At 36.6% G+C, this 67,421-nt stretch overlaps 4 protein-coding genes and 1 long non-coding RNA gene across 12 annotated transcripts; 2 read left to right on the top strand and 3 right to left on the bottom strand.

Moving 5' to 3' along the window:
• The first annotated feature begins 664 nt into the window (after positions 1-664).
• Positions 665-11,519, top strand: LOC137745270 (regulatory-associated protein of TOR 1). The gene is made up of 23 exons (XM_068485188.2): positions 665-1,476; positions 2,821-2,923; positions 3,407-3,489; positions 3,577-3,735; positions 3,826-3,942; positions 4,067-4,224; positions 4,435-4,589; positions 4,714-4,858; positions 4,941-5,019; positions 5,187-5,288; positions 5,766-5,849; positions 5,950-6,060; positions 6,465-6,818; positions 6,902-7,091; positions 7,333-7,905; positions 8,143-8,463; positions 8,572-8,695; positions 9,143-9,276; positions 9,378-9,523; positions 9,648-9,749; positions 9,891-9,976; positions 10,573-10,657; positions 10,746-11,519. The coding sequence occupies exons 1-23, from the start codon at positions 1,180-1,182 to the stop codon at positions 11,082-11,084; spliced, it is 4,047 nt and encodes a 1,348-aa protein (XP_068341289.2). The 5' UTR covers positions 665-1,179; the 3' UTR covers positions 11,085-11,519.
• Positions 11,520-16,023: 4,504 nt separating this feature from the next.
• Positions 16,024-20,871, bottom strand: LOC137745920 (TOM1-like protein 6). Its single transcript, XM_068485952.2, has 9 exons — positions 20,382-20,871; positions 19,574-19,652; positions 19,349-19,447; positions 18,450-18,563; positions 18,206-18,369; positions 17,987-18,068; positions 17,821-17,906; positions 17,420-17,716; positions 16,024-17,190 (listed from the first exon to the last, which is right to left on the bottom strand). Exons 1-9 carry the CDS (start codon positions 20,513-20,515, stop codon positions 16,284-16,286), a joined length of 1,962 nt encoding a protein of 653 aa, XP_068342053.2. The 5' UTR covers positions 20,516-20,871; the 3' UTR covers positions 16,024-16,283.
• Positions 20,872-24,147: 3,276 nt separating this feature from the next.
• Positions 24,148-27,403, bottom strand: LOC137744678 (protein LURP-one-related 15-like). The gene is made up of 3 exons (XM_068484448.2): positions 27,017-27,403; positions 24,720-24,935; positions 24,148-24,621 (listed from the first exon to the last, which is right to left on the bottom strand). Exons 1-3 carry the CDS (start codon positions 27,284-27,286, stop codon positions 24,475-24,477), a joined length of 633 nt encoding a protein of 210 aa, XP_068340549.2. The 5' UTR covers positions 27,287-27,403; the 3' UTR covers positions 24,148-24,474.
• A 3,487-nt stretch (positions 27,404-30,890) lies between these two features.
• LOC137746113 (uncharacterized) lies at positions 30,891-42,600 on the top strand. Of its 8 annotated transcripts, none has more exons than XR_015954304.1 (6): positions 30,901-31,474; positions 32,187-32,464; positions 32,567-32,637; positions 32,948-32,986; positions 39,285-39,419; positions 42,591-42,600. It is a non-coding gene; the product is annotated as an uncharacterized LOC137746113 (long non-coding RNA). The 8 variants fall into 8 exon arrangements; XR_015954302.1 differs by lacking the exon at positions 42,591-42,600 and adding an exon at positions 39,577-39,835; XR_015954300.1 differs by lacking the exon at positions 42,591-42,600 and adding an exon at positions 41,162-41,480 and having other exon boundaries at positions 30,902-31,474; positions 32,567-32,641.
• Positions 42,601-45,610: 3,010 nt separating this feature from the next.
• Positions 45,611-47,822, bottom strand: LOC137745691 (protein LURP-one-related 15-like). Its single transcript, XM_088680702.1, has 3 exons — positions 47,422-47,822; positions 46,158-46,382; positions 45,611-46,018 (listed from the first exon to the last, which is right to left on the bottom strand). The coding sequence occupies exons 1-3, from the start codon at positions 47,689-47,691 to the stop codon at positions 45,872-45,874; spliced, it is 642 nt and encodes a 213-aa protein (XP_088536828.1). The 5' UTR covers positions 47,692-47,822; the 3' UTR covers positions 45,611-45,871.
• Between the last annotated feature and the right edge of the window lie 19,599 nt (positions 47,823-67,421).

Raw genomic sequence — 67,421 nt, forward strand, 5'->3', positions numbered from 1 at the left:
GGAAGAAATTCAGATTTAGGTGCTTGTTAGAGGAAGCGTTTAGTTCTAGTCATCTTGCTTACATCATAATTAATTTCTCTACACATATGTTTTTTAACTAAAAAGGACAATGCGATTCCTCTCTTATTGATTTGTCTCGTGTCCTTATAACTACCGTGATATTTACCATTTAACTTTTTAAATACAAAATCAACATTAACTATACTTTAAATGTGTTTTTACTTGCAAAAATTGCAATTTTCTTTTTGTTTTTATGAATCATCAAAGCAAACAATTAAATAGATCCATAACGGTCAAAAGTGATGATAATCCTTAACGGTAAGAGTGATGATAATTATGTAACATAAATTTGTTTCCAAACATACAAGTATGATTATTTGAACTTTAAACACAAATTTCATAGAAATTAATATTCTATCACTGAAATCATAAGTTTCCGCAATATTCGCCTCAAAGTTAACTAATCGAAGATACAATTGAAGCGTATGAAGACAGAGCAACATTATTTTCTTTTACTTACTCAAATAGATTTTCAAATTTGACTTAAGCAATCAATTATATAGAATGTTTGCAGAGGACTAATGGTTAGAAATAGCAAAAAATTGATACGACCCGTACCCGGACCCGGAAAGTATTTCAGTGGACAGAGGACAAAATTGGAAATAAAGAAAATTAGACGAACAAACGCATACTCGACACTCTCTCCCTCTCTCTCTCTCTCTCTCTCTCTTTCCTCTTACTCTCTCTAAACAAATCCGTATTTTTGTTTTTCTGAGTTTTTTTGTTTGTTTGTTTTATAGTTTCCTTCTGTGCCGCCACTGTTTTATGCGCCTCCATCATCCTCTTCGTCGCCGCCTAGGGTTTCTAGGGTTTTCAGAGGGATTTTCCAGGGCTTTCCGAGCTGGATTCTCTCTCCTTCCTCAGGCGAATCTCCATGCGCCGCTGGTTCAGCGGCTTCGTTGATTAGACGTCCTCCCAATCACCACCGCACTCTCCTCCGCCCGCTCCCCTCCTCCTCCGCCGCTCTTCCTTCTCCTCCTCTTCCGCGGCCGCCTTTCCCCTCTTAGCTTCTCTCGAAACCAATAATCCTAGGTTTTCAGCGATTCCATTTGGTTATTTCTGGTCATGGTTGTTCAATCGATTGCTTCTCTGTTTATGCTCTGAGGGTTTTCGATTTGAATGGCATTGGGGGATTTGATGGCCTCCCGGTTTTCGCAATCCTCGGTGGTGGTGGTCTCCAGCCAGTTGGACGATTGCGCCTCCAGCCACGATGACGGAGATTTGAGCTCGCAGAGAAGGGAATCAGAAACTGCCAGTAGTAGTTATGGAAATGCCACCGCTACCACCGCCACAAGCTTGGCCTACTTGCCCCAAACCACTGTATTGTGTGAACTTCGGCACGATGCTTTCGAGGCTTGCGTGCCCACCGGACCATCGGATAGTGGTTTAGTATCGAAATGGCGGCCTAAAGACCGAGTAAGCCCCTTTTTTCAGTACATGCTCTTCATTTTTCTCATTGGCATAAATTCGTTGTTAAAGTTGTATTTGTTAGATAATGGGACAGGAAAGATGTCTCATTTCAGTTTAGTATGCTAGTGGCTTACTTATTTCTGAAACTGAAATCTTTAGATAAAATCCCAGCAATTCAAATTAAAGTTGTTATGAAAAATTGTTAATTTTTTTTTTTTTTATGTCAAAATCAGGTATTTGTATTGTGGCTAGGAAGTTTTAACATTCCCTCGCTAATTTTGTTCTTTTGAATTTGTAATCATCAGATACTTTGGTGGTACAACCCAACAACTTGGTTTTGAATTAGGTTTCGATCAATGGGTTGTTTGAATAATTCCGTTTTTAGTTTGATAGGAAAGAAAAGTTTATCAATTTATCATATTTAGGTTTCGATCAATGGGAAGTGACTTTCACACTCCCAGATTTCTCCTTCTGCACTCCTCCCTATTTTTTTTTTACATTTATTCTTCTATGATTAATTCAATCTTAATGGTAGAAATAAGGGGATGTGTGCAGAAAGAGAAAAGGTCGAAAGACCACTTCCCAAATTCAGTTTGTTTATTTCTCTGTAAAACCAACAAAAAACCAAAGTGCATACGTCATGTGGTCTCGAAGAAAGTGATAACAATTCTTAAAAAGGATGTGTGACTATCCTGAGAATTTAAACCACCATTACTTGTATGATGTATCACATGACAGGAAGAATTAGTACAATGGTTGGTGAACTTTGATTCGAGAAAAATGATTTTGTATGGTTTTGGAATGTCTATGATCAATCCCATGTTCTTTCTGCTTTTATCTTTGTTTCCAAATTTTCATTTCTCGAACCATTAGAAATTTTGAAGACTTTTCTTATGCAGTTTTAGCGCTGATCATAAGTTGGCTAGGGGTAGTAATGGAAGTCACACAGATAGCCTAGGTGCCCCTTGAGGTCTAGCCTGTAGGTGACTTTGGTGGTACTGTCAATGTTGGTTGAACTATTATCTGAGGAAAACCTGATCTTTATTTAGAATTTTAGAATATAGGCACTAATTTTTCTTGTAGAATTGCTAATTTAGGTTTTTTTTTTTATGAACTTTCAACCCTATTCTTCAACGATGGCATTGAAGGAATTATTAAATATAACTGTTTTCTTTAAAAAATACAGCGACAATATTCTTTCAGGGGATGGCCAAAGCTTAAAGTAATTCTTACTTGGAGCTATTTGATTTGTTGAACTTAATTTCTTGTTTTTGTTCTGACTGAAGACGCTCACAATATTGTACTCGTTAATTTGTGCTTATTTTGGTTTAACTTTCAACTCCTTTGCAGATGAAGACGGGATGTGTAGCTCTGGTATTATGTTTAAATATTAGCGTTGATCCGCCCGATGTAATTAAGATATCTCCCTGTGCCAGAATGGAGTGCTGGATAGGTGCTTTTACACTGCTGATTTTTACTTTTGCTTTAGTTTGTTGGTAGTGTATTGGTTATTAATTCTGTTCTTTAACCGTTTGGGTTTTCTTATTGAGTTTCTTACTTGTTGGACTTGGTATAGTGTGTGTGAGTTCTAGATTCTCTTATTCATTTTCAATACCAATGCACCCCTTGGCATGATATGGCTAATAATTCTACACTGCATGATGTAAAAGATTGATTTAAGTTTCACCAAATATGACATATTCCTCGGGGGAGTTTGAATTTATCTTTTGTTAACATCTACCCATTATTAAATATAATAGTAAATACATGTTGCCAAGAGGGAATGATACACAGTTGTGGGTCTACAAGCATTATAACTTAGACACAACCAAACACTTTTATTTTTATTTTCCCTTTGGCAACAGAATGTTTTTGGATATTATATTTTTTTGTTTGTCAAGTTTACCATTCTGTTAACATTTTTTTCTGTGTTCAGATCCATTTGCTATGGCTCCACAAAAAGCTCTTGAAACAATTGGTAAAACCTTGAGTCAACAGTACGAAAGGTGGCAACCAAGGGTGAGACAGGTTTTGTTTTCTTTGTGCATGCTGTTAATTTTGTTGTCTAAAATGAACTTTTAATTTTGTTTGATAATATGCGACCAGGCTCGCTCCAAGGTTCAGCTTGATCCTACAGTAGAAGAAGTGAAGAAACTTTGTAATACATGCCGCAAATATGCCAAGTCTGAGAGAGTTCTTTTCCATTATAATGGACATGGTGTACCCAAGCCAACTGCTAATGGTGAAATTTGGCTCTTTAATAAGGTTCTTACCAATTTGAAGCCTGCTGTTTTGTTCCTTGCTATCTTTAAATAATGCTTTCGTAGTTCTCATTTAGTTTTTTATTGAGTGCAGAGTTATACACAGTATATCCCCTTGCCAATTAGTGACCTCGATTCTTGGTTGAAGACACCTTCAATATATGTGTTTGATTGTTCTGCTGCTGGGATGATAGTCAATTCTTTCATTGAGGTATCCTACAGTGCAGTTATGAATGTTTATGTAAATTTGATATTGAGGTTTCCAAGATGTCTGAACTGGTATTATTAATTCGAAAGTATAGACTTCAATGTAATAGTTGGATTTTTTTGGTTAGCTTCATGATTGGAGTAGCTCTAGCTCATCTGGATCTGCAAGGGATTGTATCCTGCTAGCGGCTTGTGAAGCACACGAGACTCTTCCACAGAGTGCTGAATTTCCTGCTGATGTGTTTACTTCTTGCCTCACAACTCCCATCAAGATGGCATTAAGATGGTGAAGCTTGTTCTCCTTGTTTTGTTACAAGAAGTGATTATCGGTCTTAAGTTTTGTCTACTGTTAGGAGTTGTACTTCATCCACTAGGCTGTTTGTACAATTACTGTCATTGATTATAATTTCTCATGCTTTCACTTTTTGTTTCTCTCTTTGTTATGTTCTAGCGTTCTATATGGTTCTACTTATTGGATTGTTATGTATTCTCTCAGGTTCTGCACACGATCATTACTTCATGAGTCTCTTGATTATTCGCTAATAGATAAAATCCCTGGCCGCCAAAATGACCGGAAAACACTTTTGGGCGAGTTGAATTGGATTTTTACTGCAGTCACTGATACGATTGCATGGAATGTTCTCCCTCACGGTAGGTTTTTTTCTTTCCAATGTAGTGGTCTGCTGTACCATTATCCAATGTTTTTGAACTGGATGTTCATTTATGTCTGCTTTGGTGATGGTACATTGATCTAATACTCAGTTCTGTGTTGCAGATCTTTTCCAGAGACTGTTCAGACAAGACCTGCTAGTTGCCAGCCTTTTTCGTAATTTTTTACTTGCTGAGCGAATTATGCGATCTGCAAATTGCTCTCCGATCTCTCACCCACAGTTGCCTCCAACCCATCAGCATCATATGTGGTACTAAAGGAGAGAATTTTTCAGTCATGCTTCATATGTTGGTTAAATCAATTGTCACCTCTTTTGCTTATGCTAACTGCAGGGATGCATGGGACATGGCTGCTGAGATATGCCTTTCTCAGCTTCCAGTATTGGTTGAGGATCCTAATGCGGAGTTCCAGGTGTGCTTCTGGGTTCTTTTTATGCAAGTTTGTTGCATTTTTTATTTTATGCAGTTAGGTTCCTCACAGTGTTATGTGGAATTAGATATTTGTATAACCTTCCTGTTTTGTATTTTTGGGGCATGCCTGACATTCACTTTGATCGTTATATTTTTGCTTTATTCCAGCCAAGCCCATTTTTCACTGAGCAGTTGACTGCTTTTGAGGTATGGCTTGACCATGGGTCTGAAAACAAGAAACCACCAGAGCAATTGCCCATTGTTCTTCAGGTGTGATATTATTTTTATCACTTTTTAGTTTGGTTTGCTAAAGCTTTCTGGGATATAGGTATTATGTATGCTTTCTTTATATCATGTCTAATTGATTTTGTTTTTAAAGTGGGCTGAAGATAGTCATCTTTAGGTTGTTTGTATCCTGTTTGAGGCAATTCATATAAAGTTCCTTAATTAGGTGTGTTTGGTAACAGTACCTTATTCGTAAACCCAGCTGTGAAATAACTGGGCAAAATTACATGGTAGTCCTAGGAAGTATTGGTTGAGTTCATTTCTATTGAGATGATAACAGAGTAGTGCCATGGACTGTAAGTTGTGGTGATGTAATTTGGCTTGAAGAGCAGTTCTACTTTTCTTCGTTATGTTGATTCAACTTGCTGGTTTGTTATTCATCATGTATCATTGTATTAAGTTCATTCTTTGCCTTTTTTTTATTCCTTAATAACCCCTGACTGAATAACATATGTATTTAAGGTGTTACTTAGTCAATGCCACCGATTTCGAGCTCTGGTTCTTCTGGGAAGATTCCTTGATATGGGACCCTGGGCTGTAGATCTGGTATGTGTTGTCATTTGAAAATGTTCCGTCTTTTTATCTCTATGTTGGTTGACAGCAATATTTTGACGTTCTTTAAAAATTTCACATTTCTGTGTTTTAGGCCTTGTCTGTTGGGATATTTCCGTATGTTCTGAAGCTGTTACAAACAATGACACCTGAACTACGACATATTCTTGTATTTATATGGACAAAAATTCTTGCTCTTGATAAGGTATGCCTAGATTACTGCAGCACATTCTTTCTCCAGATGTTTATAATTGCTGTCATTGTGACATGCTCTTCATAAGAATTTGCTACTGTCACATACTATCTTCATACCTGCTTCTAATCTTAGAATTTGCTACTGTTACATACTATCTTGATACCTGCTTCCTAATCTTAGGCATCGATGTCTCCATATCAAAACTCTCTGTCATCAACAATTTGTGAAGCATGTGCTTCTTTGCTTTATTCCTGATGGGTTGTGAACTTAAGATTTATTTTCGATCCATTTTTGCTTATACGTTCCTTTCTGGTGCCATATGCCTGCGCCCTTTCAGTTTCTCAGTTAGTACCACAGTAGTAATCACCCCTTTTTTTTTTTTTTTTTTTTTTTTTTTTTTCTCGTGGAATCAGTCATGTCAGGTTGATCTAGTAAAGGATGGGGGTCATACATATTTCATTAGGTTTCTTGATAGTACGGAAGCATATCCAGAACAGCGTGCAATGGCTGCTTTTGTTTTAGCTGTAATTGTTGATGGGCATAGACGTGGGCAGGAGGCTTGTATTGAAGCAGGTTTGATAAATATTTGCTTGAAGCACCTTCAGGGTCCAACTCTAAATGATACACAGACAGAACCACTATTTCTTCAGTGGCTTTGCCTCTGTCTGGGAAAGCTGTGGGAGGATTTTACAGAGGCCCAAATATTTGGTTTGCACGCAGATGCCCCTGCAGTATGTGCACCTCTACTTTCTGAGCCCCAACCAGAGGTAAACTTTGACTATATGGACTCTATTATTAACCAATGACATTTTTGGGTTCTAACTTAGTCACTGAGATTGTTCTATTTCAGGTTAGAGCTTCTGCTGTTTTCGCACTGGGTACCCTTCTTGATGTGGGTTCAGGCTCATGTAGAGATGGTGTTGGTGGAGAAGAAGAATACGATGATGATGAAAAGATTAGAGCTGAAATTAGTATTATTAGAAGTCTATTAAGTGTTGCTTCAGATGGCAGCCCTCTGGTCAGGGCTGAAGTTGCTGTTGGTATGTGATTAGCGATCTGATAATCAGTTAATCATACTCCTTTGGTTGGAATTTTATTGCTTTTGGGTAAAAAAAATGCACTAGATTTTCTGTCACCAGTACATACCCTAGTGTTCTTTCCTTTCCTTCTTTCCCCTCATTCAAAACAGCAGGATTATTTTACGGGGCCCTGAGATTTAATTAATCATCAAGAGATTTCTTGTAGGAATTTGATTTGAGTAAACTTGTATCTTCTTTACAGCACTGGGACGCTTTGCCTTTGGCCACAACAAGCACCTCAAGTCAATAGCTGCTGCATATTGGAAACCACAATCTAATTCTCTTTTGAATTCCTTCCCCTCTTTGGCCCATATTAAAGGTTGTGTTGTTTCAACTCAAATTGGTCCACTGTTGAGAGGGACCAATGATAACTCATTGGGTCGAGATGGGAGAGTCTCCACCAGCAGCCCTCTAGCGAGTTCTGGAATTATGCATGGATCACCATTGTCTGACGATTTATCTCATCATTCTGATTCTGGAATATTAAATGATGGTGTGAGCAATGGTGTTGTCAACCACTCAACACCTAAACCCCTGGACAATGCAATGTATTCGCAGTGTGTATTGGCTATGTGTACCTTAGCCAAGGATCCTTCTCCACGCATTGCAAGCATTGGTAGGCGGGTTTTGGCCATCATAGGGATTGAACAAGTGGTGGCCAAACCCGTAAAGTCCACTGGTAACAGTGTTCGACCTGGTGAATCCATTACAGCAACTCCGACTCCTAGTTTTGGTGGATTAGCTCGGTCTTCTTCATGGTTAGATATGAATGGAGGTAACGATATGAGAATTACTTACTTTTCCTTCCAGACATTCTCCTTTTTATTAATTGTAGGTTCTAACATTAGTATATTAAAACATCAAATGGAGCTGGGGGGTAAAAAATATCTTGGAAGTTATTCTTTAACCTGACATTGAGCTCCATTTGATTTTGGTGATGTATGGTATTGCTGGTTAGTTTAATCTATCTATGCACTTCCAGTCTTTTTGTTTAGTAACCGATTTTTGACAGGTCACATGCCATTCCGAACTCCTCCTGTCAGCCCTCCTCGGCCAAATCACTTAACTGGAATACGGAGAGTATGCTCTTTAGACTTCAGGCCTCATCTAATGAGTCCAGATTCTGGATTAGCGGATCCACTTTTAGGTTCTGGGGGAACTTCTGGAGCCTCGGAACGCAGTTTTCTTCCTCAATCAGCCATCTACAATTGGTGTTGCGGGCACTTTTCCAAGCCACTTCTCATTGTGGCAGATGACAGTAAAGAAGTACTAAGTAGAAGAGAGGAGAGAGAAAAATTTGCCTTGGAGCACATTGCTAAATGCCAGCACTCTTGTTGGTTTTCTTCTCTAATTCCTCCTTTTGCTCTTTTATCTTTTATTTTTGTTTATCATTATTTAGGCTCTTTTGTGGAATTAATATATCTTCCATGTTCGTGGTCAGCTGTGAGCAAGCTTAATAATCAAATTGCTAGCTGGGACACCAAGTTTGAGACGGGTACAAAAACAATCTTGTTGAAACCATTTTCTCCTATTGTGGTCGGTGCAGACGAGAATGAGCAAATTAGGTGCGTAGGTCATCACTTTTTTAAAATTTCACCTTTTAATATTTATGTAATGTGGGTAATATTCATTCTATGTTTTCTTTATTCGTCACGATAAACTTTCAGACAGGAACAGCTGTGATTGAAATAGTCATTAAGTCATATGAAATTGTCTTTTTCTTCGGTTGTTTAGTTTGGTTTTGTATGATTATTAATAGGTATCCTTTTAATATATGCATCAGTATTTGATGAATGATGGAGGGTTGCTTCCTTTGAAAAATGAAATGGCCTCTCTTTGTCAAACTATGAGGTTTTGTTTGGGTTTTGGGTAACTGTTGGGTGCATATGTATTCTTGTATGAGTGAATTTGGTTCATGTTACTAATATTTATTGATTACCCTCAGTGTTTGACTATATAGTCTAGTAAAAATTTGATGTTATGTTTATGTTTTGGTGGTTATTTCTTCATAGGGTGTGGAATTACCAAGAGCAGAAGGAGGCTACCCTTCTCAACAGCTTCGATAATCATGATTTTCCTGACAAAGGAATCTCCAAGCTCTGCCTTGTCAATGAGCTTGATGACAGCTTGCTTCTTGCTGCTTCAAGTAATATTCTATACTACTGAAAAATTAGCTTCTTAGTCAGGAAGGGCGCTATTGTTGAACCTTTCTAAATAAGTTGCACCTTTTTGCGGTCATATAATTAGGTGATGGAAACATTCGAATTTGGAAAGATTACACTTTGAAGGGTCAACAGAAGCTTGTGACTGCATTTTCTTCAATTCAAGGTCATAAACCTGGGGTGCGAAGTTTGAATGCTGTTGTGGATTGGCAACAACAATCTGGATATCTGGTACTTCCTCTCTTTAAGATGTAATACGTTAGGGCTACAGTACAAGTTCTGTTTCAAATTTTGTGATTCTTGGTCTTTGTTGTGAATAATATTTTGATTACTTCTGCATTGCTTCATTTGCTAGTATGCTTCTGGTGAACTATCATCCATTATGCTTTGGGATCTGGATAAAGAGCAGCTTATTAATTCTATTCCTTCTTCATCAGATTGTAGCATCTCAGCACTGGTGAGTTTTTACCACCTCAACTTACTTTCGACATCTGAATTTACAGCTGTATTTTATCAATTTACAGACGTATGGATTATTGATTTTGCAATCTAGAAAATGAATGGCGTAATAATGACTGATTCCTGCATTGTCTGTTAGTCTGCTTCTCAAGTTCACGGGGGTCACTTTGCAGCTGGTTTTGTAGATGGTTCTGTCAGACTTTATGATGTGCGAACTCCTGAAATGTAAGCTCTTCACGTCTCCTGTGGCTAATATATGATTTGTGTTCTTTGTGAAAGTGTTGCAACTAACTGCAAATGATAAGTGACAAATAGTTAAATTCGCAGAGCTAGATGTACAATTGCTTTAAGGCCTTGTTGGGTCCTTAGGATTGGATGACCCACTGTATTCGAGGTATTTGAAGGTAGAGGCAGATAATTTCTTATGTTGGGGATTAGACATGAAGATGAAGTAAACTTATTCCTTCTAATCCCTTTCTTTTTTTTTTTGGGTGGGGGTGGGAGGTGTTGGAATGGATGAGTTTCCTTGGTGAGTAATCCATCTTCGGCCTTCAAGTTGGACTCAATTTTTTTCGTCTGTCCCTCCGACATGTCTTGGATATAGTGGGGGTATCCAATCCTAGCGGCCAAAAGAGGCCTATTATACATGTGGCAAAGGATACACTCTTCATGTCTGGTTCTGTTACTGTACATAAACAATAAACATATTTTGCTACTGCATTTGAGCTCAGCTCCTCACTAAACTTATTTCTTAATGTGGTGCTGATTATTTGCTAAGCTAGTGTTTTGAGCTGTTTTACTTGTGTGTTTGTAAATCTTAGGCTTGTCTGTTCAACCCAGCCACACACTCAGAAGGTGGAAAGAGTTGTGGGGATCGGCTTTCAACCCGGGCTTGATCCTTCCAAGGTAAGTGAGAGAGACCCTTGTTTGATATTGTTTCTGAAGTTATTCTGATAGAAAGTGAAACTTACATGAAATTCTCGTCTTCATCCAGATTGTAAGTGCATCTCAAGCTGGTGACATTCAGTTCCTTGATATCAGAAATGACAGGGATGCCTACCTCACGATTGAAGCTCACCGGGGTTCACTGACTGCTTTAGCTGTTCATAGGCATGCCCCAATCATTGCCAGTGGCTCGGCCAAACAGCTCATAAAAGTCTTCAGTTTGGAGGGTGACCAATTAGGCACAATAAGATACTACCCTTCCTTTATGGCCCAAAAGATTGGTCCTGTTAGTTCCCTAGCCTTCCATCCCTACGAAGTGCTGCTTGCAGCTGGTGCTGCAGATGCTTGCGCATCCATTTATGCCGACGACAACTCTCAAGCTAGATGAGAATTGTAATTCTATCCTCACGGTTTGATAAGGCTTTCTTTCAAAATGAAGGCAGTGCAAGTGGATCGACTTCAATTCCAATCTTGCCGTTGCATATCACTCGGGGATGGCATTCGGACCATTGTGTGATATAACATTCCACTGCCCCGATTCTTCTTCAACGTCAATGAGTTGATCTTGAAGCATCGGTACGTTGCTTTCTACCGATTGTGTATGCTATAATATTCGTTAGCCTCCGGCATAGAGGGTCACAGTTGTGGGGAATAAATTCCTGCATATTTATTGGAGGCTCTGGAAAATAATCTGTCGTACAGGGTAAATGCATGTAAATATCCTTTTCGTTTTGGTGTGTTCATTTTTTCCCCTTTCCCTTTGTTCGATTTGTAAAAACAACGCACATTAATTGATCATAATCGTAGATGTTGATGCGGGTAATTATGTTTGTGTTGAATTCAATAATCTCACGTTTGCTTATCATGTAATGTTTTCTGTTGAGGTTTTAGGCCGACTTGCCCTTGGAATTAATCGTCATGTAACTTGTAATTAACTCATGAGTCATTTCCCTTGTGTTTGTTCTGTGTTTTGTCCTCAGATACTTTTGCCCTAACGAAATGTACCTTATTGTATTCCTGGGCAAAAATTATTATGGCACTGAATTTTATTTTTTTTCTTGGAAAATGGTGGGAGTGTGGAATTCACAAAGTCTGATTGTTGCCAAAAATAAATAAATAAATAAACAAATAAATAAAAATTGAAACAATTGACATATTTATTAAATATTGACGACACTGGCGATCAATTTTGGCGTCATATTTCTGAAATTGAGAAAATTGACCATTTCAAAGTGAAAATACGCACGTGTATTGTTCAATAAATTTGCATAAAATGTCTTGACATTTTTAAAAATTTTATAATTATTTATTAAAGTTATTGATTTTCAATATGTTCAAAACTCGTAAATTTATTATTATTAAAAAACGTATCAACATAACGTGTATTAAATATATATAGTACGTATGCGTATTATATGTGCAAAGTACGATGGAGTTTTAAAAAGTCCTATTTAATGAATTTTTTTTTTTTAAAAAGGGACAACTGGTGGCAAGTTACGGTTATCCATCATTTTCGAGCCCAGTGAGGCTATGGGGAATTTCACCATGCCCGTGGCCACAATCAAGCAAACTCACCAGCTCAGAGCATCAAACCCGGGACCTTCCACATTTTTTTGTTTATTGGGAAACCGCAGTCTGCACCCTTAACACTGAGCCACTCGCTCTGGTTCAAACGAATTTACCAAGCGTACAACAGGCTTGGCGGCTTAAATATAGCATGATCATGACATTTTAAAGCATTCAGACATTATGATTGTTGAAAGTTATGTTGATGGTGCTTGGCTCGAAGATCTCGGCCTCGGTGGAATTGGCATCGCCATCCAGGATTCTCGAGGCAAATGTATGATTGCCGCCACTCGCATCATTAAAAATGTTTTCTCTACGCTCCAAATTGAGGTGTTGGCTATCCGAGAAGGGCTTGAGTTGGTGATAGAAGGGGGTTTACACAAGATTATTCTTGAAAGTGATTCGCTTCAGACTATTTTAGCGATTCGGGATCCTTCTATTAACGTCTCTCCTATGAGACCTATCATTGAGGACGCGGACGCGAAGTTCCTGCTGACTTTGGTCACTAAGGTTACTGCTGTTGGTATTGAGAAAGCTTGATGAATGTGTTCTTGGAAGAATGCACTGAATGCAGAAGAAGAAGAAGAGAGAGAGAGAGAGAGAGAGAGAGAGAGAGAGAGAGAGAGAGAGAGAGAGAGAGAGAGAGAGAGAGAGAGAGTTGTATTGATATCTTGATAGTCAAGTTATGATTACAATTGCTGTTATATATTCTTTCTTAGTTAGCTAATATTGACAACTAATCTTCCTCCTTATCTCAACTGTAATTCTAACAACTTGTAACAACTTATAATAGCTCATCTATTTATTTATTGACAAGTGTCAATTAGTTTGGCCCTTAATCTTCTCTTCACTTGGATAGCTGTTTTCTTCACTTGGATCTTTATTTCCCTCCTTAATCATATGCTCAAGTGAACTGAGCATAAAATTCCCACAGTGTTGTTGAAACAAATGTGCTGACAACCCTTTTGTAAGTATATCTGCTGATTGTTCAGCAAAGGATACATGTTGAACAAGAAGATCGCCTCTAGTAACCCGTTCCTTTACAAAATGATAGTCTATCTCAATGTGTATGGACTTGGCAAGAAACACTGGATTGGTTGAAAGTGCAATGGTTGAGATGTTATCACAATAGATCATTGGAGGGAGTTGAATGGGAACATGTAAATTACAAAACAACTATCTAACCCAAGCCAATTTTGCAGCTGTGATTGCTAAAGCTCTGTACTCAGCCGAAGGACCTTGAAATTGTGTTTTGCTTCTTTGATGCCTAAGAGATTGGATTTGAACCAAGAAATATAACAAAACATGAAGTAGATCTTCTTTCATTTGGATCTCCATATATGATTGTAAATGTATTGGTCCTAGCCTGAAATGAATACCAAAACTTGAAGTTCCTTTGAGATATCTTGTGATTCTTTTTTCTTCAATAACACGGGATTCCATAGGATTGTGCATGAACTGACATGCTTGATTCATTGAGAATACTATATCTGGTCTTGTAAATGTGAGATACTAAAGAGCTCCAACAATGCTTCTGTATTGCTTAGGGCTATGATATACTTTGTATGTGATAAAAATAGCCCTTTCTAGTGTATAATTGATTTGTAACCCCAAGAAATAGTTTAGTTGTCCCAAGTCTTTCATATCAAACTCATCTACGAAGCTTGTAATCACATTTGAAATTAGCTCAGAGCTACTACCAGTAAGTATCACATCATCAACATATAACAGTATGACCACATTGCCTTTGGATGAATGCTGAACAAACAAAGAGGGATCAACTTGTGAAGCTTTGAATCCTAAGCCTGGTAAAAAAACTTGTGAACCTGTCATTCTAGGCTATGGGGGCTTGTTTAAGTTCATATGGAGACTTTTGTAATTTACAAACATAACTTGGTGGATGTGCTGAACTTTGAAATCCTGGAGGTTGTTCCAGATACACCTCATCTTGAAGAACTCCACGCAAAAATGTATTTTTTACATCCATTTGTCTGAGGGGCCAATTGAATTGTGCAGCTAATGCAAGGATCAACCTTATAGTTGTAGGCTTCACCACATGACTAAAAGTCTCTCCATAGTCAATTCCTTCTTCCTGGCTATACCATTTTGCCACAAGCCTTGTCTTAAACCTTGCAATAGATCTATTTGCATCTCTCTTAATTATGTATACCCATTTACATCTAACTAAGTTCTTGTCAGGTGGCAATGGAACTAGAGACCAAGTCTTCTGTGTATGTAGAGCACTAATTTCTTCTTTCATGGCATCTTGCCATTCTAAAACTTTTGAAGCTGCTTTGAATGATTTTGGTTATGTGATGGATGCCTGAGAATAGCTTATAGATGCAGAGAGAGCATTTCATCTGAATATTCCATTTTTGGACCTTGTTTGCATATGGTGAATATTCATAGGTATGGTAACATAACTTGTAGTTGCTCATGTTGAAAATTAGGATCCACAGGATTGGGATATTGTCTAGGAGAATGAGAACCAAGGTTTACATTTAAGCTTTGTGAAGGGGAATGAATAAACTCTGAGTCACTAGATGCAAATTTATCCAAGGAATTTGAGGCTCTGGATGCAGTCAAAGAATCTATGACACTAGATGAATGCAAGTTCAATGGATCTGTGGCTGTAGATGTTGATGAATGAGTATGAGATGCATGTGACACTACTTAATTTTATAATGAAATGGATGCTATTGTAGGATTTGGAGAATGCTCATGTGAAATTGCAGGTGATGACATTGGTAAATTGGGTAATGGTGCTGCATTAAACTATGGAAAAGTTGTTTAATCAAACAAGACATGCTTGAATATATAAATTCTTTGAGTGATAATGTCTAGACAAATGAGCCCTTTATAGTGATCTGCATATCCTAGAAAGACACAAGTTTTTGTTTTTGGTTGCAGTTTGGAGCTATTGTATGTTGTAATCAGTGGAAAACATGCCCAACCAAAGATTTTCAAATGACTAATATCTGAAATCTTGTGAAATAATAATTGATAAGGGGAAAATAGCGCATGGCATTCTGTTGATCAAATATATTGCTGCAGCATGCAACTAGAATTTAGTAGGTAAATGTGCAGTTTGAAGTAATGTAATTGCAGTTTCTACATGTCTATGTTTCCCTTCTACCAACCCATTTTGTTCTGGGTGTGGGGACAAGACTTTTGATGTAACATGCCTTTCTATGATAGAAAATGTTGAAATTTTGTGCTTACATATTCACCCCCACCATCACTTTGTAAGTTTTTTGGTTGTGCAGAAAATTGAGTACACAAATAAGCATAAAAAATGCACAAATGTTGTAAAAACTTTTGACTTATTATTTAAATGGAAAACCCATGTATATCTGAGTACATTCATCTATGAAGGTTACATAATACCTAAGTGACACTTGTCAATAGATAAATAAATGAGCTGTTATATATTCCTTCTTACTAAGCTAATATTGGCATCTAATCTTCCTCCTTGTCTCAACTCTAATTCTAACAACTTGTAACAACTTATAATAGCTCATCTATTTATCTATTGACAAGCGTCACTTAGTTAGACCCTTGACTTTCTCTTCACTTGGATAGCTGTTTTCTTCACTTCTCTCATTTGGATCACGAACGCAGCCAAGTCATCTAAAACGCGACTACCTCGGCAATCCATAAAACTCCTCGCGTTACGCCTTTTGCTCAAAGGCAACGAAAGTAAAATTTGAAGCGGAGAATCCGAAATTCTGAATGCTCAAAAATATATACAGCTATAAACATTCTGAGGATTAAAGGCTTATTGACTTCATTTCAATATAATTAAAAACCTTAGTTTATGAAGAAAAATGCTAGTCTTTAGGGTCAAATGATTCTGCTGAAAAGCGACACACAAATGGTGACCGATGACAACTGCAAATCAATAAAGCATACCAATCTAACGAAATCCGAATACATCACAAACCGGAAGACGACGCAGACACTGATATACAGGATATATTCACAAAGCTGCATCCCGGTTCGTAATCTGTACGACAGTATCTCACTTCCTCCCACCTACCATACCTTGGCCGGCAGCTCCAGACAAGCTAGATGATGTATTGCTGCTTGTCATCTTAAACTTTCCATCTGCATTGCCGAACACATTCAGATCTTCAAATAATCGGTACGAGGGAATGTAGGGCTTTTGTCCTGCTGCAGGGGCAGGGCTCCTAGGACTCGGGCTCGTTGAACCTCCGTTGCTATCTATCCCATTCATTCCCCTTGCAGGGAACGAATTGAAGTGGTGCAAAGGTCTAGCTGATTGTGCTGGACTATAAGATGTGGTTGTGTGGGCACGAGGAGACGAAAATGTATTATTGGCGGAAAGATGGTTTTGGCTAGAATATCCCGGTGAAGCTGCCCACGGTGGAGGAGGGTAGGCAGTCGGGTATTGAGGATATTGAGGTTGAAACTGTGACTGGAATTGAGGCTGAGGCTGAAATTGTGATTGCGGTTGGAACTGTGGCTGTTGCAGTTGAGATTGAGGTTGTGCTTGTGCCCATGGAACAACATAGCTGTTATAGGGTACCATCCCGGGATTTCCGGGATAAGGCTGGGAAGGATAGGGATTTCCTTGTATGGTGGGGGCAACAGGCTCCTGATGTGTGTTACCATTAGATGCTGGAACCGTGTGCGGGTCTGGCGTGGTGTGAGGGTCAGATGCTGGGGCGTGAGGGGTGGTGTATGGGGAGGCAGCTGTTGTTGATAAAGTGATACTCAGAAGGTCGATCATGTCCTGCTCTTTTGTTGTCTTAACTGGTGCTGGTGGATCAGCCAGAACTAATGCATTGCTTGGAGCGGATGTTGTGGCTGATGGATCTATTGTGCTGCTGGTGCTCACCAACGCCAAATTATCATTACTTCCACTAGATGTGTTTTGAGGAGGCACTGACCGTGGTTTAAAATGCCTGCATCCATAAAATAAGTGCAACACTTGTGAGTTAACTTTCACCATACTATGAGATTAAGATAGATACGAGGTATTCCAAAAGTACTTTATGCAAGTTATCATTAAATCACAAAACGGCAAAACTAAACCCAGCAATGGTGGGAAACCATTGACATAAGAAAAGGCATTTCTATGACCTATTAAAAAAGAAAAAGAAAACAGAGAAAGATGTCCAGTCATGCACAAACCTTCGAGCTAGCTGTGCAAATTCATCTTCCTCTTCTTCGTCTTCATCAATCTGGATCCTTGCCATGGTACCAACTGGTGCAGATACATTAGCATTAGGTCTTGGACTAGAGTCACTTGTGCTGGACTCTTTTACTTCAGTCTGCTTGGAACTTGACGCAAACTTTTCGGTTGGTTGGGGACTAAAGCTTGTAGCTTGAGTTGGCACAGGCAAACCAGAAACTATAGCATCATGTTTTGCAAGCAGACTTTGCATCCTATCATTCAAATCAAGACCCCGAGCAAGAAGTTCTTCATCTCTAGACATTACCAAAAATGTGAAACGTTAAATATTCACTGCTTGAGTATGTTTTATGGGCTTGTTAATTAGGAAAAAGAAGTGACGTTAAACATGTTCTCTCACCCAGTTGTAGTTAGCATATGGATCAGTTTTTTCTGGTTGGCACGACATCCGTTGACAAGCTCCTCTATCACTTCATCTTTTATGGCCTACAAACAAAGAAACAAAAGGTAAATATCTTACCCATAAGTTGTGAGGAAAAAGTTGAAAACATCATAGTTCCTCATACCAAACGGTCACTAGGGTTCACAGCTTGCAGCATGTCATCTAAGAGCTCCATAACATTCCTCATAGAATCCAGGCTTGACAAACTAAAAATAATCAAAAGAAAAATCAAGCAGAGGAATGAACAGAAGATTGATCTTAAAGAAATCCTTAACAAGAGCACTAACAAATGCAGAACGGGGGAACAGTAAGGGCTAACAATCAAAACTAGAGTCAAACTCACCTTAGATTCTCCATTTCTGTAGCCATTGTTTCATCGAGCCTTCTTGAGGAATTGCTAGGCATTCCGTATCCAGCTTGAGAGTGCCTCAATGCTGTATGTGCAACAGGTGGTGTAAATATTGGAGCTGCTTCTGATGCACGCCTGGGAAATTCTACTCCGGAACGCTGTCATTCATGTAGTGTACTTTTATTAAATAATATCATAATCATAAAACTAAAAGCTGAGCCAGATAGCTAAAGTATACCCTTAGTTCCTCGCATGCCCAGTAGTACTGAGAATGTTTTCCAGCAGGACCACCAAATGCTTCTTGCCAAGAGTCCAGCAATATCAAGATTTTATCCCGAACCTGCATATCTGCCTGAAATCCATATATATGTTTCAAGGTGAGATTGAATATACTTAACCAATGAAAAACTAGCAGGACTAATTAGAGTCAAATTGAACAAAGGTTAATAGGTGAAACAGAAAGCCAAAAAAAATATGTCCACCATATGGGTAAAAAAGGTTCAACAACCAACAATGCTTAAACTGAGTGAAAAGGCTTTGATGTATCATTAAACACACACTATAAAGATGCAGTAAATAAGTCATGAGAAGAAATGTCATAAAAGTGTGAATATTCTACATTGAGACATTGCCTGTCATCAAACTCAAATTTTTTATCAAATCCACAAGAACAAAGCTTTTCAAAGACGTAGAGAGGCCTTGAAAACCACTAAGAACCCGCCATTTGACCACTAATCATTCTAATACCAAACACACGCTAAAAAGAAACCCACTTACAGGATTATACAAAATGACACCCTCAAACATACAGATCAGCATGTCTAAGGTCTAAAAGAATAAAGAGGTCAATACCTTTCAACAAAGACCATAAACCAGCAAGAAAGTGCGAATTAAAACCCGCAAAGTCCTAAGAAAAACCATTTTAAGGGCCGTCTTGTTAATACATATTCTAGAGAAGTTCGAGTTTCCGGTGCAACACGTTTGAATACACGAATGCTCTCCCTAGACTCAAGACTATTAAACATTGACAAAAACAAAAGGCTCCAATGACAGCTTAACGAAAAAGAAACCGAAAAACCATAACCAAAATTTCTCTCTAGCTCAAAATACTCGGCCAACAACACATTCAATACTTACCCTCTTTCTCACAATTTTAACCATCTCTCCTAGTATATTTCTCTCTGCAATTTGAACATGGACATAATCACCACAGTTCTTCACCATTGTCTCCAAAAGCTACAAAAGTAGATTAGCAAACCATTAGCCATACTTAAGGAAACATTTTATCGGACCAAAAAAAAAAAAAAATGCATACAGATGGCTTAAATTGGAAGAAGATAAAAGGCTTTCAATAATAAATACCGTCAAGGCTAGAAATTGAACTTTGGGGCTCTTATGCTGCAACCTTTTCTTAACAGCTTTTACGACATCTTTTGCCTGCCTGAGAAATTTAACACACATCAATCAATGAACAACCACAAATAAGAATTTTGTTATACGAAAAGGAAAAGGACAACCTACAACAAGCTTGGATGCAACAAAACATCCACATAACTTGGCTCTACAGAACAAGATTGAAATAAGTCTGCCTGTGCTAAAACTAAAACCATGAATATAATTTCGTACAAAGCGCGTAAGCCCCTATAATTTGTTTCTAACCCCAAAAAGGAAAATAAATCCAGAAACAGGGAAAGTAATTAATAGTGCAAAATGTTAAAAATGGTTTGCACCAGATATCTGCGTATATGTCAAAATTCAAACTTTCCGCCTCTTCGAATTTCCCTTATCTGTTTCTGGAATCACTTATGCAATCCAAATAATTGACACACTCCAGCAATTTTAATCCACTTACAGAAAGTAAAAATATCAAACACTTCAACAATAATATGATTCAAAAACTTCAACATCAATCTCTCCCTCCATTTCTCCCATACACAAAATTACAAATTATAGCGACAAAAAAAAAATTCAAGAACAACCCTTTTTGTTTTGGTGTAACACAGATAACATCAAGCTGATAAATTTCCCATCAATCAGAGAAACCCTAGGCTGATAGAAATACAAAGTCAACTCAAAAAACCAAAACAAAAAGAAACAAACAAAACCCAAAAAAATCTAAAAGCAAAAAGCTTTGAGTTGAATTACATATACATATATACATGTAAATTACCAATGATGAGAATTGACGGAATCGCAGATGTCTATGTTCATAGTCCAATCAGGACTTATCAGAAGATCGCTCGTCGCCTTGTCCACAGCCACACTCGCCGAAGACGACGATAACGACGACGTCGCTGCTATCATCTTTCTCTCTCTCTCTCTCCCTGGGCTTTCTCTCTCTAGACTTTTCTCCTTCTCTCCACGGTGGATGGAGGGAGCAGAAAGAAAGACGGAAAGAAAGAAACTTTGGCTCTGTTTATCGACAAAAAGTAACGAAATCCGCAACTAAAAGCATAACCCACAACTCACTTTCCCGGAAAATTCACCCGCCATGATTATTTCTTGTTTGGATAGGTGGAAAATCTCGAAACCCCAACAAGAAAAAGAAAGAAACGGAATTTTGGATTTTCTCTCTCTGTACTTGGTTGTATATAATATATCCGGAAGCTGCTGCCAAATTTAGCATGCTTTTCCTCCGAACTAGTTGACTGTTGAATTCCACCAGCTCACGCGCGAACGGCTGCTTCGGCATAACTGCATACCTCGTCATCTACGGTCACTATACTGTATTTTTGTACACGTCGGACCATGGAAAAGTCCTTTTCCTCCTTTTCCTCTCCTTTTCTTCCTTTTTCATTTTTTTTTCTTTTAAGTTTTTTCTTACATATTATTTAAATTCGAGTTTAGCATAACAACTTGTTTCACTCTCTATTCTAATTTTTTACAGAATTTGAATAAACTCAAGTATTATCTTTTCACTTCTTAAAAAATAAAAAACACACGATGTAAATAATAAGGTTCATAAAATTGATATAATTCTTCATTTTGTTTCTTGAGAATCGAAATCGATAAAAGTGGTCATTCTGTTTGTCTACTATCAATTATTTTGATAATTTCATGAAAAAAATTCATTAAATAAAGATAAAATGACCAAAATAATGGATAATGAAGAAACTTAGAGATTGCTTTTATTGATTTTGAATCACAAATACCAAAATGAGTAATTATGCCAATTTCAAATAATTTGACAAAAGAGCTTTATTATTTTAATATTAATTTTAATTATTTGATAAGTAAAGGTGAGGTTAGGGTTATAGTGGGCACTGGGTGAGTGGCGGTAGAAAAGTCATGAGGGAATAATGGAACTTTTTTGTGTTTGTGGATAAGAATTATGAAGGGAATAATTGATAGTCTCTGTCGGGGCCGGCCTTGTCTCTTTTATTTTATCTGTGATATGAACCATGCAAAGGTTTCCACCGGACGATCATATATTCTCTTCCTGCCTCAACAATGTATCCTTTTACTTCCAGAAAAAGAATACTATCTCGTATGTTTAATTTCATTTCGTTGAAGAATCATATCGAGTAAATAAGGGCGAGCGTAATTTGTTCTTCTTCACTTTACTTTCACGTGATATGTACACCATGCTTACTTAAGTGTTATTCTTATGCATTGCACGTAACATGTGTACCTTTTAAGTGTTTGTTAAATTCATACATTTCTCACAGCATAAGTGTCGTATAAGGATAAAGCGTTAATAGTTGCATTCTAAATTTAAGTTTTAAGATTCGAATTTTCAGTGTGAATTAATGTGACAAGATCTTAAAGCTGATAAAATCCATATATATTTTCTGAATTGACTATCTTTTAACTTTCTGGGTTATTATTAAAGAATTATGAGTAAATCTGTTGGCGTCTAAAAATAATAAGAGGATAAAATTACAAAATTGCAACTACGTAATGCTAAAGAGTTTCAAAACTTTTCAGAAGAATTACTTGAGGTACAGTCTAACTGGTACGTACAGTCCAATGCAACATAGAACACAAGAGAATGATATTTAATTTCTTCTTTTTTATAACCAAAAAAACCTTGGGATCATCATCCCTTTTAAAACTATGTAGGTGGATTTTGCTTTAGCTAATCTTTGCTACCGTATACGTATAAGAATACAGCAACAAAAATACTCATACCAATTAATAATTTAATTCTAATAATAATCATACAATCCTGATAATAAATAATATTTATCAGGATTATATTATCGAGAGATAATGGACAAAATTTTAAGCTACACGAGTGCTTGTAGACTTTTGACCTCAACAATGTGATTTTTGAAAGATCAACCCATTAATTAATGTATCTATTGTTTCGACCATAACAGAAAACTTCTTATCTGCTACGAATTAAAAAAATATATATAGAGTTGGTTCGGACAAATAATAAATGAAACACTACAATATCAGTTAGGATCTTAAAAAGTTAGCATCTCCACTCTTTGTATTACCTCTCGAATTATAGAAGTTTTGAACCCACCGTGGTTAGCAGGGACGAGCTACTATAAGCTCACTGGGGCAATGGCCCTACTCATTTTTTATTTGTAGGAGAAAAAAACTAGATGTAGTGCGACATGGTTAAGTAATACACCCCACTTAAAACCACTTAAATGAAATAATGTAATCTTGTTAATATTTGCAACACTCCATCCAGGACTAATAACTACCCCACATACAAAGACTCAAAAGAAATTATAGAATGGTTGTGAAATCGGATGGGAGATCAATATGAATGATAACATAATTGCATACTGAAGTAGTCATACCTGATGTATTGATGGGTTGTCTTCGGTAGTATAGATTACTGAGTAGTCCTGACTTTAACCCTGACGGCTAGAAAAATAAAATTTATGAATGGTAGTGCTATTCACACACCTCTTTTTACCTTTCACACTTAATTTTTGTCCATTGATCTTCTTTAGTTTATTCGATTCGACAATTGAAAATTAAAAAGTGTGTGTGAAAAGTAAAAATGAGTGTGTGAATAGAACCACCTTGTATGGACAGTGGATAGTGGATAGTGGCTTCCAAGCATTTTTGATATAGCATGCCCAAACATGATTTGCATGCTGGCAATGCCATTTATTCATGCAGAAATGGAATGCGGATGGAGTTAAAACTCCTCGTGACCCTTTTGGTATTAGGTTAAACGAATCCATTTTTTTAGTGCAAAGTCGTTACCAACATCTACATCTAGTTGGTAAGAGCATATAAAACTGCAAAGAGCTAATAAGAAGGGCGTTTTCCCTATTAATATATTACAGTTTATAGGCCAAAACAAATTGTGAAGGAAACAACAGTCCATGGATTTTGATCGATTTCAAATCATGAACACGTGAAACTTGCAATTGACATTCGTCTGTCAATAATCCCCAGCTAAATTAAATTCCAACACAACATGCTGGTCAAAGGTTTTTTTTTTTCTTTCATGTATCCATTTACTCAAACAAAATAAGGATAGGAATGTCCACGTCACACTTCTTACAAAGTACTTAGATTTGTATGCAAGATGCAACTGTGGCATTACATGTCAATCACAAATGTTCTGTAAAGAGAAACTAATCTTGAAATTGTATGATTAGTATACGCGCCGCTACATAATCAGTGTATAATTTTTGTTGCTTTTACAAGATTGTATATTTTAATCTCATATGACTTTACACTTCTCCCATTTAATGTGAAAGTAGTTCTAATTAACTGGGTCCAAATGAAGTTTAATTTTCTAGTTGCCTACAAGTCACTATCACTTTGCCATCCCAAATATTTTTCAATGTTTCCAAAATTCATCGAGAAAATTAAGGATTCCGATACATGCAGCACTACTATGAATATAATGAAGTCATATTTGTCCCAACTAATGCATATACAATCAGCCTCCAATTACGTACTGGAGAATGCCACAACCACAAGACTTTTAAAGCACCATTAACAAGTCTGTCAAATTTGTAACACATGCAGCATCACTTGAACTCTTATTAATCAGCACAAGCACACAATGAGCTATTTTACTTTTATTCAACTCATTAACTACGTAATTAAAAAGAGATTCTACTGCTAGCTTTTTATGTCACGCCTCGATTCTAAGCTATGTATAGAATCGGACATATTGATGTTGTCATATCAGTACGTATCGAACAACTTATACAAACAAAACACTAAAAATATAAATAACATAATGGTGGAGTCTCTCCCACTTATATACTTGGAGGAGGTTATTATGAATTCAATTTTAAGTAACAAAATAAACACAAAATCTATTACCAGCTTCACTAGTCTTCCCCTTTTCGATCTTGATTAATCTCATGAAGAACCACCACCACAGCAACTATAAATCCGAAATCCACCTGAGGGTACACCGTCACTGAAAACGAATCTTGCCCCAAAACTTTGCTTTTAAGGCCGAGTTGCTTATGCATCTAGAATTCAAAAAAAATCTTCAATAAATTCTTCACTTACAAAAGAACATTCTTTTACTTAAATTAATTACAAAAATACATCATGCGATTAATCTTACTTGTGCAATGATAGTGTTCTCTCTGGTGTATACGGTGCATGATCTTTCCTTAAAACTTCCTTTGACCTTGAAATCATGGGTGTCTTCTTTTGTGTTAGAAGCCAAGAACACATCTAATTCAGTCTTCAATTGAACAACCCCCGACTTTTTGGCACTGAAAAGTAGATCTTTGCTATCTCCTTTGTATACTTGCCATCTCCTATGAGTCGTCAATATCTTCACAAAATTTAACGGTCAAAATGATCGAAATCAAATATTGATGACATATCTATTAGGTAAATATTTCACATTAACTCAAATGATAACTGTTACACTGTGGGTATTTATACAAGACTATTACAGCTAGCAAATAAAGATTACTTAATCTCTAAGTATTTCCTCTTCCTAATGTAATTACATTTGTATCCTTAATATCCCCCTCAAACGAAACGGGGAAAGTCGCAGTTGAAGTTTGGAACGGAGAAACAGGAATCGGGGCTTGGACAGAGCCTTGGTGCAAATATCAGCAATCTGATCCTGGGAAGCCACAAAATGCACAGAGACGTGATTTGCCAGAACCTGTTCCCGAATGTAATGGTAATCAAGCTCGACATGTTTGGTACGAGCATGAAAAATGGGATTTTTGGCTAAGGAGAGAGCTGAGATATTATCACACCATAACTGGGGAGAGTGAGGGAGAGGATAAGTAAGATCAGCAAGGAGTTTGCAGAGCCAGGTGAGTTCTGCAGCAGTGTTAGCAAGAGAGCGATACTCGGCTTCAGTGGTTCTCGTCCACATTACTCTTCTCCTCGCAAGTTATGCTTAGTTGGCGACAGATCTGACAGAATAACTTGCGAGGAGAAGAGTAATGTGGACGAGAACCACGAGAGAATCGTTGATTAGGATTCCGAGAGTAGTTATTCCGGCCAGTGTTGTATCTAGAGTTGCCACGAGATTGAAAATTACCCCGATTTGGATGTCCTTGATTTGTAAACCCTTGAGAAGTATGCGAAGCCACAAAACCTTGAGGAGGAGAATTTGCAGGCAAAGGAAGAAGACCAGCAGATGAATGATACGCCTGAAAAGGAGCAGTGGAAACAGGTTTCTTCCGATTATTGAGCTGAATTTCCTTACTAAGAAGTAAGCCATGCAACTCATCAATAGTGGTAGAGCCAATACGGAACTGAATATCATCCACAAATGAGTCAAATTCGGGAGGTAAGCCATGAAGTGTGACTGAGATGAGTTTTGAATCTTCCACGGGAGCACCAGCACTGGCAAGGGCATCTGCAATTTCTTCGATTTGCTGAAGATATTGAGCAGCAGTCAAATCACCTTTGACAAGACTGCGAAGACGAGAACGAAGCTCGTGAATGTGCGACTGAGAGGCAGTGGCGAGGCGCGATTCCAGTTTCGCCCAGAGTTCTCGAGCAGAGATCACGCCAACTGTGTAGGGAATTAAAGATTCAGAGAGAGTGGAATTGATCCAAATGAGGATGTTCTGATCATTCTCAAACCAGGTAACATAGTTCGGATTGAGAGTTGCAGTGCGATTGCCAGAAGAATCAAGAAGATATTTGGGCGGCGCTACCAGAGATCCGTCAATGAGACCGGTAAGATTATAACGGCGGAAGATCGGAGCAAACAAGGCACTCCAGGTGAGATAGTTGGTAGTTGTGAGCTTGATTGGAACCATAGATCCAATGTTTTGGATCGTGATGGAAGAAATTGCAGAGTTAGGGTTGAGAAGTGCATCTGGAATCGGATGAACAGGAGAAGCCGATTCGGAAGATGGAGAGGCAGTAGTCGCCATAGCTAAGATTGAAGAAGAGATCGCGATTAGGAGCAAGAATCGCAAGGAAGGAGCACGATCAAGATCAAGAACCGATCGAAGAAGAACCGATCGAAGAAGAAGAGGAAGCGACGCAGAGAGAAGCGGGAAAAAGGAACGAAAAAGGGGTTGTGAGACTGGAGGCTCTGATACCATATTAGGTAAATATTTCACATTAACTCAAATGATAACTGTTACACTGTGGGTATTTATACAAGACTATTACAGCTAGCAAATAAAGATTACTTAATCTCTAAGTATTTCCTCTTCCTAATGTAATTACATTTGTATTCTTAATAATATCAATCATATATCAACGACACAACGATAACAACGACATGCTAAAAAGGATCATTTTAGCAATCAAATATCAAAACTTGATCAGTTAAGCCAAAACACACAAATTAAAAGACACAAAAAATTTAAAACAAGGATTACCCTCAATACCAAAAAAAAAAATGTATAAGGGAATTGTATCAACTTGTACCTTTTGTCGAAATGTGACAATAGGAGTACCGGCGCTGTCAACTAATATGCGTTTATCATGGAGGCTGAAAACGGAGCCCTTAACGCTGAACATGATGTCGCCATTGACATCGGAGACAGCGAAGGAACCCTCCTTAAGGGTCATGAGCTTCTCGCTAATGACTAGATCCACAGGGTACGGTGCTAGGAATTGTGAGCTGATCACAACCACAGGGTTCGACAGAGGCGGAGCGCTTGGTCCAGCTGAGGGTACAGGCACGGAAAACGACATCGTATTGTGTTATCAAACACTGGCTCGCACAAGGGATTGGTACATCAAAGATCGAAATGTCGTTTGCAGTTGAAGATTTTATCAAGTTCTTTGACTTGTTCAAAGTTCCATGCTTCTGATTGGATCTGTTTGTGAATTTTAATTTATATTTACTATCATACGGTTTCCTACTTTTTAGTGTTTCTGAAATTCTAGTCCAAATAAATTGCCAGCTCCATTAATTTTCAGCGACTTATAAAAGATGTTGAAGGATTCCTGACAAAGAAAATGTGTTGAAAACCTATTATTAGATGGCTCTTATAATTTCTGACAAAGAAAATGCCTCTTTAGCACACACAAAACATGCCTCTTACATTGTTGTTGGTATACAAGGAGTTTTTACAAAGAAATGTTGGAGAAACAAACATAAGTTAGATCAGTTAGTTACAGTAATGTGTTCACCATCTTACATTCGAGTTAGGATTAAATTCGGCCCCTAATGGACTATGATTAATTAAAATAGGGATTGTCTTATAATAGAAAGAAAAAAAAAATAAATCGACAATACCAGAACTTGAAGGTTCGTTTTTCTTATATTTTCTTTTTTATTTTCTAGTTTCTAATGTATTTTTTTTGGGCCTTCATTATAATAGCAAAGAGTGGATGCCGCCCAAGCCCAACGAAATGATATGGAACATGTAAGGGGGTGGGAGCGTCCATATAGTCTCCCCAACCCCAAATTAGAAACCCAACTCTTCTTTCTTGCAATGAAGACTGGGCAAGAAAATGTCAGAGGCGTCGTCGTGAGGAGCCAACGTTTCCGAAGGTATAATGGACGGATGGATGGAAGCAGTTCGAGCGGACTACATTGTTCGTGAAGTATTCGGACCACAAAAAAGACATAGATCGATGGAAGTGATCACGTTATTGGACAACGTTCCAGTAGGAATCATGCACGACATCCTGCTGAGGTCCTAATCACATCACCAGAGTGTGCAAGTCAAGGAGGTCTCATGTCCAAAGCTCTGCCTTGTTTCGCACCCACCTCCACGCAACACTGATCGATCTGACAATGAAAATGACGATGTTCAACAACTCCTCCTACCGAGTAGTTCTGGAGATGATTCCGGAAGAGAAGACGCTTACTCGTTGCATTTGGATAACAGCCCTTGATTCAATGAGTATTCTGAGCTTACAAATCCATTTGTAGCTTACAGGGAAAATTATGTCTCGCACCCGTGCTATTACTTCTACTACTCTTTTACGTACCCAAAGAAGAAAAAGAACCAATTGAAGATTTTGATTTAGAAGATACCGCTAGTAATAGTTTTACACCTAAAGAAACAATAGAAGATTTTTGCTTGCAATATTCTTCTTCAGAAGATACTTCTACTTCTTCTATTTCACCCCAAGATTATGATGCGTGAATCAAATTGGTCGGAACTTGTAACGGGCTCGTGTGCCTATAGGAACCCTATAATTCGAAAGTTTGTAGTTTTGTCTCCGCTTAGTGTTACCTTAATCAGGGACCTTGATCACAGAGAACATTAGGGTTCGTTTAAAAGTGCTTTGGTGAAATTGATTTTGAGTTCCAGAAGCACTTTAAGTGCTTTTCGGAAGAAACATTAGATATGTGCTGCTTGTAGTAAGCACTTAAAAGTGCTTTTCCAGGATCCACTTGGATTTTTACTAAGGATTGGTTTAAAAAACATTTCCCTAAAAATCATTTCAATCATTTTAAAAGTACTTCCGAATGAGCCCTTATTCTTTTGGATAGCCTATGATTTGTGTACCATTGACTAGCATTCCTGAAGTCTCATACAAACATTGGCGGAGCCAACATGGGGGCATTGACGGTCATTGACCCCAACAACTTCAAATATCTCCTCTTCTAATTTTTATGTATGACACTAGGGTAATATTAGGAAGATCAAATTGCAAGACCACATTTTGTAAACCAAATGATGTAGATAGTGATGATTGGATTATTCCATAAATGTTGATTAATGTGATTGTTTCCTATTAGTGGCACATCATTGGGTTTGCAAAATTTGGTTTAAAATCTTAGTTTCCCTAGCTAGGGCATACAAAATGAGAAACTATTTATTTTTAATATTTTTATTAAAACATATCGAAACTACAACCTTTCCAAAATAGGAAGAGCCTTTTTTGTGATCAATTTTGTAAAGAATCGTATGGGAAATCAATGGTTGAATGATAACTTCGTTGTATACAATGAAACATGAATAGAAGTCAATGGTTGAATGACAACTTAGTTATATAGAATGAAAATTGTATTTGATTCTATTGATAATGATGTTGTGATATGACGCCAAGAAACATGCAGATGTAATGGGAAAGATTTGGTATTTTTCAAGTTACAGAGAGTCCCTTGCCTTTTTTAGAAACATGTAGATTTTGGGTCGAGTTTAGTTTAAACGTGTGCTTTTTAGGAAGATTGGTGAACTAGGACTCATGGAATGACGGAAAACGTAGATATCGCATGATGGATCCCAAAACCTCAAAGTCCAGACTTGTTTGGAAGTGTTTTTAAAATGACTGAAATTGCTTTTAGAGAAAATGTTTATAGGTTCCAAAAACACTTGAAGTGCTTCTTACAAGAAGCACCAATTATGTGTTCCTAACTGGTGCTTCTATAGGAAGCAAATAACTAGTGGTTTTTCATGATATTTTTTGCATTTTTACCAAGGATTGGCTTATAAAACATTTTCATCAAAACTGCTTTGACATTTTAAAGGGATCTCCAAACGAGATTGATTTTCAAACTGACTGGGTATTGTTGTGTCTACCGCAACATGGATTACTTTGTATAGAGTCTTAAAGCTTTCATAGTTGTGCTAAGTTGCTATGGAAATTTTCCCAGTTTTCAGCATTTGCTGCAGTTCCGAGTATTGTTGCAGTAGATGTGCGACTACAAAGACTTTTTAAAGGTATTACAGTTTGAAGTTGGTTTCAGTCATTAATAGATGACCCAATGCTTAGTGTTATACAGATTGCGGTTATAAGCCTAACATTGTGCATTGCTTCATTCATATCTTGTTGAAGCTTCATGTGTTTTTTGGTTTCATGACAGTGATTTTGGAGATATTGGTTAAATATTAGAATATTATGCCCACTAGATCATGGATATGAACTCATGACAGAAGTTGGTGAACTGCAAGTTGATCCAACACCTTTAATGCGTGACATTACTTCAACCATTGCACTGACTAGGAATCCTAAGTTTCACGAAAAAAAAAAAGGCACACTAAAAGAAAGTATCATTTCATCAGAGATGCATTGCAAGAGAATGTTTCTGGACTCGGGAAGAAGCAGAATCAACAGCATCATCAACCAAGGAAGCCAACGGCTAGTTTTTGTTTTAATTGCAACGGCTAGTTTAGCTAGCTTCATTGGAGATAAGCTCCTACTGTGCAGCCTAAAAGAAAAAACCCTATCAATGGCATATGTATTTATGCCAACACTACAAAACAAAGGGGCTTTCGATACAAAATTAAGGACACAAATGAAGGATTTGTGTCTATTTCCACACAAGAAAATTAAAAGTGCCCATTCAACAGAGAACACTACATATTGTGCCCTGTATCAAGAAAAGTGGGCACAAACGCATTTTCTGACAACTTTTTTAAAAAATTTAAAACAGTGCCGACTCAAACTTGTGTCTCTTTCCCTCTCATCTCTCTTTCCCTTCTCTCTCATCTCTACTCCCCAACCCGCATTCTCTCTGCCTCCCTCAAACTCTCCAACCCGCTTTCTCTCTGCAACCCCTCTTCTCTCTCTACCTTCCCCAGATTCGGTCCATCTCTCTCTCATATCTGCCTCCCTTAGACTCCTTTCTCTTACCCCTGTCTCTCTCTCTCTCTCCAAGGCTCCAACCCCCTTTCTATCGCTACCTTCGCCAGATTCGGTTCATCTCTCTTCCCTTCCTAATCTCTCTCAGATCTGGGCTTTTCCGCCTGACACCTCGACGATCCGAGTTTTCTTGACTATTGACGAGGTTCCTATGACCGTGCAAGCACCAGCGGCGCTGGAGGAAGGACATGAAAGGCCGTGCAAATCCCCAAGAACTCTGCTTGCATGTTTGCTTTTTGTGGGTTTGATTTTTTTTTTTTTGGTAATTTTTTAACAAATTTTGATTTTTTTTGTATTTTATCCCGCAGGAAACTCTACTTCTCCTCAGTGCATTTGGTAAGTGATTCACTTTTTTTTCCCACTAATTATTTGGTTTTAGAGATGCATGTCAACATTTATATCTAATCTTACCACTGAGATACAAGTCCAGACTTAGGTTAGGTCCTTCGCACATAACTTAAATTATTCGTGTTTAATTACTTTTACTTGGCTCATGGATTAGTTTTGCTAGTTTTACATCGGAAATCAGGATATACACAAAAGGAAATGTTAGTCTTTGAATCAAAGATATTTTGATCATATAGTTATGTATAATGAGGAACAAAAATAAGAAAGCATTTATAATTCCTGGGTTATTGAGGAATCTGCTTTCGGTTAATCACTATATGAAGAGAACTGTTTGTATATTTTTTTTTTCCAGGAGATGAACGTGGCTGATTTAAAAACAACATAACCTTTTTTTATTATTTTCTGCTTGAAAATTATCATTTTTTACACAAAAGAAATAGTTGCTTATCTGAGATAATTGCAAACTCATTTCACTTGTTACTTTGATAGCTTATTATTTTGTCTTACAATACAAGGTTAAATTGTAAAACACATTAACGAATGGGAGAGGTATTAATAAATATCCTTTTATTTCCCACTTGTATCCAAACATGTAATTAACTCATGCTGAGCTTCAAATTTACTTGGATGATTACAGTCTTTTAGCTCTCCCATATGTAGAGTAGAATGAAAGTAGCTAATGTTAATTTGTTTTTGACAGAAAATTTCAATGGATGAGTTTCTGATGTCGGAAAGTTTGAGTTTACAATCTGGAGTTGAAGAGAGTTTCCAAATACAGAAAATTTACATGGATGGTTGCACAATCTTTTAGCTCATATATCCCGAGTCAAATTTCTTCTTGATAATTTTGCTTTCTTCAAATATGAGTAGCGTAGACCCCATGGACAAAACCCCTTTATCTGTACTCATTCATTCATTTGTGGTGTTATAGGAAACAGGATCTGAGACAAATTTGAAGAAACTTTGAAAGGAATATGGGTTAAGTGTTTATGTTTTTGCAATTCTGATTTCAGATTTATTTTATTATAATCTGAATATGTAGTTTTAACATTTTTGAGGTCATTGATTTTTTGGGTGTAGTACATCTTAATTCTAAGAAGAGGAGATTTGACTCTGTAAGTGCAGGTCTCGGATTGCTCCGCTCTCTCAGTGTAAGTACGTCTCTGCATATCTTTATTTCCTCAATTATATTTGACTTTGTTATGTTGAGTTGCCAAATTAAAGATATCGCACTACCTTTTCGATGATACATTAAATCAGGAACATGCGAAACATTAAATTTTGAGTGTTAATTATTGAACAGGGGCTGCATTTTAAATTTGTAAACATCCACAGTAATGGTTTGGGGCTTGATAGTTGTACCAAATCTCTTTTAAGTTTGGGTAGACCTTTTTGTAGCTTTCTAAGTTTGGGTTTTTCTTGATGTGTGCTTACGTGGTTTGGGATTACTTTCCTTTGCAGGCCTGGGTATTATATAAAGCTTTGTGCTTTCATATTAAGGTAAAGTTCGATTATATCTTATTAAGGTAAAGTTTGATTATAAGAGCTGCTGCAAAGGTAGATTCTGATAACCGTCATTCGTCTGAGAAATTCTCTGAGTTTTTAACTTCCATTTTCATTGGCAAACTTTCCCTTATATATCAAAGAAAGATACAAAATTTAATAAAACATTATCTTCTGCCTCCAATGGAAACGACATCTTCTACCACTTTAATAGAAACATCATCTTTTATATCTCTTCGATGGAAATGTAATTGTCTAAGTCCATCTTCATGTTGCTTTCTCTGAATGAAAGGTGATGAAAGAATGAGTTAGGGCTTAAGTTACATAAATACTTTTTATTTAACAAAATAATCGCGTCCGACCTTTTTTTTAAATTTTTTTTTTTTAAAATCAATATTATTGTACAATAGTTTGTAGTTCTCTTAGTTAAGAGCATTTGCCCATGCACTTGAATCTCATGTTTGAATCATTTTCTCCACAATTTGGTGTAAATTATCTTGTCGTTTGTCAAAATAAATAATAATATTATTATAACATATTTTTAAAATTCTTATATGTCATTTTACAAAGAAGCAAACTTCTAATTAAATTTTTAATTAAAATGTGTCCTCTTTGAACTAGTGGGTATGAAGCGGATGCAATCACTTATAAACCAAAACAAATTGATTGACCGTCTTGCCTGTTTTGCTGTCTCAAGTTCCGGTTCTGTTTCTGGTTTGAAGAACTACCTGATATTATCACGGATGTTTTGATTTCTAATTGTATTTCCCAAGATTGGTGAGGGGGCTCAACTTTTTGTTCTGATCTCATTTTGAAATGAATGAAAATCGTTGCTTTCACCAAAAATAAAAAATAAAAAATAGAAAATAGAAAAAAGGAAACCTAATAAAAAAAGGTTTGAAAACTTTGAGTTTTAATGATAAGGACAAAATAAAGAGTAAAGTGAATAGTATCAGATTTGACTTTTTAGTGTAAAAGTGTGGTTTTTCGTTAAAGTGAACAGTACCGCAAGCTTTTCATTAAAACTCTCTATAAAAAAAAGTTCTTCAAACGGTATTTCTGTAAATTGCAACATATTTAATCGCGGCATCGGGCAGAAAACAAAAGTGAGAAAGGAATAGAAAAATCAAATGACGTTTTGTTTTGACTGTTGTGTTCTTGAAACATGCTAGATTGCATTATAAATTTGGAGTAATTAGCAGTATTCTTATTTTAACTAGGTTTTGGATTCTTTTGTAACAAAACGAAAAAGAAATATGAAATTTTTTTTTTTAAATTACATTTAATTATTCAGGTTCAGAATAAATAATTCTTCATCGTAGAAGCATCATAATTTGTAAATTTTTCTTTGTTATCATCATCTACGAATCAATGGATTTTGAGACTACACTTGCAATGCATAATAGGAAAACCCAATGAATGGCTTGAGTCTGTCGCTATGAACACTTTCTACCCATCTTAGTTGCTATGGTTGGTGTTTTGCCTGATATACCCTACAAAGAAGATAATGTCACACATATGGTGTTTTTAGACAAAATTGCTAAAGGTGTTGCTTCGATCAAAATGACCAATAATGCATGTTGTGCCAAATTCAAGGACTCGATTTTTATATTCATGAACTAATTGGCTAAAAAAATCAATGCTCAATTCTAAATTTTAGGGAATTGTTATTAGCACTCTAAAAATCTCATTTAGCATTTCAAACATTCTATAATTAGAAAGAAAAATACACTTGTGAGGAGTGTAGAATGAGATTTTTGGAGTGCTAATAACAATTTCCAAATTTTATTCTACTAAACAAAATTTTGGGCCTGAACTAAAAGAGCTAAATGTCTTAAAGTTCAAGGCCCAAAACTCCTCTTCATACCTTGTCCTAACAAATTGACTAGAGAAGAATGAATGTAGTCGGACTTGGTACACATGCATAAATGCAAGTACTCCTCCACAAGCACAAAGTACAAACCCTAACACATGCATAAATGCAAGTACTCCTCCACAAGCACAAAGTACAAACCCTAACTCACCCAATCGTCTTGAGATCTCTCCCCATCTCCCTCCTTTTGAAGCAGTGTAGAATATAGGGTAATTACTATCTTTGTGCTTCATATTTTTGTTCATGATCACTTGAATCTTGAGGGTCTTTCCATCTCCTTTTCTCATTACATTACACATTTTATAGGTTGTGAGTTTTACACATTTAGGGTTTTCGTGTATGGGATTCTTGATCACCAATTTAATTTTGTTCCTAAGATTTTGTTCATCTATATATCTGTTTGTAGTATGGACGAATTAATTGCCTGATTTATAATTATTATTTATTATTTATTATAGAAACCTGATTTCTCATTATCTATTAGTTGTTAATAGATTTATTACACTAACTTTGATAATGTGTTCCCCACAGGATCACCGAGCTCCAGCACCGATTCTACATATATAAACATAATACTCTATCAACAACCCGATGGTTTGTTTTATAATTTTAATTTCTTATTCCCAAAAAAGAATAATAATAATTTTAATTTCAGTTGTAATAAATTAACATCCTCAAAATATATTTCTTTTCTTTACTTTATGTATTGTATTGTATTGTTGGAGTTCAATATTTTCTTAAAATATATTTTTATTTTATTTTTCAAAAATATCATTGGGGTCTTATAGACTACAAACTAGTTTGCCGGAAGCAAACTTTGTTGAGGGGCTGTTTCTGTTCATAGTGATGTCCCAGAAGCAAACTTCGTTGAGGAGCATGTTGCTGTTCATGGTGATGGCCCATAAGCAAACCCTGTTGAGGGGCTTGATGCTGTTCATGGTAATGGCCCATAAGCAAATCCCGTTGAGGGTGTGATGCTGTTCATGGTAATGGCCCAGAAGCAAATCCCGTTGAGGGTCCTATTGTTCCTGCTGATGATCTAGACGCAAACATCGTTGAGGAGGGGCCTATTGTTCCTGCAGATGTTCAGAAAGCAAACGCCGTCGTTGAGGTGTATTCTATTCTTACTGATGGTCCAGAAGAAATCCCCGTTGAAGGGCCTGTTGTTCCTGCTGATGGTCCAGACGCAAATGTTGTTGAGGAGGGGCCTGGTGTTCCTGCTCATGTTCCAAAAGCAAACGCCGTTGAGGGACCTGTTGTTCCTGCATATGACTTAGAAGCAAACCCGTTGAAAGGCTATTGTTCCTATTTGATGGTCCAGATGCAAATGTTGTTGATAGGCAGGTTGCTCATGTTCCGCCCTTGGATAGTGTTGAGTGCACATCTTTTTTTTTTTTTCCACAACAAGTCAGCAAAAGTATTATTTACATCTTTTAATTAATACTTATTCCTCCAAGAGTTTAGGCCTAACAAGTATGAGATAGAACTTTGGGTTTATTTTATGTCCTATAGGATTCTAAAGGCATATTATTTACAATTTCAATAAATACTTAATCCTCCTAGAGTTTAGGCCTGACTTATTTGAGATAAAACTTTGGGTTTATTTCATGTCCTATAGGATTCTAAAGCCTGATGAGGAGCCTAGCCATTTGATTGTGTATCAAATGATTGGATCATCGGGACATTCTTGGTGGAGGATCACCATAGGCTAAAGTACGTGTTAATGATTTTGGCCATGAAAATGAGCAGCCTCTATGGAGCTCATCGCATTCAATTTAGCATGTGGCCAGAAAGAGGAAAGAATGGATATGCAACTTTAGCATTTGACTTCAGAATTTGATGGTCTACGGGTGAAGACAAATGCTGAAGTCTTATATCCATTCTTTCCTCTTTCGGGCCACATGCTAAATTGAATGCGGTGAGCTCCATGGAGGCTCATTTTCATGGCCAAAATCATTAACTCGTACTTTAGCCTATGGTGATCCTCAAACAAGCTTCTGTTAAACTTTCTCATCAAATCCCTCGATGGTCCAATCATTTGATACATTGGAATCAAATGGCTAGGCTCTTCATCAAGCTTTAGAATCCCATAGGACATGAAATAAACCCAAAGTTTTATCTCAAATAAGTCAGGCTTAAACTCCAAGAGGATCAAGTATTTATTGAAATTGTAAATAATAAGCCTTTAGAATCCTATAGGACATATAATAAACCCAAAGTTCTATCATACTTGTTAGGCCTAAACTTTTGGAGGAATAAGTACTAATTAAAAGATGTAAATAATACTTTCGTTGACCTGTTGTGGAAAAAAAAAAAAAAAAAGATTATGCGCTTATCACCATCCAAGGGTGAAATAAGAGCAACTTGCACATCAATAGCATTTGCATTTGGACCATCAGCAGGAATTAACAGGATTTGCATGTAGACCATAGGCCTCTCAACGGCATTTGCTTCTGGAACATCAATAGGAACAACATGCCCATCCTCAACAACGTTTGCGTTTGGACCATTAGCAGGAACAACAGGTCCCTCAACGGGGATTTCTTCTAGACAATCAACAAGAACAAAATACACCTCAACGACGATGTTTGCTTTTGGAACATCAGCAGGAACAACTGGCCCCTCCTCAACGGTGTTTGAGTTTGGATCCTCAACAGGGTTTGCTTTTGGGCCATCACCATGAATATCATCAAGCCCCTCAACGGGGTTTGCTTCTAGACCATCACCATGAACAGCAACATGCCCCTCAATGGAGTTTGCTTCTGGGCCATCATTATGAACAGAAACAGGCCCCTCAACAGAGTTTGCTTTTGGCGAACTAGTTTGTGGTCTATCAGACTCCAATGATATTTCTAAAAATAAAAATATATTTTAAGAAAATATTGAACTCCAACAATACAATACATAAAGAAATATATTTTTGGGGATGTTAATTTGTTACTACTGAAATTAAAATTAGTATTATTCTTTTTTGGGAATAAGAAATTAAAATTATTAAACAAACCATCAAGTTGTTGATAGAGCATTATGTTTATGTATGCATAATCGGTGCTGGAGCTCAATGATCCTGTGGGGAACACATTATCAAAGTTAGTGTAATAAATCAATTAATGGATAATGATAAATCAGGTTTCTATAATAAACAATAACTATAAATCAGGCAATTAGTTCATCCGTACTACAAAGAGATATAGTTGAACAAAATCTTAGAAATTAAATTGGCGATCAAGAATCCCATGCACAAAAACCCCAAATATGTAAAACCCACCACTTATAAAATGTGTAATGTAATGAGAAAAGGAGATGGAAAGACGATTGGGTGAGTTAGGGTTTGTACTTTGGAGTACTTGTATGGTTGCATGTTTACCAAGCCAGGCTGCATTCATTCTTCTTTGGTCAATTTGTTAGGAAAAGGTAAAATCGAGCCAATTAGCTCTTTTAGTTCGGGCCCAAAATTTTGTTTAGGAGAATAAAATTGAGCATTGATTTTTGAGCCAATTAGTTCATGAACGTAAAATCGAGTCCTTGAATTTGGCACAACATGCATTATTGGTTATTTTGATCGAAGCGACACCTTTAGTAATTTCGTCTAAAAATACCATGTGTGATATGATTTTTTTTTTGTAGGGTATATCATGCAAAACACCAACCATATATTCATTAAAAGAATTAAAATCCCTCAAAATTCTAATTGAATACACTCCCCTATAATCGAGTCCTTGAATTTGTCACAACATGCATTATTGGTCATTTTGATTGAAGCGACACATTTAGCAATTTTGTCTAAAAACATCATGTGACATGATCTTCTTTGTAGGATATATCAGGCAAAACACCAAATGTGTTCATTGGAAGCGTAGTCTCAAAATCCATTGGTTCGTAGATGATGATAACAAAGGAAAATTTACAAATTATGATGCTTCTACGATTTAGGAGAAATGGGATCGCCAACAAAGAACTCTCTCTCACGAAAAATAAAAATAAAGAATTCTCTCTTTTACTCAGCCATCACAGCACACCATTTCGGAGGCAGATTGTCTGCCCTCCTGTTTAGGTACCCTTCTTATCTCCTCCTATTTTATACGGTCACGGTTAAGTCACATCAACATTTTATATTCTAACTGCTTTTTGTATTATCTTTATTAAAAAATTAATATAAAATGTTGATATGACTTAAACGTGACGGCACAAAATAAGAGGGAATGAGAAGGGTATCCAAACAGGGCAGACAATCTGCCTCCCACCATTTCAGATCTTCCTTTTAATTTATGGTTATCTCAATCCGTCCCTTCCCTTTGTAGCGAACTGAGTTCAATATTATTTTCTATTTTTTTGTTTATGATTACATGGCTTGAAGATCTGTCCGAAATTTGATCGATATTTCTGAGTTTTTTGTCATTGTTTTGACTGGATCTCTCGCAGATTATTTTTCTCTGAAATTTGATCGGTAAAACTTAATCGGTGTTCCACCCTCTCTGGCGGATGCGGATCTGGTCCTGCGCATCGTTCCCCAATCTTCTTCCCGCTGCTGCCGTTCAACCATCCTCTCAACCCCAGGTATTCCTCCTTCTCTCTCTACGTCCTCTCTCCTTCCCTCTCTATCGTTCCCTATGTTTCCCTATCTGATCTTTCTTGCAAATTAATTTTCTTTCTTGCTTTATTTGATTGTGTAATTTAGGCTTTAATTAAAATTAGGGGTTCTCATGTTTCTCAGATCTGAAATCAGTTGGGAAATTTCTTCTAAACACGTTTGGTTCTTCTGTTCGTCCATTAATTGAAGGGTTTGTTGCTGAAAACTGCGATACATGTGGTGATTTTGTTGTTTTAGAACTTGACCTTGTTTTTACCTGTTGCATATCAAGTTCTATGTGTTGTCTTAATTTTGGGAGTAAATTGTAGCAATGATCTTTTAACTTTAACTCAATTGGAGAAATAGTTCCTCAATTAAAAATTTATTACCATTAGTTCCTTAACTCATCAAAACTTATGATTCATCAGCTAAAAATTCATTATTATTGGTCCATCAACTTTAATTCAACTGGAGAAATGAACCCTCAATTTTAACCAAATTGTAGCAATAGTTCGTCCAACATAACTCATTTTGACAAAATTTTAACGAAGTTGATGAAAAAGATCATATCTACACATTTTGAAAAGTTGAGGGACCTAATTGTAGCAATGGTCATTCTAACATAACTCATTTTGACAAAATTTTGACGAAGTTGACAAAAATGACCATAGCTACATATTTTGATGAGTTGAGGAACCACTGTTAATAAATTTTTAGTTGAAAAATCATTGCTCCAATTTGATTAAAATTGAGGGACTATTACTATAATTTACTCTAATTTTGATACGAAATTGGATGGAGGTGTCGAGTAAAAGGTTTCTAATTGTAGTGATTATGTTTGGGTGAAGAGCTTCTAAAGTCGAAGGTGACTACTTTGAAGGAGTCATTTATAAATCCCTATCATCGGTGACTGGTGCATTAAGGGACATGGCAGAAGCCCGAATAAGTGGCTGTAATGACCTCCATGGACTACCCAAGTTTGAGCATGTGGGGAGGTCTTGGCAAGCCATTTAAAACCAAATAATTAAAAGCAAGTTTTCTTATTAAGCCACGTGAAGGAGACCCATTTTAATTAGAAAAAAGATAAAGAGTCTATTCTCTTTCCTCCTACTGAAGATCTGTACCAATCTCATTTTAACCTCACTTCCTCGAACTGGGAATATCCAATTCCAATTTCTGTTTTCCTCTAACACCACTCAACTAGGGATGGGCAAATAGCCATCGGTTATGGGTAACTGCGATTATCCGTCTATTTAAATTTCGCGGTTACGGTTATGGACAACTGTTTAGATAATTAAATGGTTATGGGTATAACCATTTACCTGTGAAATTTAACTGGACGGTTATGAGTATTAATTGCGGTTATAATGGTTACCTGTTTATTTTAATAGATATATAAAATTAAAAAGAAACAAAAAACCTAATCTGTAAGACTGTAACCTGTTCGTTCTCTCCGCCAGGAGGCTAGGACCCCGTTTATTTTAGTAGCTAGGTGATGAATCTGATTGGTATGTTTAATTCACTTTTAAATTGCTGCCATGGGAACCGGTTGTGGACCTGTGGTACGAATCCGATGTATATAATCTGAGGTTACATTCACTAGTTATACCTGACTCAATGCTAGCTATCCTTTTTGATCCTTCATAGATATTTCCTCCTATATGCCAACACCTCTGGTTAAATACATTTCTTTTGGGATACTAATTGAATTTATACATTTCTTTTGTAGGTCTCTTTTGGTGACAACAAGTCGATGAGACTTTATAATTGAATGTGCTTAAAGCATTAGTGTTCGAAAGTGTTTAGTTTTGAAATATTTTGGAGATTTGAATAATCTATTATTCAAGATAATGACTACCTTGAGTTTTTAAAAGCTTTATTTTGTAATCATATAGATGTTATAATTGAATATTTGCTTGGGTATAGAAGAAAAATGTCAAAAATACATGAATTTTCTTTCCAATATGCTTGCTCAAGTAATGAGAGGTATTTTGTTAGTAAAAAATCGATTATTAGCAAATATATTATATTACCTTGATTGATTAAAACTATTGTTCGTCTTTATTATTTCAATTATTGAAGTTGTATGCGGTTACGGTTAAAAAAAATATGTAAATAGGCGCAAAAAGGTGTAAATGGGTTAAAAAATGGATAAATGGGCAAACGGGTATACGGTTACGGTTAAATGGGTACGCGGTTATGGGTATGGTTAGTCATTTATAAACGGTTATGGGTATGAGTAAAACCGTTTAGACAATTACCCAATGGGTAAACGGTTATGCGGGTATATAAACGTTATGGGTAAATAACCGCGGTTATCCGCCTGCCATAACCATTGTCCATCCCTACACTCAACTTATTCCCAGGCCACTGCAAGCTGCTACACGCTCCATCTGTCTAGATTAATCATACAAGATTTTAAATTTGATGTGCATTGGATGAAAATTTTAAATTTATAATAGATTATAGTTATTGTCTGTTATGATTTTTTTATATTGTTTGGATCATGTGTTGGGTAGTTCATATATACTTTTTAGCTTCATCAATTGATATGGTTTTTTGTTTTGATTAATTGATGTGTAGAATTAGAAGTATGGAACAATATTACAAGTGAAAATCATCATCGATTAGTTCAGACAATACTCTTCCAAATAGTTCAACTCTAATTTTAAATAGTTTCAATCCTATTTCGAATAGTTCAACTCCAATTTTGAAAAGTTCCAAACCATCATCCATCTATTTTTTTTTTTTTTTATTCTTATATTAACAATGAAACTATCATGATACATTCTTAGAGTATGAAACCTTGTTGTTCTTATATTAACAACGAAACTATCATGATACGTTTTTAGAGTATGAAACCTCACAAATTTAGTTGTTGTAGCTTGTAATGTTGTTTGTTCAAAGATTATGAAGTTGGTAGTTGATTGTCTAAATTTTCAATATTATTTTCATCAGAGCTTTTATATTGGGACCACCCGATATTAGAATCCTGAATTTGCCACTGCCAATCACGTAACTTTATGAGATGCATTTTCTAATTCCTTCTTTTATAACTTTTTGTGATTAATTTCTTCTTCATTTTGCCCAAATGTCTTAGAATTTGAAGTCCATCACCAAACATTCCCTTATTGGTTGTCATTGTATTTTCATTACAGAACCGATGTCAGTGGACAACGTTGAAGGATCCAGATCAAAAGGAAAATGGACGGAAGCAATCTCAGTGGACGATATTCCTAAAAAAATCATACCACACAAAAGACAAAGATATGAGCAAGTTTTTCCTGAAGACATTGAGCACGAAATCCTGCGGAGGTTGCCCGCCAGATCTCTTATCAAGTTCACTGGGGTGTGCAAGTCATGGAGGTGTCTAATCCGAAGCCGTAAATTCATTCACGCCCACCTATACCGTTCAATCATCCAACCAGACAGCCAGAACGACGGTGGTCAGCTCCTCATACATCGTTGATGGCACTCCGAATTCAACTAGTGAGTATTTCAACCTTACGAAACTATTATTTGTAGCTTACGTTGAAGATAATAAAACGATGGATTCAGATGTAAAACGTGGGTGTTGTGAGTTGGTCGGAATTTGCAACGGGCTGGTGTGCCTCCTTATTGACAAAACCAGAATATTACTTTGGAACCCTTGGATTAGAAAGTTTGTGATTTTGCCTCCGCCCAGTGTTATCTTAAAAGTTAACAAGGACTCTTAAGGCTCGGAGAAGTGAAGCATATGCCTTTGGCTTCGATTTGCGTAACAATGACTATAAGGTTCTGAGAACTGTGAGTTATAGTACAATTACCAGATTGTCATGCAAATTTGAGATTTGGTCCTTAGCTAGGGGCTCCTGGAAGAGCCTCAGAGGTCCTGTTATTCCTAGAGACTTCTCGCCCGGAATTTTTACTTGTGATGAAAGTCATGCTTTTGTAAACGGTGCTCTGCATTGGATTCATAGAGACTTTTTTTACGAGAAGTTGATCGTGTCATTTGATATGTCCACTGAACTATTTAGCAAGATTGCAATGCCGAAAGCAGTTTTGAGGAGGCCGACAAGCTGTACACCGGAACCTCAAGTGTTAAAACAAATTTGCCATGTTTCAATTTACAAGGAGTCCCTTGCTTTTTTCGAGAAGCATGAGAGTATGGGACCATATATTTTTGTTCGTTATTTGTTCGTTATGACATGTGGGTGATGAAAGAGTATGGTGTTGCTGAATCGTGGGAAAAAATATCAACTATATCTCGGGAATCAGAACTTGTGCTCACTCCAGATGCATCTCTTCCGAAAAAATGGTTCTTGACGTCATGCTTCTTATGCATCTGCATTCAGCAATAAGTATGCATGCGCGCGTTAGAATCATGCATATGCATCGTATAAATTCAACGTTGTTCCGCCTCAGTAATCAATCGAATACAATATTTAAGCACGAAATTGATGAATGATTAGTAAAAATTCTTACTCGAGCAATGATGGTGTTGTCTCCAGTGTATATGGTGCAAGATCTCTCCCCCCAACTTCCTTTGACCTTGAAATCATAGTTGTCTTCGTTTGCGTTGCCAGCCAAGAACACATCTAATTCAGTCTTGAACTGCAAAAGAGATGCCTTCTTGGCACTGAAAAGTCGATCTTTCGAGTCTGAGCTCTCTCCTCTATATACTTGTCATCTCCTATGTGTCGTCATTATCTTAACCAACAAAAAGGAATCGGATTAATATAACATACCAATCCAACAAGAACAAGTATTCTCCTTCCTTTTCTTGACTTTGAATTTCCATACCTTCCAACAAATTAAAAGGGTCCATCTTTAGGTTTTATAGCTTTTTTTGGTTGCGCATCTATTTTATTAGCTTCAGTCGATCTAAAGACGATTTGATGAGCAATGGTTTGTACTTGTATTGTTCATGGAGAAATCCTTCTATGGATGGATAAGGTATCAGGAAGAGTTTTGGGCCTTCAAATTTGAGTTGATTAGCCCATTTCAGTTCAAGTCCGAAACTTATAGCCAATTAAGGTATTGAGTATCCACCTGATCCATGTGTTTAAGTTTGAAACTTTTCAACTCCTCTTTATTATTGTAAATTTGTAATACTTTCAAACTCGCTTCTTTTTTTAATAATAATTCTAAAAAAAAGAAAAAGAAAAAAAGGCCTTGATCTTTGAGCCAATTAGTCCTAGAACGTAAATTCGTGTCCTTGAGTTTAACACAGCATGCATAATTGGTTGTTTTCGTCGAAGGGACACCACTAGCAATTTCATCTAAAAATAACACCATGTGTGTCACGTGATCTTCTATGTAGGGGTATATCGGGCAAAACGCCAACCACTCAAGCAGTGGGAGTTGACGACGAGCCAATGACGAGCTTCGAGAAAGCGTGCGGGTTTGTAGGCTTGCCGGCCGATTGAGCGAATTTTAAAAGATACAAGTACTAAATTAGTAAAATTAAAGGTGGGGTAAGCACATGCGTCTAAAAGAACAAGCTGTAACAAAACAAAAGATAGGTATTACAATTTTTTGTACAACTCGTTAACTTCACACAAAAAGACATAAAAATAATAGATTTTTGGTCAATTTGTTAACGAGTCAAATCATTATGAAATCATCCGATAATATATTGTTTTCCAAATCAAGACATTAAAGTCATGCAATTTCTTGCATGACTCGTTAACCCAACACGACCCGTTCACGAATCAAGTCATTATCGAGTCACCTGTTAAGATAACGGATCTCACACGACACGAACTATTAAAATAATAACTATAACACAAAATAACACGAATACGACAAACACGACCGGCATACCAAAAGATAATCAACCTTAACATTTATATTGACATGGACGCATATGGGACCACAACCTTTCACAATAGGGTGAACCTTTGCTCATGGGATGCATATAGGGAATATAGTTGAAAGAGTTACTTTTCGTTGTATGAGGACAATAGTGGATTTCTTTTAGTTTTAGACACACTAATATTGGAGTGTGAGAATTTCGACACAATAAATCAATCATAATTAGTCATCAAATATGTAGAGTCGATCAAATTTATATTTTCCACTTATTAATAAAGACGAACACTAGATTAGTGCTCGTGACAATGAAAAAACATCCTACTGTTAGAACGAGCCGGTAAAGGAAAATGACATATAAATAGTCAGAATCATACAGATGGGGTTGATCAAGCTCACATATTTTGATTACCATAAAAATTTTGAAAAATTCCGACGTAGTTGTAACAAGAAACAAATAATCTCAAACAAGTTACAGATCGCATTTGTAATGAAAACTCATGATCGCATTTGTAATGAAAACTCATGATCACATAATAGTAAAGATCCAAATCATCATACATTCGCAAGTTTATAGAAACCACAGCAGAAATAAAGTCATTACAACAGACATCATCAATTTATTCAACAGAAATAAAGCACAGCTTCAGTCTAGCCCACTTCTGTCCATATTAATCTCATGAAGAATGACCACAACAGCGACTATGAAGGCGTAATCGACATTAGGGTACACCGTCACTCCAAATGCATCTCTTCCAAAGAAAACGCTCTTGATGTCATGCTTCTTATGCATCTGCATTCAACAATAAGAACACATGCACACGTTAGAATCATGCATATGCATCATATAAATATATCGTTGTACTGCCTCAGTAATCAAGCAAACACAATATTGGAGCACTAAATTGATGAATGATTAGTAAAATTCTTACTTGAGCAATGATGGTGTTGTCTCCAGTGTATATGGTGCAAGATCTCTCCCCCCAACTTCCCTTGACCTTGAAATCATAGTTGTCTTCTTTTGTGTTACCGGCCAGGAACACATCTAATTCAGTCTTGAACTGCAAAAGAGATGCCTTCTTGGCACTGAAAAGTAGATCTTTCGAGTCTGAGCTCTCTCCTCTATATACTTGCCATCTCCTATGAGCCGTCATTATCTTAACCAACAAAAAAGAATCCGATTAAAATAAGCAATCCAACAAGAACAAGTATTTTCCTTCCTTTTCTTAACTTTGAATTTCCATCCTTGCAACAAATTAAAAGGGTCCATCTTTAGATTTCCTAGCTTTCTTTTCTTGCGCATCTATCGTATTCACTTCATTTAATCATTTTAAGATTTTCTTAACTATTATTTGAATGTACATTTTTTTTGCTAAATGTTATTCATAAATGCGGAACTATTGATCCTACTCGATCGGATGGGTATTCACCTCAAAGTGTTACTTGATCGCATTCAACATGCATAAGTAAGTTAGTGCAACACGACACATTTCATTAACAGAAATTAGCAAAAGAAAAGAAAATTAAGTGCAACACGACAAATTTCATTGACCACAATTAGCAAAAGAAAAGAAAAACGAGTCAACGTCAAAGTCTTATTATTAAGATTTGATTATTGCATTACTATGAGATGTCCAAAGACTCCCATGCCTTTGTCTTGGTTGAACTGACCCAACCGGCGACTTCATCTTCTTAATTTGGGAATTATCCTTCGGAAGAGGCCAAATTACAATCGTACTTATGTAATCTACTTGAATTTTCACTTTCGTCCCTATAATTATTTTATAGAAAAACTAATGAAAAGAGTTTGAAAACTTCGAGTTTTATCGATAAGGACAAAATAAAAGGTAAAGTGAATAGTATCATGATTGATTTTTAAGTATAAAAAAAAAATTTTCGTTAAAGTGAATAGTACAAAGAGCTTTTCGTTAAAATTTCCTTATTTTATTGCATAGTTTGCTTTTATTTTGTTCAAATTCGTCAATTATGGCACAATTTTGAACTTTAAAACTTGTTGAACTTCGATTTTTTATTTTTAAAAAAAAGGTAAGAAATTTGTTCAAGTCCGTCAACGAAGTTGATTTTTTCCTTCCACTTTTGGAATGAAAATGTGAACTTCAAAAAAATTTGAAGAAAAGGTAAGAAATTATAGAAAGATGCATGGTAAAATTAGGAGTGGTATAACTGGTAGGATACCTTTTGTCGGAAAGAGACGATTGAATTACCGGCGTTGTCCACCAACACGCGGCGGTCGTGAAGGCTGAAAAGTGAGCCTTTGATGTTGAACATGAGGTTGCCGTTGACATCAGACACAGTAAACGCACCCTCCTTGATGGTCATCATCTTCTCCGTGATCACCAGGTCCACCGGATACGCCGCGAGGAACTGCGGGCTCACCACCGTCACTGGGTTCGCCAGTGGCTGTGCGCTAGGCCCTGCCGCCGGCACCGGTACAGCATAAGACATGTCGTTGATTAATTAGTCAGAGAAACTCTCAAGCAACGATGATCAATTAGACTTGGAAATATTTCTGATTGTTTTTGGAATAGGGTTGTGATCGGATTGGGGTATTTATTGGTGATGGATGAGAAGTTCGTGATTTAAACTGGGGTCGGATGGTGTTTAGTTGAATATTATGAGATGGGTTGACTCGGTGAGATGGTGCGCGGGAATTAATCGGTGGGGACCGATTAAGAAAAGACGGACGCACCGAGTAACAGTGGATCACGCGTCACTGTGCGTGGTGGGAAGATTACGACACCGCGTGCGATAATCTTTAGTAAGGAATCTCTTGACCTCGAGGCTTGATTATCTTCAAAAGGGATGTTAAAAATACTATATAGACATATAACACTAACAAATAACGTATTAATTATTCCAACCAAAATGTTAACATTGACATAGAAAATAAGGCTAAATTACATGGACAAAGAGATGTCAAATTTGAAACTGGCTTCAAATATAGTTTTTGGTATTTCTAAAGGTATTCCACTTGTCTTACCTTACATGCTAGCATATTTAAGTATTATTGTATTATTTTTAAATTAGTACCAACCAAACTTTTATTATTTTTGTTTAAAAAAAAAACATAATGAAACAATAAATTTTAACATATCGAGTGGAAAAAAAAAAAATGATAATATGTCAAATTGCCAAGTGATCCATCAAATTGAAATTTGACATTTTATATTTGATATTTCATTTGGAGATGCACTTAGATATAAAACATTGGAGGACGGCTTATTGTACCATGTACTATGGGAGCTATTTGGGAATTTTGGAAAACGAATTTTGTTTATTGGCACGTTTTTGTTCGTGGATGTTTTCTAATCTAGTATTAGGGCGTCGGCCCTTGAAGGTAGTCTTCTTAGACGGCCGCCAGATTCCTAAATCTGGAGAAGCCATCAATTTGAGTCTTTGTATGGATACAATAACTAATTCGAGTGAGTGGGCGAGTTCAGCATTTGCAATGTTTAATTGTTTTATATGATTAATTGAAGAAAAACAATAAACTTGCTTTGTATGTGAAAGTTAAAACGTTATGTGACTCAAACTTATTTTTTTTAACTTGAAAAACAGACTTATTTACTTTTCTTGTCGCACTCCCTATATTGCCAAACACCAAACCCTAAACAACCAAACTCTATGTCCATTGTCGCATCCTGAAACAAACACCAAATTCTAAAGGGAAGTATTATTGGCACTCCAAAAATCTCATTCTACATTCCTTACAAGTGTATTTTTTTTCCAAATATAGAAAGTTTGAAGTGTAAAATGAGATTTTTGGACTGCCAATAACAATTGTCATTCTAAAAACCTTGCTTATTACAATCCGTTCCCTTCTCAAATAGACAAAACACTCAAATTATCAATTCTAGACTCTTGCCTGCAAATTGAAAATGTGATGAAAAGAGAATTTTATCTTCCTTCATTTCTTTTTTTCTTTTTATTTTTTTTAATTTTTTTTTTATAGCTTTCCTTTTTCAGTTGTTCGGAACTTTTTTCTCTGGTATGATAATGGTCCTATAGTTTGATATTATTATTGTATTCGCTACTTTCTAATGTTTGAAATTATTATTGTGTTTGCTACTTTTTAAGGACATTTAATGTAGAAAAAGACTTTTTATGTATTTATCGAATTCTTTCTATACATATCAGCGTATAAAGAGTCACAGAGAATTTTAGGACCCTACTTTGAAGACTTGTCTATGGCCCCCAAGTTCTCAAGCGGGCCTTCTAGAATAGATAGTTTCAAGTGTTGAATTATGCTAGTGGTTAACGTTGTTACTTTAATTCAATGCGTTTCGAGTTTCAACTATCTCCTTTGTGCAGTTTAGTATAGAATATTGTTTGTACTAAAAATGTAGAAAATATAGTCACTCGAGAGTCTTTTCTAGGCTCCTTGAGCCTTGAGTGATGTTCGAACAACCAAACGTTTGTTTGAACTTAATATATACTAAGTTATAACATTTGTGAATTGGTATTACGAAGTAACAATGTGCCAACAAAAAAATGAACTTTGAAAAACTTATTTGCTTTTTAAGAAATCACTCACTACTACAAAATCATTTATTAGTGTCGCTATAATAACCAACAAAAAACATATATTACTGTCGAATATTAAGCAAAATCCGACAGAAAATGGATGTAGTGGCGGATATAATAAGCGACAGAATTACCAGCGTCAGGAAATTAATTTTCTGACAGAAAATACTCTAAAACCGACAGAACTTGTGTCAAAATAAAAAAAAAAAAATCAATGAGTGAATAAAATAAACAAAGCTCGTAACAAACATAATATGCATTCAAATATAAATTAACCTACAATAATGTCTTTTGAATCCGCCATAACACATAAAGTAGACGTTAAATATAAATTAACCTACAATATGGTCATCTGAATCCGCCATAATACATAACTAGGCAAAAAATATTTGTCCGAAGTAGATAAAGTGTCAGACATAGCCGTAAGGAAAACCAACAAACTATTCAATAGAACCCGAGCCTTCTACCGAACCTTCCCGTGCTCCAGAGCCTTCTGTCGATCCTCTCTGTGATCCAAAGCCTTCTGCCGATCCTCCATGTGATCTAAAGCCTTCTGCCAATCCTCCATGTGCTCCCAAATACCTCATCACATCCCTATCAAAACTACCCGACAACAATCCGGAAAACAAACCTAGGGATAGTCCACCATTGAAAACATCTGGAGAAATATGTGAGTCACGAGGAGAAGCCATCTGAGGTCGATATACTGGCATTAGATACTGCGGCTGAAAAGGCATATGCTTCATGGGATATGCAGGCGCAGGTGGCTGACTGGGGGCCGAATACTATGATGCCTGAGGGCTGAGTGGTGGCTGCTACAGATGTTGTGAATAAGCAACATCAACATTTGTTGTTGCTGCATCGTCATCTGCTGGTTCATCGTTTGCTGCTGCGAGGCCTTTGATTTCTCAAGCTCAACTGTTACCACCGCCAACTTTCTGGAGGCTTCTTCCTCCCTCCTCCTCAATTCGTTGTTCTCAACTACCACCTTGGCCAATGCACCCCTGGATGATTTCCTGGAAGACCTAGCACCTGAAGAGCTTGCATATGACACCATCTCTGGTATCACCCATGACCATAACCTCAAACCCTATTTCTAGTCTCAGAACCCATCTGCACAACATAAATCTATGTTCAAACCTCAAAGTGTCCTCTTCTCCAGACTCGATAATTGACTAAATTTGACTCTCCATAGATGTCTTGCAATATAATATTTAAACAAAATAATAAAAGATTATTATAAAAATAAATAAATAAGATTCATAAAAACAAATTCGTCAATTCAAACAGAAAGAGAAACAAGGTTCTTAAAAAACACAGATTCTGTGTTTAAATAATGTGTTCTAACAAATGCAATATTATTGTTTAAATAATGTGTTAGAACACAGATTCATCAATCCAAATAGAAAGATAAATAAGAATTAAATACAAATAGTCATAATCTGAATAGAGTTATAAATCATTTACCCCTCTCTGTTGTGACTATTCATCAATCCAAGAGTCATCTTTCCGGGTATGGGTAGCTCGAAAAAAAGAGACGGGATCCGGCTCCTTCCCATGCTTGTTCTTCTTTAAATATGTTAAAAGAGAACAACAAATACATATTAACCCCAAATTATAAATACAAAAATAAAAAACACTACATATATTACAAATTAGCAACACATACAAGTTCTTCACAAACCCAAGCAAACGTTTTTGGACCAGTTGTATGGTTCATTGTATTTAACTCCCGATTATACTTGTTTTTCTCTGCCACCTCCTGAAATGTACAAAAAAACCTTATAAGACAAACATATTTCAATACCAAATACCAAATACCAAATCATTAATTTTTTACCTTTGTTTTAGGATTATCCCAATACGCTAACATCTCGGCCCACTGACCACCATCCACACCAGGGGGAGGTTTTGAGCACTCATGCTCTTGTCTTTGGGTGTAATACTCTGCTTTTAAACCATTACAGTATTCCTTGTAAGCATGATCCGCAACATGGAGAGTCATGTTATGAATCAATGGCATTATGTCACGGTCTTCATCAAGAAAAATGATATTCCCCTATATTCATAAAAATAAACATGTTAGTACAAATCCAAAATATAGTCCTGAAATATAGATGTACAAAACGAAAATATATACTTTAATTCTTTCCCACAAAACTTCCTTATCATTTTTAGGAACCAAGCGCCAATCCCTCTTCAATGGAATATGTCTTGGAGCCTTAACCTCCGAGGCTATCAATTTCGAAAATTCAATGGCATTTTCACTAACACATTTCCCTGTCGAATCAAATAGACAAAGTTGTCTCTCTTTCCACTTCGGAATAGCAGCTCCGCGGGTCCTACGTTCATTTTGTTCATCCATAGAAAAGGGAAGAGGAGTAAAAATGGGTAGAAGTGAAAATGGGTAGGAGTAAAAATGGTTGGAAGTGAGAATGGGAAGGAGTGGAAATGGGAAAGACGAGAACGACTGAAGTGAAAATGGGAAAGAAAAGAGGAACGACTGAAGTAAAAATGGGAAGTAGTTGAGGGTAATAAATGTTGTCGGTTATATCCGCCATGAAATTAAAATCCGACAGAGCTTTTATGTTTCTGTCAGTACAATGCATTTATATATGTCAGAACGGTACATTTATAGATGTCAGAATAGTGTCGATTATGACCAACAATAAAGTAAATGGTGTCGGTTATATTTGACAACCTGACTGAAAAGTGCCCGCCTATTTAATATGCATGTCAGGTTTGTGTTGGTTGTAACTAACAAAAATTTCTAAAAACCACCACAAAATTTTCCTCCATCGGTTTTTGTGCGCCTTTAATTTTTTTGAATCCAAGTCATGGGAAATATCCCACCCAAAATTTTGTTTTGTTCATGTCGGTTATATACAACAGGGCCATGAGTGAAAAAAAAAAAAAAAAAATTAAACCATGTGTTTTTAAATAACATTTTTAAATTTTATCACACAAACTAAAATATTTTAAGTAAAAGTCACCACACAAATTGAAATATAGTCTAACTAATACTTAAAAAGCATAAAGTAAATAATAAAACTATTCCATTTCATCTTCTGTTAGATCATCGTCGGCATTGACAACATCAGGGAACTGGGTAGGTAACAGTAATACTTCGTGAAAAGGAGTCTCTTCCACGCCAACCCTTGTATGCAAATTTTCATTGTCAAGTACACGATCATCCAAATCAGGTAAGGCATAATCATCAAGTGCATCATTATCCTCCAATATGTCAAACAAATCTCTTGGCTGCGTTTGAACAACAACATGCCAATCTTTTTCAATTGTGTCCTCCACATAAAATGCTTGTAATGCTTGTGAAGCTAATATGAAAGGATCCTCTTTAAATCCCAATCGATTGAAGTTTACTAAAGTAAATCCATATTGATCGGTCTTCATACCTCTTGGACTTTCACTATTAACCCATTCGCACTTAAACAACATCACAGCTTGACCTCTGTCTCCTGCTTCGATAGGGCCACAATATTTTACCTCAAACATGTCTATGACTCTACCATAACAATTCACTTGCCCAATTGCACCAGGGACATTTGTAGGTACAAAGACACCACAATTTTGATTCTTATGCTTATCGTTCACAGATTTTGTACGAAATTTGAACCCATGAATAATGTGACTTTTATATTTCATCACAACCCTACTAGGATAATTGGCTAGCCAACGCAAGTCTTCAGATATCAAGATGTCATTAGCATGACATCTTGAATTAATATGTAATAAGTAAATGGATAAAAGTTGACACGACAAATATAAACACGTCATAATTAAAATGTAAAAAATAAAATAAAATAAAATAAAAAAGTAATAATGTGATTGTTATATTAACTCACATGTTGCTTGAACCATTCTGGAAATTCCTTCTTGCTTAGCTCCTTGATTTGTCGCACAATCCGCCTTGCTCAACGATGTTGATTTTTCAAGAATTCCTCATGTTGCCTAGCCAATCAGGTCCAAATATGCTTAACTAATTTTTCAAAATAAAGAAAATTGATAAAACATTAAGACGTATGACTAGATGTTCTTACCTTCTATATGGGTTGACCTCATCACAATTATTTAGAATGTATATGTGGCACTGATCAAGAACATTTAACTCGAGCTCCACATTTTCTCCTGAACCCATATAACATCCTTTAGAGTAAAAAATTGATAACCCGCTAGATACTCCACGTCCAATACCATCTTCATTTCGACCTCTACGAGTGCGACAAGACTCGACATCTCTAAGATACATGGAACAAAAGGACAAGCACTCATCCACCAAATATTCTTCAGCAATAAAAGTTTCAGGATGACCCTTATTACGAATATAACGCTTCAGTGTTTGCAAATACCTATAATTATAATACAAAACACAAATTATTATAATTACTAATAAAAATTATCATTATAAATTAACACATTTTATAAAGATTTGTTAATTACCGTTCAATTGGATACATCTATCTATATTGAACAGGCCCTGCAATAGCTGCTTCATCTGCCAAGTGAACTAGGAGGTGCATCATTACATCAAAAAATGTAACGGGAATATCTTCTCCAATTGACATAATGTCAAGGCAATTCTTGAATTCAATTGCTTGAAACCTTCCTCCGACTCCTTGCTACACAATTGTCTGAAAATTGCACTCAACTCTAATAATATCATAGTAACATATTTAGGCAAAATTGCACGTATTGCAAGCAAGAGTAGCTGCTGCATTAAAACATGGCAATTGTGGCTTTTCAATCCATGTATTTTTTGTTCATTCACATGCACACATTGCGATAAATTTGATGAATATCCATCGAGAACCCGAATAGTAGACAACACCTCACAAAATGCAGTTTTTTCTTCTCTTTTCAACGTGAACAATGTTGGAGGTCGAAATGTTCTATTTCCTTCCCTATGTGGATGTTGTCCATGTCTTATGTTCAAGATTTCAAGATCTGAACGTGCAGCCAATCCATCCTTGGATTTTTTATCTATATCTAACAATGGTCCCACTACATTGTCACATATATTTTTTTTCAATATGCATAACATCATGATTGTGTCAAATCAACAGATGCCTCCAATAAGGTAGTTCATAAAAAATAGATTTCTTCTTCCACTGACTCCTACTACTTGTACTGCTCTCAGTTCGTTTTCTGCATTGCCCAACCGAAGCATCTTTCTTTGGTTTTCCAAAAGTAAATCTCAAAGTACAAAGTTCTTCAAGACATTATAAACCAGTCCACTGCTTAGTGCACTACTATGCTGTCGCTGACCATTAAAAGATGTGGTTTGCCTTCCAAACCTATGATTAATAGGAAGAAAGCGTCGATGCCCCAAATAGCAAATCTTATGACTCGCCGGCAAGTAAATAGATTCTTTATCATGCATGCAATGTGGACATGCTTTATATCCATGTGTACTCCATCCTGATAACATTCCATAAGCCAGAAAATCACTTATAGTCCATAAGACGATAGCCTTCATTGTAAAATTTTGGTTGGAATACGCATCATAAGTAGGAATGCCCACCTCCCACAACTCATTCAACTCATCAATCAATGGATGCATGTACACATCAATCTCTTTACTGGGACTGCGCGATCCTGGTATTAATAGAGACAACAAGAACAAATTCAGTTACTTCATACACATCCAGGGCGGTAAATTGTAAATTGAAAGCACCACAGGCCATGTGCTATGGTCCTGCCTCATTTTTCCAAAATGATTAAATCCATCACTGGCCAACCTTAATCGGACATTTCGAATTTCTGATCCAAACTCCGGATATAAATTATCTAAATGCTTCCATGTTGGAGAATCTGAAAGATGTCTCATAAACCCATCCTTAGGGCATTCAGTTGCATGCCACCTTATATGTTCAGTCGTATGCTTCGACATATACAACCGCTGCAATCGTGGTTTTAAAGGAAAATACCCCATAACCTTAGCTACTATTTTTTTTTTCTAGAGCCATCTTCTTCATTGACATTTTTATATCTTAATTCACCACAAACTGAGCATGCAGTCAACTTTGCAGTGTCTTTCCAATAGATCATGCAATTATTGGGACACACATCAATCTTCACATACGTCAGACCCAAGTCATTTATAAGTTTTTTTTTTTTGCCTTATAACAAGATTTAGGCAAACAATCTCTATCAAGCAACATTTTTTTAATTAACTTGAGTAACGTGGTGAAGATCTCGTCCGACAGTCTTGCTAAACACTTGATTTGATACAATCTTACAACCGCTTCCAATTTGTTAAATCCCTTACAACCTGGCCACAAATCTTGATATGCCTCTTCAAGCAACTTAAAAAAAGTCTCGACCTTTTCCGGACGCTTTTTCCTCAGAAAGGGGCTCAGTAGACGACCCAACACATTCTTCCATTAATGGTTGGACAAATACATCATTAAGAACATCATGAATACCAGTCAACCAATCTCCTGTTTCAGTAGATGGCCCAACACCTTCTTCTCCAATCCCCATATTTTGCTCTCCAATGAAAGGTTCCCATGATGTCAGCACGAAGCATTTTTGTAATCTTTATCCATATCATACAACACAAGATGTTCGACAATAGTTTTTCTAACAAGAGTATATCGATTACAACATCTTTTGTAAGGACATCCAAACTTATCGGGGCTAGCACCATTTGCAAGTGCTTGATCCAAAAACAAATTAATTACATATGTATACAATTCCAAATTTCGCGATATTGTCAACCAGCTATTTTCCATGTTTTACCATTGTACGAGAGTAAATATTACGTTGAAACTAAGATGCCTACAATCTTTCAATCCCTATCATGTAGGCATAACTATTATAAATTTTAATCCCTATCTATCAACCTCAAACTATCACAATTGAAATTTAATTTCCAACACCTATCACAGTAAAACAAATTACAAAAACAATAAAAGGTTAACAAAAATACGTTTATCTACACTCTTGATTATTTATTAAATTTAAGTTTTGTATATCCTCATAGCAATTAGAGTGAAATATTTAATTAATTAACATAATACATACTTAATTAATTAACATAATACATACTTGTATTACTAAATATTACCAATTTATGGTATATTAAATATTGTCAATTTAACATAAATATTGACAAATAATATTTATCTCAATTTCTTCATAACAATTTAAGTAAATAAAATAAACTAATGGAACACAAATATTCCTAATTTTTCTTACTAATTAAATTAAAATCTCTAAATAAATAATCTTGTGTGTTAAACAAACAATTTAAACATCAAGAAGTTCAGTAATAAAACATGAACTTTTGAAGAAATTCTGTTGTCAATCTACTCTTTACGTAGTCAGCAAACTAAATAAAACCCCTGCAAAATCAAATCAGAAAATAAAAATAAGCCACGAAGTGCTTGATGAAGAAAGAAATAGAAGATGAAACGCATGGAAGCAAAAGAAATGAAAAACTTACTGTGAGATGAAGAGAAGAAAAAGATGAAGTGCTTGATGAAGAAAGAAATAGAAGATAAAAAGTATGGAAGCAAAAGAAATGAAAAACTTACTGTGAGATGAAGAGAACAAAAAGATTGAAGATGAAGAGAAGAAAAGGATTGAAGATTGAGGATTGAAGATGAAGAAGAGAAAGAAATCTAAATGAACAACAAACTGAAAAACTTTTGGTGTAAAAACAATAAAATAGGCAATTTCTATCGGTTATAGCCGCCATAATACTAAAAAAATAATCGCCAAAATACTAAAATAATAAAATAGTCAATTTCTGTAGGTTATAACCACCACCATTAACTTCAAAACCGTCAAAATCTATAAAAAAATATTTTAAAAAAAGAATTCACAAATACTGGCGGTTATAATAATTTTATGTCGGTTTAATCCGACAGGAATTCCTGTCGGTTATATTCTACATAAATTCACTTTTATCCGACACTAACTAAATGATGTGTCGGATATCTTTTATCCAACATAATGACTTATTAACCACCACCATCATTGACACTTAAAGCTAATATTGTAGTAGTGACTTCTTGGAAGAGGAAGACCCTAACACGAAAACAATCCACCACAAAAAAATGATATTTATATGGCATATGAATGATTTTCTTTAGGGGTTGTGATATGCACATACCCATTTTTACTTTTCACACATCCCTTATTAATTTCTATCCTTTATTTTTTATTTTTAATTCATTCGATCCAATGGTCGAAAATTAAAAAGGTGTGTGAGAAGTAAAAAGAGATGTGTGGATAGCACACCCCTTTCTTGAATGATATCGATAATAACATTTTAATTGATAATTGAAGGAAGTTGAGGTTCCACCATAAAATCAATTGGCAATATGAAGAGCAGTCCAATTACTTAAATGACATGGAAGATCCCTCCCTTCTCTGAATTAGAATTGATACGCTTAACATGCTCCCTCACGTGTGACAAATTTTCAAGCCTAACACATCCTTCTCTAACAAATATGTGAACAACACAAACGGGGTAACGTGAAGCACGTATGTTTGTTGGCCTTCACACGTGATACAAGTTGCTCTAATACCATTAAGAAGTTGCAGTTCCAGATGAACAACCTGCTATGGTACTATCAATGGTTTCATAACTACTATAAATTTGGGCAAGGATGGTTGAGTCACCAGCGTATATGTCACAAGAACTTGCAGACCAACTTTCTAAATTCGGCTGTTTTATTTGCCAAGAAAATATCTAGTTTGTTTCACTAGATTTTGTGCTATCCCCTCTGAAAACTTGCCATCTTTTATGTGCAGAGAATATATAAGTACACAAATGAATAAGATAGTGCAGCACAGTACTATAAGCAGAGATAATAGACTTATTAAAACGTCACGTGCTATTTGTGATAAAAATTTCCCTACTATATCTTCGTTTGTAAAGTGACGATAGTATATGTCCAGCGGTGTCGTAGAAGACTCGTTGCTGATGAAGGCTTAGATATGCTCCGGTTTTCACTTTGAAGATTTAATGTTACCATTGACAGGAAAGTTGTCAACTTTTGAGACAATTGCAATGTTGACAGGATTGGGGCTGCAGAAGTGATGGATGATGATCGCAACGTGGGACTAGGGATTACTGCTTGTGCCATTATCACATAAGAGAAATTTGGGCTGAGTAGTGAACACCATGACACAATTGGATGCTTTCCTAATACATCTATGAAAATTGGAAAGAGATCAAGGCATTACAATTTATGAGTACATGGAAATTAGAGAGCCAACGAACTGATAACTAGAGAGAAATCATGATCTCAAGAACTCAAAGATTCAACAATGGAAATAGAATGTGAAGAACAAGAGAGAGAATGAAATACTAGAGAGATAAAGGATCTTGGAGAGCAAGTTGTATTTACTGACATGAATTTTACAAAATACACGTGGTTATCCTCATATATATAGTCTTAAAATCACAGCTGTTATATTTAGATAAAATTTAACCACTAAGCTAATCAAATACTGAGGTGCCTAACTAACATGCTGAGGTGTCTTCTGTTAATACTCCCCCTCAATCTCAGCTGGGATGACCCAGTCTGAGATTCGAACAATGACAAACAAACAAAGGATTGTGTAATCCTTTTGTTAAGACATCTGCAACTTGAGCATCTATAGTAATGTACTGAACCTCCATATCCCTTTTTGTACTCTTTCACGAAGAAAATGAAAATCAGTGTCTAAGTGTTTAATCCTAGTGTGAAACACTGGATTAGAACACATAGCTAATATAGACAGATTATCACAATGCAACACAGGAGCACAAGGAAGAAACATATGAAGATCCTTAAGAACCAATCAAATCCAAGCAATGTCAGCCGCTGCATTAGCCAATGCTTTATATTCAGCCTCCGTTGAACTTCTAGACACACTGCCCTGCTTCTTTGACTGCCAAGAAATGGGATTAGATCCCAGGAAAACAACATATTGTTGATCGTCCAGTATTGATGTTAGTTGCCCAGTCAGCATCACTATAGGCAAGCAACTCCAATTTTCCAGTAGTTGAATAAGTAATGCCACAGGTCAAAGTACCCTTCAAATACCTGAATATGCGCTTCACCAAACATAAATGAGCTTCCGTTGGGTTATTCATGAATTGACAAGCATAAATGAGCAATATGCAATATTTGGCCGAGTAAAGGTCAAATATTGCAATTCACCAACCAAATAATAGGAACATTGAGTCGCTATTAGTGCAACCTTTTCTTACTTTTCACACATCTTTCTAATTTTTGGCCGTTGAATCGGATGAATTGAAGAAAATGAAAAGACATAAATTAATAAGGCGTGTGTGAGAAGTAAAAAAATGTGTGTGGATAGCACACCCCTAGCGCAAATCATTGTTACATGAAAAATGTTAAGGAGATCACATTCTTATATTACATTAGTGTAGTATCTGATAAGTGGTGTGTACATGCCACGTCAATTAATGAACTTATTTGATTGAATATTGGTTGTATATCACTGGCCACATAAGATGTCATACCAATATGGTTTACAAATGTGGTCTCCCTCAAAAAAATTTAATTGAAAACTGATAACATGCATTTGAATAATAAAGATTGTGTATTTTAATTACGTAGGAATTTGTTAAGCCCATTTAAATTATGATTAGACTCTTTTAAAACGTTGTAACATTTGTCCTTTCTTTATCTTTGGTTACTTTATATTATGATGTAATTCAAGCAATTAGGAAGACATGATTGAATGAAAATGTTTTTGCTTTGTGCAATTGAATTGAGTGATTTCTCCTTTTCAAATCAAAAGTTTGACTTGTTCGTTTTGAGTGAATTCACGATTAGCAACATGAGTGATTTCGTTGCCCCTCATTGAGCGTTTCCCAGGTTATCTACCCCGTCTCTCAAGACCCTTAGGCTTGTCTTGCATCATCATTACTCTCGGTCAATAGTTTTGTTGCTCAAGTTACTAGTGGTTTCGTTGCCCCTCATTGAGCGTTTCCCAGGTTATCTACCCCGTCTCTCAAGACCCTTAGGCTTGTCTTGCATCATCATTACTCTCGGTCAATAGTTTTGTTGCTCAATTTACTAGTGGTGTTATAGCACATAGAAATCGTCTCCAACACATTTTTCTTCGCAAGTGAAGGATTAAGTTTTAACTTACTAAAATTAAAATTAGAACTCAATCGTTCATATATCTGAGATTTTAGTCTTTAACTTACTTCCAATTTCCGACCGAGAGTAATATGAAATCACTCAGCAAAATGAATTTGAAGTTAGGTGAAGTATGACTCAGTAAAATGGCGTACCACCTAATAATGAAATATGAAATCAAGGCAATATGAACTGAATGGAAAATATCAAGTTACAATGTGGAGAATGAGGCAAACTGTAGAGCTTAGAACCTCAACTTTGGAGCACCAGAGGCTTCATCTTTCAAATACTTTTAATTCACTCCAATATCTTACATTATTTAACAAAAATATGTATTAAAAAAAGTTATATTTCATCATTAATTTCCTCCGATGAGGATATATTTTCTATTGGTCAACTTCAATACAAAAAAATTTAGTTTCAATTGTATAGACTGTGCTGTGCTCGAATAATGCGATGAACCAAAAAATAAGCGTCATTTGTTAGGAAAGTCGTAAATATATCATGACAAGAGTAATTTCACGACTAATGTATGACATGTAATGGTATTATGAGAATCATGCATTTCTTTTTTCTTTTTCTTTTTTTTGGAAACCTCAACGGTGGGAAAATTTTTATTGATAACAAAAAAAAAAAAATTACACCTAGTCAGGGGGACATATCAAAAGTAATACAAAGAGACTGAATTTCTTTCTTGTCATTGATCGAACTAGGGTTACAACTTTTATATGGAGTCAATACAATCCTGATCCTACACTAAAGCCTATAAACAAGGGAAGTCAAATACCAAACGAGTAAGTAAATAACTAAATGAAAATTTATAATATTTACTTAATCAATTTGAGATATCTTCCTTAACACTCCCCCTCAAGTTGGAGTGTACATTAATGACACCCAACTTGCTAAGTAGTGTTTCAAACCATGTTGAACTCAACAGCTTGGTAAATATGTCAGCTGATTGATTAGTTGTTCATATGTACACTGTACAAACCATGCCTCCTTGAATTTTCTCTCTTACTAGATGACAATCAATCTCTATATGCTTTGTCCGTTCATGAAATACCGGATTCAAAGCGATGTGCATGGCCGCTTGATCGTCACAAAACAATGTGACTGGTTGTGGTGACTCACCTTCAAATCCTTTAAAATGTTCTTCAACCATGTAATCTCACAACATGTAGTGGCCATGGAACGGTACTCAGCCTCTGCACTAGAGCGAGATACAGTGGTTTGTTTCTTTGTTTTCCAAGAAATTGGTGCTTGATCAAGCTGAATACAGTAACCCATTATTGAACTCCTCGTATCCTTGCATCTAGCCTAGTTAGCATCGCAAAATGCCCTTAATTGCAATGATCCTGTAGAAGGTAGAAAAATACCTTGTCCCAGTGCATTTTTTATGTACTTGAGAACCTTGTGTGCTGCCTCAAGGAGTGGTTGTCGAGGCTTTTCCATGAATTGACTCAGCATGTGGACGACATAGGTTATGTCTGGCCATGTTATGGTCAAGTAGATTAATTTACCTACAAGCCTTTTGTATGATGACGCATCACTTAGCAGCTTTCCTTCTGTCTGCGTGAGAGAGATGTCTTGCTCTACAGGAAATCGTGAAGGTTTGGCACCTAAAAAACCCAGGATCATCTAATATATCCAGTGTATACTTCTGTTGGCATAAAGCGATTCCACGTTTGGACTGTGTAACCTCTATCCCCAAGAAAAATTTGAGTTAGCCCAAGTCTTTCAATTTACATTGTTGTGAGAGAAACTGCTTTGTATCTTCAATTTCTTGCAAATTATTTCCTACCAGTAGTACATCATCAACATAGACTAGCAAAGCGATGAAATTACCTTGACGACTTTGGACGAATAATTAGTTGTCAGACCATGATTGGTGAAACCCAGTAGGCTTGAGAGCAGTGGAAAGTTTAAGAAACCATTGCCTCGAACCTTGTATTAATCCGTATAAGGATTTATTTAACTTGCATACTCAAGTCTTCCCCCTTTCGTTTGAAACTAGGAAGCAAGTGCATGTAAACTTCCTCGTCGAAGTCACCATGTAAAAATGCATTGTTGATGTCAAGTTGGTGCAAGTGCTTTTGCAACGAGAGCAAATGTTTCTTTGTAATCAACCCCTTCTATTTAACTATAGCCATTTATAACCAGATGTGCTTTGTATCGCTTAATGGTCCCATCAGGTTTGAGTTTCACCTTATATACCCATTTGCAACATATCGATCGTTTGTGCAGTGGCAGTGGGACAAGGGACCAAGTGTTGTTGGCCTGAAGAGCATCAATTTCGTGCTTTATGGCAGCACGCCAGTTTGGATTTTCGATAACCTGCAAAAAGGTGGTAGGTTCTTAGATGGCTGTGACGTTAGTGATAAAGGCTTTATGGGTTGGAGAGAAGCGGTTGTAAGATAAATAGTGAGAGAGAGGATGAGAAGTACCTGATGACTTAACCGCATTCGTTGAAGATGAAGAGGCAGGTCTTGACGAGAGAAAAGTCTCGACATGAAAGTCCTACAAAAAGGTTGAAATTTTGGTGGGCGTGTGCCGCGATGCGGCGGCGATAGTGTGGCAGCAATGAGGCTGACTAGGATAGGCAATGGGGAAGTAGGAATAAGAGTGGTATGTGGGGTTACTGGGAAAAATGGTGTCGTGGGGCTAGTGTCGAAAAAGTTGGATAAAGGTGGCATGGGACCAGGTGTTGGGTTGGTTTGGGGTAGGTGGGACATGGAAGTAGGCGTGTCATATAAGGAGATAAATGTAAAGTTAAGATCCATATCAAAGTATGATTGTGGAGAGGTTGAGTTGGGCAAGGAACTAGGGGTAGCGGTGAAGGAATTATTTGTGAAAACTAGTTCATTTGAGAAACATATATGCATGCAATTAATAATTAAAAGGCGGAATCATGCTTGTATGCACTCAAAAAGAAAACTTTACCCATGAAATTTAAGGCCTAGTAATTGTGGTGAACCAAGACTCAACTCAAATCTTAAAGAAAAGAGTTGAGAAACTTTTATACCTTTGAAGTACCTCTTTGCTTAGCAAAGGATATTCACCCATGTGAGGGCCTTTTTACCTTAGTATCCTTGCTCCTTGACTCCATGAACATGGATGGATGAACTTTTCTTCTTGGCTCCATGACTTCTTGGATGGATGAAGGAATGGATTCTCCAAGTTCCCAAAATAGGGAACCTTTAAGTCTCCACACCAAGGAAAGCATTGAGGAAGAGATGAGTGACCTAAAGTACGAAAGATTGCTAGCTATTTTCTTCTAGGGTGGCCGGCCTCTTAGAGAGAAAAGAGAGCTTTGTGTTCTCATCTTTTTCTCCAAAAGAAACCCTAAGGATGAAATGTTATAAAGTTCTTTATATAGTCCCTTCAATTAAGTGACAAAAGAACCAAAACCCTTCATCCTCAAATGTGGCCGGCCTTAAGGGATCAAAGGGCTTTCAAGCCCTTTGTGTTTTCAAGTTGTGATACAACTTGAGTTAATGGGCTTGACATTCAAATCTCATTGGGCCTTGTGGCCCAAAACTAACCCAAGGTCTATAACGAACATATTCATTTGATTAATTAACATATTAATTAATCCTAGCCATAAATAATTAAACCATTTAATTATCCTTACTCATCTTCGTTGTTTCTTCAATCTCTACCTTACTCGGTGTACAATCCATTAGGTTTATTTTAGCGAGGCAATGTGCTATTAGAACTATTTAAATTGATTGTGAATTGAAACATATTTTCAATTCTCCCATTAGTGATTATACACTTTTAGGGTTTCCACAAACCATGAGTGACACTTAGCAACATATCATGGCTACCCAAGCTGATCATAAGAGCTGGAGAACCTATTCAGTTTAGGATTATAATGCAACACGGTCTTTCTTTATTGCAATACTCTCGATCACATTGTTTGGTTTGATAACTTATTCATGTATACTATCCAATGTGATTCATTTACTTATATGATTACCTTGAATGTGATTGGAATGACCTCCTAAATCTCATTCATACTCTGGCCAGAGATTCTTAATTATATCTGTTGACTCTAAAAACTACAAAACCTACGTGGCGCGCAGGCCGAGTAACTAATAAGCTAACTACGTCCTTCGGTTGAATGCAGGGCATGCCAACTCGTCGGCCGAGCTTGGCCGAGGAGTAAAATTTGTTGATGTCGCGTTGAGCGCGTCGTTGACTTCTCTATCTTGCGATTGCGACCGAGGAAGGAACACTCTCGGTCTCTGGGTTTTACAGCCTGAAGACAAGGCTACTAATTCTGCGGAGTTCACAAATCGTCGGAGCCCGATTCGGTCACTGTGATTATATTCGTAAGAGTATACGCACGTCGAATCGAGACCAAACTATATGGGCACAGGTACTCAAACGTGATGTATGTCTTGATGGTAAACGTAGTTCGGCCGTCGGAATGCCGAACCCTGAAACTTACTTGCGAGCATCCAATCATACAATCACTCGGCGTCCAGCACGCCGAGCGATGCAATTCGTAACACCTGACTATGCCGAGAAGGCTAGCAAGGTGACCTCTGCCAATCAAAGATTCGAAAACCCTTCTCGGTCTAGACTTAGATAGATAACCGGTCGACCTCGACGCAGTGCTGTTTATCTAAACTGAAGGTGCTTCTTGGTCGGTTGATTCTACGGCAGCAGTGCTGTTTATCCAAACTGAAGATGCTCGCCGGGTGTTGGCACAGTGCTGTTTATCCAAACTGAAGGTGTGCCGGCATAAAAGAAAAGGAAAAATCTCAAGGTGTTTGAGAGGTTTCGCGCAGGGCAATTGTATGCTGATTTGAAGGGGTTTTTCTGTTGCATGATTTCTTGTATTTATAGCACCCCATTCCTTGAGACCAATTCTGATTTGGATTGGGAGTCCTTGTCCCATTTCGACTCTAACTCGAACAAACCTATTCCCATTGGGATTTTGAATTTTCCTTCTTTTCGAGGCTTTATTCCTTGCCGGTCGAGAATCCTGGTCGCACCAGGACTTCCTCGACCTTTTCTATTTATCCGGACTACTTAGAATAGGATTTGGCCGACCTTGCCAACTGGCCCGGGATTTATTATTCGGCCCATAGTATTTGTCATTACCTTGGGCCGAGCACATCCTGCTGCTCGGCCCAACAATAATATTTTGGGCCCAAACAATATCATAGAGTATTCTCCCTTAAACGGTTTAAAGGTTAGAGATCCCTTGTTGTGCATTCACTTGCCTCCATGGCTAAGTGGCTTAAACCCAACTATGTCGTGGACACCCTTTGACGGAGTGACTTTGACATAGTCAAAGATCAAGGGCTTAACCATAAGACAACTATGATGCCTCATGTCAAATGATTACTTTGCATTATCCCAACCATGAGTTCTCATGTGACATGAGTATGAGAACTCCTCGTTAATCGTGTTCAGTGGAATCATTCTCTATTGAGCACCTACATGCTTGTCTTGGTGTCGGTCACACCAATGACTCGATACCAGTCACTCTCAGTAAGAGAAGACATAGCACATACTGATCTTAACGGATTGTCAATGCCCAATTGGTAATCCTATGATCAGGAACGTTTAAGATATGTATACGAAAGAGAATGGTCTTATGAATCTAACTTCTTTAGATCACATTCTCCCAATTACATATTCCTTGGACTTATTGTTTAAGCATATAACATTTATATGAGACGGCTTTAAACAATAATCTTTGCCCTTTACATATATGCTAAACCAGATTAGTTTAACCTGTGAAATGTCCGTAAAGTATCATCATATGATTGGCTTTTAGGGCACATTTCCAACAAGCGGAAGTATCTGATGTGTGGTAGGGAAAATAGTCTTCAAAGAAGGTAACATCCCATGACACAAAAACCTTTTGGAATGTGATATCAAATAGCCTATAAACCTTTTGACCATAAGGATAGCCAATGAATATTCGATGACGTACACTTAAGATAACCCTGACAATTTTTGGTGGTGTGATTCGTCTTGTTGCACTTTCCGCATCGGGGCCCATTGTACTCGAACTCAGCTTCCCGGCTTGTGGTTTTCATGACAAACACTGCTGCCTTTGGTTGGGCAACGCCTTTCCCACTAGAAACTTCTGCCTGTCGCTCATGATGAAAAACCAAGGAGTAGGCTTTGTTCACCGTGGACAGTGGCCTAAGGAAAAGGGTGTTACTGCGAACCTTGGTATACGAATCGTTCAAACCCATGAGAAATTTAATGGTTTTCAGAGTCTCCACGTAATAAGCAATCTCCTTCTTTGTTTCACAACTACAAGCTGGGATTAAGCACAAGATGTCTCGTTCATCCCAAAGACTTTTCAGTTTGGTGAACTAGGAACTTACTATCATGGTGCCTTGCACACAATCTTGAACTTCATTCTCTATGTGAAAAAAGTTGTACGATATTCACATGGGAGAACCTTTCTTATAAGTCAAGCCACATTTGTCGAGCATCCTTACAGTTGATAACGCTTCTTGAAATTTCCTTTGACATCGACCCCAATAGCCA

This window comes from Pyrus communis, chromosome 12 (genome assembly GCF_041283825.1).
Source record: "Pyrus communis isolate YQ-2024b chromosome 12, ASM4128382v1, whole genome shotgun sequence".
In the NCBI taxonomy this organism is placed as follows: Eukaryota; Viridiplantae; Streptophyta; class Magnoliopsida; order Rosales; family Rosaceae; genus Pyrus; species Pyrus communis.

Excerpts from the sequence above, each read along its gene's own strand:
- LOC137745270 (XM_068485188.2), top strand. The coding sequence starts at position 1,180 with ATGGCATTGGGGGATTTGATGGCCTCCCGGTTTTCGCAATCCTCGGTG. Across the intron at positions 8,696-9,142 it reads GACGAGAATGAGCAAATTAG|GGTGTGGAATTACCAAGAGC; the intron begins GTGCGTAGGTCA and ends ATTTCTTCATAG. Across the intron at positions 9,277-9,377 it reads CTTGCTTCTTGCTGCTTCAA|GTGATGGAAACATTCGAATT; the intron begins GTAATATTCTAT and ends TCATATAATTAG.
- LOC137745920 (XM_068485952.2), bottom strand. The coding sequence starts at position 20,515 with ATGATAGCAGCGACGTCGTCGTTATCGTCGTCTTCGGCGAGTGTGGCT. Across the intron at positions 17,907-17,986 it reads TGAACCCTAGTGACCGTTTG|GCCATAAAAGATGAAGTGAT; the intron begins GTATGAGGAACT and ends CTTTGTTTGTAG. Across the intron at positions 17,191-17,419 it reads TTTGCACAGCTAGCTCGAAG|GCATTTTAAACCACGGTCAG; the intron begins GTTTGTGCATGA and ends TTATGGATGCAG.
- LOC137744678 (XM_068484448.2), bottom strand. The coding sequence starts at position 27,286 with ATGTCGTTTTCCGTGCCTGTACCCTCAGCTGGACCAAGCGCTCCGCCT. Across the intron at positions 24,936-27,016 it reads TTGTCACATTTCGACAAAAG|ATATTGACGACTCATAGGAG; the intron begins GTACAAGTTGAT and ends AATTTTGTGAAG. Across the intron at positions 24,622-24,719 it reads AGAACACTATCATTGCACAA|ATGCATAAGCAACTCGGCCT; the intron begins GTAAGATTAATC and ends TTTGAATTCTAG.
- LOC137745691 (XM_088680702.1), bottom strand. The coding sequence starts at position 47,691 with ATGTCTTATGCTGTACCGGTGCCGGCGGCAGGGCCTAGCGCACAGCCA. Across the intron at positions 46,383-47,421 it reads TCGTCTCTTTCCGACAAAAG|ATAATGACGGCTCATAGGAG; the intron begins GTATCCTACCAG and ends TTGTTGGTTAAG. Across the intron at positions 46,019-46,157 it reads ACAACACCATCATTGCTCAA|ATGCATAAGAAGCATGACAT; the intron begins GTAAGAATTTTA and ends TGTTGAATGCAG.